Here is a 72,089-nt window from a genome sequence, read left to right as displayed (position 1 = left end):
TAAATATAATGCAGGCAGAGACTGAATGGTTTGGTAGCGACCCATGTGGGGGTAACAATATAGATACACAGAGACTATAGTGCGGATAGCTGGTGATGGATAGTATTAGACTCTACATAGGTTTATAAGTGAATATGAGGCTAACTGCTCTGAAAGGTCATTTTAAGTCTAGCCAATAATCCAACATCAGAATAAAACTCTGTACCTTGAGTCTATAAGATAAAGACCTTAACCATTATGCCAAACCCATCCCCTAAACCCACAGACATGATATGGGGAAATGACACATAAGGATGGGGAACACCATGGTGGGGAAAATGGAAGGGTGATGATGGCCTGCCAGACTAGATTACAGGAGGAGCTCAGATGTCAATCATCTCTGTGGCTGACATCACAGTGGGGGTACAGCCCCTGGTAGTCTGCTGAATGGGGCCAGTTGTCTGTGTGACTTAATTAGCCACACAAGGAGATACTTCAGTGTGCCAGTGGGGGCATGCATCTACAATTCCTTTCAAGTGACCTAGAAAGGCCCCTGTATAACACTCTCAGATGAAGAGTCTTTGCTCTCCCTAAGAGTTGGCCACAGAGGCCACCAGTGAGACCTCCCAGTCATACTTCTCAGAATGACCTTCATAACCCTGTAAACAGGCAGACCTGGAGATGCCTGGGAACCCATCAGTGGGCATGCTGAATAGTGCCTTCTCCTCACCACAACCTGTGCAGCAGCAGATCCTTTAGAAAATATAAATGCAGAAATAAAATAAAAAAGCAACAAAGCAGAAAAAGGATAAGCAAATATAACAGATTAGTAATGTGGGTAGCACAACATTAAGAAAGTACATCGCTGACAGCAATATTGTTTACTTACCCTGCTGTCTGGAGAATCTATTTCTCCTCTTCTGACAGGAAATCCTGTTTTCCTGTATTTCTTCAGCTGCTGGAAAGCATAAAATAAATGGTAATCCACACAGTATATTCCTAACAAGAAAAGTAATACAAACAGTGCAGAGCTTCAATAAAGCCTGTCCCTCCTCAATGAATGAACAGAATAAATGTACGGGTTCAGCACTGGAGCTCCAATAAATTGTTTTAATCCAAACCAACACAAGAAACAAAAGATGAAAAGTGCATAACAATCCACAAGGTTTAAAATCTTTAAAACAAGAAGAGATTTTGCGCTTTCATCTCCTTACAGGAGACTTCATCATATCCCTAACAAAAGAAGCAATCACAACTACAGGTAGTAGGTCTAGTGTACAATGCCAAACTGTTAACAGAATATTTACAGTAATAAAATTGATCCCTGTCTATAATCTAGGGGGGAATTACTAGGTGCCAGATCTAGAGGTCTCTATATTTGTGCCTGGACTGCTTGTGAGAGCAGATGATGTCAGAGGTATCACTCAGGTTCATAGGTTCTTAGGTTTATACTAGGCTAATGATGCAACCAATCCCTGCTAGCAAATAGGTAGCTAAGGGTTAAGGTGGGGTATGTTAGTTGGGGATTAATTTACTTTCTGAAAACCTCTGTCCATCAGAGTCATGGGTGCCAGATCAATGACGAATTTGCAATTTCCCATCCAATGATCAAGGATTCTTTTGAATAGGGTTAGGGATGAACTCTGCTTCACCTAGATGGGGAGCTGATTACACAGCATAGGGATCCTTTGAGATGCATATCGGTCTCCCCAGCATGTTATGTTTATGTCACAGGTAAAAGCCCAGGTCCCTGGATCTTGTATTTCTAGTGTTTCTTATGTTGTTGGTTTTGTGGATGTGCAAAGGATCAGAACTGGATCTGAGGATGCCTTATATGCTAAGCATAGATTGCATTTCAGTAACCTGCAGGAGACTGAATACATTGATAGGGCTTTAAGGCAATCTGTGTAGGGTGGGATATTTATACCCTGGGTTCTCCTGGTGAAGAACCTTTGTGGGCATTCCAGCTAGTACAAGTGCCTGGTTAGGTACATGCCAAAGGGGGCATTGTACTCACTGATGGGTCTTTCTTGGACCAGGGTGCCATACCTTTGCATGTGATTTGGGTGACATAAAATGATGTTCTTACTATCTTGGCTAAGTGTTGGTCAAAGGCCTGATTACTGCCTACATATGTTCTCAGATGCCTAACTATTGGGTCTAATCTTAGGGGTGTTTTGTTGATGGAGTAATTGCCATAGATGGAATATTTCCAAAAGTGAACTATGATGCATTTCTTCTCATTGAGTTTTAATCTGTGGCTTTGGCATTAGTCATTTGTTTGTGTTAGACCCACTTACTGGATGTCACTATCATTGGGGGGAATCTATAATAGCTCCCAGTTTACAGTCTTCTCCTAACTTGCTGAGCCAGAAGCCTTTGACATTAGCCTTTACTTCTGAGAAGTAGATATCAAGCAGCAGTGGGTCCAGCACAGAGCCTTGGGGTGCTTTGCTGGCCACTGGTCTCCTGGTGGAGGTGGTCTAAATGATCCTGACTTACCTGGTCTGATCTGTGAGTGAGCCAGCAATCCAGTGAGTTATGTAGGGATTTATTCCTATTCTGAGAGTTTGTCAACAATACCCGAGTAAGATATTGTATCATGGAAATGATCAGTAAGGTAGATGGTATGCATTGTTTTCCCCTCATCTATAGCCTTGGTGACCCTCTCAAAGAAGTCTACCAAGTTCAGTAGGCAACACTTTCCCTTAACAAAGCCAAACTGGTATGAGTCCAATGTTTGTAGGTTGCCAGTGTCCTTACTGATCATTTCCATGATAATCTGCTCCATGGCTCTGCATATCAGACTTGTCAGACTAACAGATCTGTAGTTTCCAGGGTCAGTTGATGGTCATTCCTTATGAAGAGAGCTGACCATTGCTGCACCCCCCCCCCCATTCATCATACACATAACCTGTTTTGAGGCTGTGGTTGATGAGTGTTTCAAGAGGTCCTGCTAGGTCTTGTGTTAGGCTATTTTGGCGGTAACCATGGATACTGTTGCCACTCAAACAGTATTTTTTTGGCTTTGGTGAGCACCTGCAGGACCTGCTCCCTGTCAATAGTTGGGGGGATATGCTATAAGGGATTTCACAGGCGCTAGTGGGGTGGAGTGGAGGGTGAAGTTAGAGATGAATTTATTAGCCAGTAGATTAACTATGTAACCCTGGTCAGTGAAGGTTGTGCCATTTACTATTAGTTCTGGACACTGCTGAGTGTTACCTTTAAGGTTTCTGACATATTTGAAAATGGCCTTGTGACTGTCCTTAGCTTGGGAGGCTATCCTGACCTCATAATTGGCCTTGTTGGTCTTTATTAGACCTCTTAGTTTCTTATTTAATTGAATAAGTGAGCTCTTGTCTCTGAAAGTTGACCATGACTTTTTTCTTTTGTTATACACCCTGTTAAGGTAAGGATTCCACCAGTAGGGTTTGTTTTGGTGTTAGATCTGTACTTACTTATGGTAGGTGCAGCAACCTCAATGCAGCCACTTACATCTTTTTACAGGCTTTCTATGAATAATTATGCATAGATAGTTGCATTTTTGGGGTTTAGTGGAGCCATGACTTTTGGCAAACTGTCACTTAATAGGATATAGTTTGCTTTAGAATAGTTCCTAACTGTTACAGGTTTAGTTGGGCTTTTTGGGTTGATTTTTATTTTGAGGGAGATCACTTTCTGGTCTGCCCTCACCAATGAGGAAGTGACATGGGGGGGCGTGCAACTCTCTCCCAAGTTTGAGTGCTAGGTCCATTGTGTTTGATCTTCTGGGTGGAGTGTGCATTATCTGGTTCAGGATGTTTGTGATAATGTCCAGGAAACGTTGTGCCCATGATCTAGAAGAAATGCAGGTTTGCCAGTCTATAGATGGGGAGTTAAAGTCTCTAGCAAATAGGTTATTTGGTTGGATGGTGAGCACCTCTAACAGGTCTAGGTTAAGAGTTGTGAGCTTTGTGGGTCATAGAGTGTGACCTGTAGTTGGCCAGGACATAGTATGGATCCTTGTCTATGGAGACTTGGATGCGAATGAACTCCAGAACATCATCCTGTTTAAACACTCTGGATTTGTGTTTGCCACTAATGTAGATTGAGACCCCTCTACCTTTAACCTCTGTCTGTACTGCTGTTGGTATAAATGTGTGGAAGGCACTGAAGCCTTCCACTGCCAGAGTACTTTCTGTGACTTTAAACCAATTCTCATTGACAGCACAGATGTGTACATTCTCTAGAGTGAAGAGAGTTTATAGGGTGTGGCGTTTCTGGTTTCGGCTCTGAGTGGTGATCAGTAACACCTAACGGTTGCTTTGAGTTTTTTTTGTTCTATTTGGTAGTTTTGTTATTTCCAGATTGCCTAAAAAGGCTCTAAGGCGGTGTATATAGTTTTAGGCAATATTCATAAGCCCAGAGGGACAGGTGAAGGCCATCCTTCGCAAAGCAACGTGGTCAGTTAAATATGTCCTCCCATGCTGATAGACATTGGATTCCCCTGGAATCACACCAGAAACTAATCCAGTTATTAAAATCAATCATTTTCTGTTCATACTGTGGCATCATCCTTGGTGAAAGTAGACTACTGCTCAATGCAAGGCACATACCTTTCTGTGAAACATATTTAGAGAGATCTATAATGTGTCCTTTCATACAGTCCATTGAGGTGCATCACAGGTCATTTACACCCACATGGTCTACAACAGAATCATATTGATACCTGTGGTGCAATAACTTGAGTGCATACATGATACTGCATATCCTTGCAGACAGGTGACTAACTGATATTTTCTCTTTGTCCAGCCTGTTGAGAGAGGCATTTGTGTGACATACAATAGAATTCACTATGACAAGAGTACTAGGTGAAGCATTTGCTTGATTTATGGTCTTTGTTCATGGTGAATAATTGGGTGTAGGCTTGTGAGTGGTGTTAGGTGTTGCCTTTGGTGTGTGCTTTAATGGTTGCTGAGGATAAGTGTTGCCATTTGACAATTTAAGAGGTCATTGAGGTATGTAGAGGTTTGTTTTAAGTACCTCAGCATAAGATGGTCTATGTGTGTGGTGAGTGGTATGTGTGAAGGATGTAGTGTGTGTTTTCTTGACAACCTTGTTTGTAAGCATGACTTTTGCCTCCAGAGAAGTTATATATGTACATCTCTTGCATACTGTGCTAGGTTCTTTAAGGATTAAAATGTTGTCTGAGTACATGAGACAATTGCTAGATTATTTCAGGAAGCCCATATCTACCAAGCTAACCAGAGAGGCATTAGGAAATTGCAAATCCATGTTGCCAGGACCTTTATTAGGGATGGGCTATTATAGTATAGGGACTTGGTTTTACATGGTCACCTGAGTTGTGTCTAGGGTTAAGGCTAAGGTTAAGGCTAAATGTTAGGTAGTATTATGATCTGCTGTTTGATGTAACAAGATGCCCTAAGCTTAGCTCTATCCAAACCTTTCTGTGTTACAGGTTAAAGTCCTAAATGCTAGATTTATAGGTTTGCTACTATACAGAACACTGAACACCATTATCAGTGGTGTGTCACCCATGTACAACACTGAATACCATTACCAGTGGTGTGTCACCAATGTACAACACTAAACACCTTTATCACTGGTATGACATGTATGTACAATACTGAACACCAATATCAGTGGTGTGCCACCCATGTACAACATTGAACACCATTATCAGTGGTGTGTTACCCATGTATAACACTGAACACCATTATCAGTGGTATGTCACACATTTACAACACTGAACACTATTATCAGTGGTGTGTCACCCATGTACAGCACTGAATACAATTATCAGTGGTATGTCACCCATGTACAACACTGAATACCATTATCAGTGGTGTGTCACCAATGTAGAACACTGAACACCATTATCAGCGGTGTGTCACCCATGTACAACACTAAACACCATTATCAGTGGTGTGTCACCCATGTAGAACACTGAACACCATTATCAGTGGTGTGTCACCCATGTACAACACTGAACACCTTTATCAGTGGTACGTCACCCATCTACAACACTGAACACCATTATTAGTGATGTGTCACCCATGTACAACACTGAACACCTTTATCAGTGGTACGTCACCCATCTACAACACTGAACACCATTATTAGTGATGTGCCACCTATGTACAATACTGAACACCATTATCAGTGGTTTGCCACATATATACAAGAGTGAACTGGGAAAAATTTATAGAAAATTTATAGACCCCCCCCCTCAACCCAGGAAGCACTGCTGCCTATGTGAAGTCTTTCACAAAAAAGCTTACCATCGTGTATACAGCTACATACAGACAACAAAATAAGCACAGAACAAACTCAAAAAAGCAAGTCAAACTGGTGGAATCCCAGCATTAACTGGTTATACAACAGAAGGAAGAAAATCATGTCCAAAACAGGAAGCCAATGTCCAGGAAGGTAAGAAATTCCTTATCAAACTAAATAAGCCGTTAGTGATTCTCTTCTCAACTCAAAGAATGATCTTCTCAAAACTGAGGGAAAACAATTCTGAAACTGTTTGAGGCTGCTTGTCGATGTAATAAGCAGCTTGCTACATGTAAGTCACCACATTGTCACCACATTGTAGCAGGCAGCTTCCTACAGTTAATTTGTCACATTGTAACAAGCAGCTTGCTACAGTTAAGTCACCACACACACTGAACACTTCAGCCATGACTGCAAATGTGAGTTTAAACATTCACAAAATCCTCATGGCTTCATAAACCAGTAGTGTTTCTGCACTTCTGCACCATTGGCACTTGCTGATTGTGCCCCTAACAGCTTGCACCCAGAGCAGCCACTCCTTCACCCTATCCTAGATGTGGATCTGTTATAAATGTATGGTTTCTAATCACTACCACTCATTACAAACAACTCCAAGGACAGTAGACAAGTACATATAAATGTATATTTCTGTGGAAAGATCCATACATTACAGCAGTATGATAGAAATGTGGGAGGCAGGCCGCAATTCTTAAATAACATCTTCGGGAATAGTTTGGGGATAAAGTCTAATGCAGCTGTTTGCAGATTTATGGGAAAATCTTCTGCGCATCAAGCTGTAACAGCATATGTATATATATATATATATATATGTGTGTGTGTGTGTGCCTGTGTCATGTGGCTGCCTCTGTATTGTATTGTTACATCATATGAGTGTTTGTGTGTGTACTGGTTGTGATAGAGAACAGCTTAGAAATTTTGCCATTCGAACTTTACCATTGAATGGCATTATAAAAAGAGATTATTTGCAGAAAATGTAAAACTGCTGATGTAACCGTCCCTTTTCTGGCTAGAACAAACCTTATTTTCTGCCCATAAAATGTTTACATATTAAGTGCAAATTAACCTTAATTTTGCAGACATAAAGATGAGTACTAAATTTTATAATCAGTAAGTGATAACAGTAATCACATTAATCAATAAGTGATAAAAGTTATCAAATTTCATATATACTGACAGTATTTGCTAATACAAATCAATGTATGTCCCTTTTATTAAAGCAGCCTTATTTTGATTTCCAAACAACAAACAATAATTACGAAATCCCAAAAAAATAAAATATGCTACAAAGCCATTATTAAAGTACAGCTAGCACCTTAGGCTATAAAAGCCCTTCAGTGGTTGAAGTCATACCTCTCAACTGTCCAGATTTTTGCAAATGTCCAGAGTTTTGCCTCATATTTTTGGTCTATTCCTCATAAAATTTGTGGTTTTCTGGCAAATCACTGGGATGATATGAGGATTTAAATCACTGAATAATGGGGTCTATATCACTACATTGAATGGTCAGTTCAAGGAACGGCATTTAATCGGAAATGCCATTCATCAAATTCCACCATGTGGGGGGCTGTGCCCTCACATCCCCCACTATTTATATATACCAACTCTGAGATCGCACTACACTGGGGGAAATGACAAATTTCCTGAACCTCACTGTACCATGATCTCAGTATGAACAGTTTGACAAATGGCATGTTTGATGCAATTGCACTGAAAATGCCATTCAATGAATTGATTTTTTGCTGAACTGATAGGGACCCAAATAATGCTATATATTCGAGTTTCAGATTTCAGATCTTTCAGAAAATGTATGTTTTGTTAAAACACCTTTACTGAATTATCACTTGTGACACAGGCAAATTTACATTTATATAAAAGCAAAGAAACTATATTAACATGTATATTACACTTCACATATATTGCTATATATATCATATCATATCATTTAATCTAAGCAACATTGCATAAATTATTCACTTCCTATTTTATGTTTTTAAACAAGAAATATCTTTAGTAAACATTCACTTACTACATAGGCAATCATGCATTTACATAAATTAAAACAAATCACACTGACACAATCCTAGTTGCAAACATTTTATATTACAAACCATACTGACACACTCCAAGTTACAAACATTATACATCACTTATAATCTACCCAATCTTTCTCACTCAAACATTACATAGCTCATTTAAGTCCTGATGCCTTTTAGGCCTCATTCCTCCTTTGTATGCACTGTTCCCACAATTCCCATTTTTTCCTATGTAAGGGCGGCCACGGTGGTGCAGCGGTTAGCATTGCCACCTCACAACAAGAGGTTCTCCGGTTCAATTCTCAGCTGGGGTGCCTTCTGTGCAGAGTCTGCATGTCCTCCCTGTGGTCACGTGGGTTTCCTCTGGGTGCTCTGGTTTCCTCCTGCATCCCAAAGACATGCAGTAGGTGGATTGAACACTCCAAATTGGCCCTAGGTGTGAGTGTGTGCATGCGTGTGCCTTCTGTGGAAGGGTGGGTGCCGGGCTGGAACCTTGGCACTGTAAAACTCCACTGCCAATCATGAGCGGATGGGTGATCCACTGTGGCGACCCCTAACCGGGAAAAAGCCAAAAGAAGAAGTTTGTGCCTACCCTTTTTTAAAAATCTCAATTCCAGTTGTTTTATCTCTGTTACTATATTCACTACTTCCAGTATAGTTGGTTTAGATTTTGATTTCCATTTTCTAGTAATTGTTTTTTTGGCAGCCACCATTATTAGAGACAGCAAGGTCTTATCATGTCTAGGCAATTACGATTCTGTATCATAGCTCAGAAAAATCATCTCCCTCATCAGACCAATCTGCCCACCCAACATCTCTGACAGTGCATCCAACAGAGAATCCTTAAAGTCCACCAACTCACCGTACTCCCAGAAAATATGTTCCCAATTACCTCTTTTTTCCCTTTCACACCTCCAATATTTGCTATCTGCCTGAGGAAAAATTCTCTGGAGTCTACTTGGAGTATAACATATCTATGTAAACCTTTCCAGGCAAAAATCCTAAATCTTCTAGATTTGTTGCATATTTAGGAGACCTACATATATCCTCCCATTATTTCTTTGTGAATTGCTTTTCCAGTCTCTACCCAATCCTTATAACCTCCTCTGATTGATTCTTATAGTTACCATGCAATATTTTATATGGTGTACTAATTATTCCTTTTTTAATGGCAGCTTCTGTTTTAGATTCTATTAAAAACTCTACCAGAGCTGGTCTTTCATTTAGGACCCCCCCAGTTCTTTCTCTTTACCTATACTCTGATATCAATCCTTGATAGGGAAGACAATCTCTAACCTGCAGTCCATATAAATTGTTGGTGTCTTCCCATCTTATCCTCGCTAGTTATTTGCTTCCAATACCTTGGTTCCTTTGCCAGTATTCTCCAATAAATTCCATCCCCCTCTTTCCTGCTGTCTGTATCCCTGATATTAGTCATCCCTATCAGTAGAATCTCCTTACTCCATTCCCATGTTTGTTTAGTTCTTAGAATACTTTCTGCTACCTTATGGATATAATATCCGTATGATTACTCTTATTCTCCTTAAAAGGTCTGCATCCAGTCTCAGTCTCTCCTTGTTTCTTGAGCTTCCTCCTCTGTTTCATCACCAGCAGCCCTTTCCACTTTGACTTGTATTTTTCTGCTTGTGCCATGTACAGGAATCTTAACTGTGTAGCTCTGAAATACCCCTTTAAACTGGGTAATCACACTCCACTCTGTTCTGCTGGAAGAATCAGCTTATCCCACTTGACTCTTGCCATTTTTCCATCCCAGATAAAGTCCTTCAGCTCTTTATTAATTGCTGTCCACAACTTCTCCTCTGGTTGATAAAAATATGCCTTACATGTGTATTAGACTAAAGGGACTAAAAACATTTTAACTGCTTGTATCTTACAATCCATATCCATATAACAAAGCTTCAATTTTCTCAGTTTTTATATTATCTTCTGTTTAGTCTCTTCCTACATATCCTTAGCTGTCACACTAGAATCATTTTAATCGATACTCCTAAATACTTCATTTTATCATCTCCCCATAAACATGGATATTCCTGAACCAGTTCATGTGTGGGTATATAACCTACTACTATTGCCTTTGTTTTAGCTTCATTAATTTTGTATCCTGAAAAGATCTGAAACTGTCTCAAAATGTTCCACAACACTGTAATGTCTTTTTCTGATTTTGTCAGGTATAAAATAATATCATCTGCAGATAAAGTCAGCTTTTCTTGACTACCATACCAATTATATGCTTGAATTTCTGAGTCCCTTATTTTCTTTGCCAATGGTTCTAGATATAATGCAAATAATAAAAAGCACCCATTCCAATGTTAAATAGCTGCAAGACTGCAGAATCATACACCAATGCACAGTATGAGCATGTACACAAATGCATGGACCTTGCCATACCAAATAGAACTAAGATGCTCTCCTTCAAAAAAAGGAAGCCAATCTGCTGGTCCCCAGCCATCAATAAACTCTACAACGGGAGGAAGAAACTGTTGCAGAAAAAATAAAGTCACGACACTGGAAAATATCCCTTATCAGTCTCAACAAAAATCTGAGATCCCTAATCAAATCCTCTAAAGCCAACTATGAAAGCAGAATTATGCCTGACACCAAAAACAACCACAAAGCCTTCTATAGCTATATCAAAAACCTCCAAGGCAATACCCAGATTTGCTCTGAGTTATTGCACAATGGCACCTCCTATACTGAGCCAACAGATATAGCCAACATACCGACTGACAGATTCAGTGCCAACTTTACCCCTCTCTCCCCCCAAAGGGCCCTATCACAATACCAGAAGAAAGCCTGGTACCCACCATTTCTGCAGCACAGGTAAAAGCTGCATTGTCCAAAGCCAAGAATACAGCATCCATGGGACCTGATAATATCCCTGGCTGCATCCTACATGAGCTACAAAACAAACTGGCATCACATCTGTGTGCCCTGTTCAGTCACAGCCTTACCTCAGGCTATGTCCCTAATGAATGGTGCACTGCTACAGTCATCCTAATCCATAAAGGGGGAGCAGCTACAGACCCTGGTAACTTTCGCCCCATTAGCCTGATGAGTCTGGTATGTAAAGCTATGGAGCGCATCATCATGGACTTGCTTAACAAAGATATGGGAAATCTCCAAACTCTTGACCCCACACAGTTTGGCTTTGTCAAAGGGAGATCCTGCCTGCTGAACCTGGTTGACTTCTTCAAGGCAGTCACCAAGGCTGTGGATGAGGGTAAGGCACTGCATACAGTCTACCTTGACCTGGCAAAGGCCTTTGATACCATTCCCCACTCAGGTATCATTGATAATCGCAGCAAACTAGGCATCAATCCTTACATCACTAGGTGGGTTGCAAACTGGCTCACAGACAGGAGCCACAGAGTGAAAGTTGCAGATTCCAAGTCAGACTGTTGACCAGTCACTAGTGGAGTCCCACAGGGCTCGGTCCTGGGCCCTCTCCTGTTTGGCATCTACTTCTCAGAAGTCCAGGCCAACACAGAAGGACTCTGGCTGACCAAATCCGCTGATGACTGCAAGCTAGGAGTCATTTTCAACTCCCCAAGTGATGCAGACATCCTACAAAAGGGCCTCTCTGAGACCTATGACTGGTGTCGGAACCATGGCCTGAAGCTTAATGCCAAAAAATGCATTATCATCCCCTTTGGAAAAAATTCACTTCCCACAAATTACCACATTGATGGGAGCTCACTGAACACTGAAGGGACCATAAGAGATCTGGGCACCCAGGTCGACAGCTACCTCATCTTCGACCACCACATTGCCACTGTGGCCAGAAAGTTCTTCTAAGTGGCACATTTTATAACCAAAGATTTCACATCCAGAAAGAAAGAGGTCATCATCCCTCTCTACTCATCCCTCATTAGACCAATCATAGACTATAACCCCCCATCTGGCATGTAGCTGACCATACACCTACAACAGCTGAAGAGGCCACAAAAGTACCACATAAAAAAGATCCTAGGCCTTAAACATGTCCTACATGGACAGACTCAAGAAACTTCAGCTGTTCTCATTCTCTTAACGTCTACTTAGAGGTGACCCCTGCTTGACTTACAAAACCATGTATGACCCAGCCCTACTTGAAATGCTACATCTAAAGAAATCCCATTCCCACCGTGCCACACGCTCCAGAGATCACAACCTCATTACCACAATTAACAGAACATGCTGGAGGGATAGGTTCATTTCCCAAAGACTGCTTAAACTCTGGAATAAGCTTCCCATTCATGTCAAGCATAGCACCTAGCTGGCCCTATTCAAGAGAAATCTTGACGAGTGGATGGGTAAAAGAAAGTTCACCCCAGGGATCACTCCAGTTACACTACTGAATATGGGTACTGTGAACTAATATCAGGTGGAACAGTGCCTGGGCAATTTTTTGGGGCTAGGCTTGTAAAGCCTCCAGGGCCATTAGCCTAGTACACACCTGTGAACCTATAAACCTATGGAAAGAAGACACCCCTGCCTGGTTCCTCTGCTCAAGCAGAAATTATCAGAGAGGACCCCACCTACTTTAATTTTCGCCTCCGATCCCTCATACATCCTCATAATCAACCTTATATTTTTTCAGGAAATGCAAATGCTTCCATTGCCCTGCTCATAAAGTCCCAGTTTAGTCTGTCAAATGCTCTATCTGCATCAAGACCCACCAACAACAATGATATTTTCTTACATTCTGCTTCCCTCTGGATCATCAATGTTCTGTTAATGTTGTCAGATGTTTGCCTCCCCTCCACAAAACCATATTGATCCATATATTTTCAGAAAATGTATGTTAACACAAACCCTGTTACTCTAGCAACTTCCTAACTTTATAAGAGCAATATTTAAAATCTGTCCCTATTTTGAGCATTTGTCCCCTCACACACATTTTGACAGGCTTTGTCCAGATTTCTTGCAGTAAGAAGTTGAGAGGTATGGTTGAAGTTACACTGACCCTATATAGGTATAAATACAAAAAAGGGAATAATTAATTAGAATGAATATCCAATCAGAAAACCACACACAAATAGAAATACCATTCACTAATTAAGGAAATGCTTTCCAGTGCAACTGATTAAGTTCCATTTGTTGCATAGTTTTAAATTGCAATATAAATGTTACTTCTATTCTGTCTAGCATATACAGGAGAGATTGTTGGCTATATTCAGATGTAATATTTACCTGTTGCATATTTTGATTTCCTTCCGATATGACATTCTTGCTTGTTTACGGAAATTATCCTTATTTTGTTTGCAAAATAATACATAACTTTCATCAGAATCAAGGAAGTAGTAAAAACAATTATAGTTTTGTTTACAAACTTAGATTATGATGAGTACCACAAATCCTGACTCATCACTCAAAACTATCACACTGATACTTTCAGTTCATTGTTTGTACTTCTGCCTTATCCCTACATTACCTGTTATTCAGTGGAAGCAACACAATGACCAGTGCAATGACTTCAATCAAGGAAGAGCTCCAGCTTGTATGCCGAAGGCAAGTGAAAAAACAAGCAACTTTAACTAAAATGTTAATAGTAAATAAAAGATAAATAGGTCAAACAGACAAAAAAATGCTTTAAGCAGGTTTTAATGCATTCCAACATTAGAACGCATTTTCAACAGTAGATAGCAGCTATAAGGCAGTTTTGTCATGTCTACATTTCATGGATAATGAATTTTAAAGGGTAGATTAGACTGACTGCTTTTTTTCTGCCATCAAGAAAATGTAATGTATTCTAATATATTTCAGTACCCTATTTGTAGATTCATAAGTTATTAGGCTTGCAGTGAAGGAGACGAAAAAGGATCCTAGCCCAAATTCCCAGTTGTCCTCAAGCACTCTCTAGTTAAGTAACTTACTTAAGGTCACACTCTGGGCAAGTGAGAGCTAAAAGAATCGAACCTTGTACCACAGGAACTACAGCTTGCCAAATGAAATCAAGAAGTTGAAATAAATAAAATTGTTACATACTTCAAAAAATTATTTGAATTATTTGCCAATAAAATAAGTTCACTGAATCAAGAGCTAACTTGCAGTTTAAAACCAAGTCATATACACATATCAAAAACAAAACAAAACAAACAAAAATAAAAATGTATTAAGTTATGCAAGTGATATATATAATATGATCCAACCTCTGCGCACAAACTGTATTTTATCAGTTGCATAGAACCAAACGATAGAATTGAATACCTTTAATGAAAACAAAGAACAGTTACTGGAATGGCAAAATTAACAAGCATTCTACGTTCTTCTGTCAGTCGCAACTGCATTTTCAAATTAACACCAGACTGCCAGAGAAAAATGTCAAAATATTTAATAACTTAGCATTTTCGCCCCAACCAATTCAGGGACTTCTTCACAGTTAAACAGTAATTTCTTCTATGTTGCTAATATATTTGAACCCCCCCAAACAAAATCAACCATTCATTAAAAATATAAAGGACGGATGGTTTTCACAACTACATTATAACATTTGTTCAACCACCATCAAAAAAACAAACAAAAAAAAAAAATTCAATCAACCGGGTACTCCGGTTTCCTCCCACATTCTAAAGACATGCTTCTGGAGCATTTCTCCCCGGGCCTCCGCTGAAAACAGGATCTGTGGAACCTAGTCGGACTTTCCCGGTCAACAAATGTTAAATAAAAAAAAAATAAAATAATTAAATATTAACCATTATAACAATGCCTCTTTGGTTACATTGCATAAAAAAAACTTTAGATGTAAATATGCTTGAAAAATGTATGTATACGTTTCTCTACATAATGTTTGTCAGTGACTGCAGATGTGAGTCTAAAAATGTGTGTGTGTGTGTGTGTGTGTGTGTGTGTGTGTGTGTGTGTGTGTGTGTGTGTGTGCGTGTCTCTCTCTTTATATATATATATATATATATATATATATATATATATATATATATATATATTTATATATATAAAATGCATAAATATTTGTGTCATAAATATAGTGTCTTTTTTTCAAAAATTATCTGTGTTTCCTCATTTGCTTAGTCTATAATAAAAATAAGCACTTCTTAAAGACACCCCACTTGATAGAGTACCTATATAAGACATTGATGGATTTCCCTGACTTAATGCTATACAAGTGTTCATAAATCCTGCCTCAAAGTTTTCTTGTAGTTTTTCTAACATGATAAGCCAGGCAGGACACGTAGGTGGCAAAATATACCACACACTTGTAGTGTCACAGTAACAAGATCCTGGGCAACCAACACTTCTGTCAAATCTGTCAACACTCAACTAGGGACCATTATTCACATATCTATAATATTTACATTTTCCACATATCGCCATCTTTCTCCTTACGTGTGTTGTTTGATCTCTATCATTATTGCATTCTAAATAGTCCTTAATATTTTTTTCTTTACTGTAAACAATCTGAGGAAAATCACTCAGTTTGCCTTTAAGCTCCTGGGTGAAAGTGAAATGCCAACATTTCTACTCACCAATGGTGCTTCTCTGTTTTTAATTAATGGTTGCTTTTGATTACGGGCTTCAAATATATTAACAACATGGAGGATGTTACTATTTAAATCTGAAGAAATCCCTGAAATGGTTTGAACAAAAGCAATAAGTTATTAAATGTTTTGACATTATTCCAGTGGTCAGCTGTTAATTTGAGTTTGTAGTGTTTGTTTTCCTATTTAAAGCTGCACTGGAATATAAACCACTTGAATAACTCATTTAATATAACTAAAAACTAATGCACTTTGAAATAATTCTAATTCAGATTGAGATATACAAAATAAGGGAATAAATGAATTCACCATAAATGAAATAGGTACCATAAATGAAATAGGTTTAGAGATCCTAAGATGTGAATACAAGATAACTTAAGTAGCATAAAATGATTAAGAAGAAACTGCAATAAATATTCTGAGGGAATAGTCCTATCCTACTGTTTATCTACGATAGCCTGTTTTATTTATTTATTTATTTACATTTGTTTACCAGAAAATTCCAACTGGACACAGGTCCTTTTTCAGTGGAGGCCTGGGGAGAAAAGCTCCACAGAACAATAAATGAGCAGCAAAGTACATGAAGAACAATTGAATATACATACTAGCAAATAATACATACTGCAGCAAACATTAGCTATACATACAATATGAAACATATCAATGAACAGATATACCGATATCTAGCTAGAGGCTAGGAATAAAGGTAGGATGTATACACAGACAGTACTAAGCTGAAACAGATACTGTTCTAAACTCGTATACCTAAATCTTGTATACAAATATTGCACTAAACTCAAGCAGATAAAAAGCAGAAGCTCCACACGAAGGTGGACAAGCTAGAAGGGCTAATGGGATGGAAGGGGGAAGATAGAGGAGTAAGAGAGGAGACTGAGTGAGTAGTATTTGTGGTAGTGAGAGAAAGCTAGGTGTAAGTCAGTTGGATATGTATTTGGAGATCAGATGAAGTGAGGTAGTTAAGCATGTTATAACAGGTGTGAGAGATTGAGTGAGAAAGGAAGGGGAGGGTAAAGGGTGAGCCAGAGCCTGCAGAGGAAGGCATGCAATGATAAGACCGTGTGAGGCAGGGTAGCTAGGGGAGGGGAGAAGAAGGAGAGGTAAACGGAGGGTAACTAGTCGGGATTGGTGCATGGGCATAACCAGAGACTTTTTAAGTGAGGTTTTAGTCTAGTCTTGAAGTGATTGCAAGAAGGTAGTGTGGTTATAGAGGGGGAGGAGACTATTCCATAATCTGGATATGACGCAGAAAAATAGTGCTTCTCCTGACGAGTTCTTGGGTTTGGTCACTAGAAGCAGATTTTTGCTGCTGAAGCGTAGAGGTCAAGTGGAGCAGAGATTAGTAGTTTGTGTGAGACCATGTCAAAAGCCTTGGATAGATCCAGAAATATAGTAGAGGAGAACAGGCCATTATTTTTATGATAAAGGATAGCATTAGTGAAAGAGAGCAAGGCGAGAGTAGTGCTGTGGTATGGCCTGAAGCCATGCTGGGTGCTGGAGAGGAGGTTATTAGCTAAGAGGTAGTCTAAGACTTGAGAATGGATGCATTTCTCAAGTATCTTGGAAAGTGGAGAAAGGATGGCTATGGGGAGTAATTGGAAAGTTCAGCGGAGGAGCCACCTTTATGGAGGGGAATGATGTGGGATATTTTTCACAGTGTGGGGACATAGCTTTCTCATATGGAACAATTAATTAAAATAGAGAATGGATAAGCTAGGACTTCTGCTGCTACTTTTAGGTATTCAGAGGGGAGATTGTCAGCTGCAAGTTTTGTAGGCTTAAGTTTCAATAGAAGTTTTTTATATAGGAGGTAGGTATTGATGAAAAAGAAAAGACTGTGGGCAGAGTATTTGGTTTTGATGTAAGGAGGGTGGGTAGAGGGTTGTGTTGTTTAGTCAAAGACAGAATGGTTTCAGTAAAGTGGTTATTGAATGAGTCAGCAATACTGCTGGAGGAAGGGGGACTGGTAGGTGGGGGGTGCCTACTTTACCTGGGTGGAGAATGGAGTTTATTGTGGACCAGAACTGCTTAGGGTTGTGATGACAGGAGTTTAGGGCAGACTGATAATATTGGGTTTTATCTTCTTTTTATTTTATTTTTTTACTATTTACTATTTGCTACATGATATTTGCGTGCATTTCATTTCTAATATGCTTTCATAGCAGAATAAACTCTTTTGGCTCTCCTTCAGTATGTATCTGTTGATTTGCTTCCTGTCTAATATTAGCAAGTGCTGACAGGGTTAGAAAAGTATACGGAACAGAAAGTTCTAGCATGGAACTCGGAACTCATGCCTATTATGGAATGTCATAAACAAGCAGTCAGAAGATCTTAGCAAAATTAATGCTGCAATGTTCATTTTTAATTGGTCAGTGGTTGTTTTATGATTGTTGCAATAATGTTGCTTTCAATGAAAAAGTTATAAAAATAATGATTTCTGTAGTCGGAGGAGATAGGATCTTGATTTTCTAGTCTCCCTTGTATGTGTCTTTCTGTGCAATAAAGGAAACTGTTATTTTCTACTGAACTGTTTCATGTGAAATTTATTTGGTACCTGAATGATACTAACTCCAAGACTGCACAACAGCAGGGAAATTGCACACTCTCAGAATCTGTTGTACACAATTTTGCATGAGAGAGAGATTTCAAAACATCATACAGCAAGATATAATAAAACAAAATGATCTAATGAGTATGTGTGTGTGCGTGTGTGTTCAAGCGTGCGTGCGTGCGTGCGTGCGTGCATGCGTGCGTGTGTGTGTGTGTGTGTGTGTGTGTGTGTGTGTGTGTGTGTGTGTGTGTGCGTGTGTGTGTTATGTAATATTTTCTCACTTGTACTTCACTGCTAATGTGTAACTGCAGCATACAGGGATAAATATAACTACAATCAACACTACCAATGTTGATTATTTTTATTCATTCTCACCAAGCAGCTGTGAACAGATACCTCTGTCACAGTCTATAAACATCTTAGAATCCTAATCCTTTAAAAAAATCAAGTTATGAAAGTATAAGATAAAGAGGTGTAACTATCTAGTGGACAGTAAATGTTATGACAAAATCATGAACCACAATAGTCAGCAAAAACTCTTTATATCTAATCTATCTATCCATAACTAACTCTAAAATTGCATAACCGATATATTCAATTTTTATATTAATCTTCTTCTGGCTTTTTCCTGGTTAGGAGTCGCCACAGCAGATCACCTGTCCGGTCATGATTGGCAGTGGAGTTTTATAATGTCAAGTTGCCAGCCCGGCTCCCAACCTTCAACAGAAGGCATACACATGCATGCATGCCTAGGGCCAATTTAGAGTGTCCAAGCCACTTACAGCATATCTTTGGGATGAAACCAGAGCACCTGGAGGAAACCCACATGACCACAGGAAGGACATGCAGACTCCACACAGAAGGCACCGCAGCCAAGGATCAAACTGGAGAACCTATTGCTGTGAGGCAGCAATGCTAACCACTGCACCACCATGGCCTTACTTAATTAATTAATTCTGAAATTGCATACATAATCTGGAAACCACAGCTGTGGAGACGCCAGAGTTATTTCTTACCAGCTAATTACTTAACATTCAGAACTTCATCATTGGGAATGTTTCTGGTATCTTGCAAAGGCAGTTAGCCTTGCTAAAGACTGAAAAGGCTAGTGTTGCATTTTTATCCCTTTCACTCCCTTTTCCAACTTCATACAATCTCAGATGGTTCTAGGGTGTGGCAGCCTGCCCCCATGTCTAATATGGGGGTGTCTTCTACAAAAAAATGTATTTGTGTTTTGCAGCCTTGGAAAGACTATTGTTTTAAATAATGATCTTTCATGGTTTTAGATGTTTTGTTACAAAAAAATGCATGTCAGTTATCAATAGAATCTGAATTACCTAGACATAGTAAGGACTTTATAAGTTTCATGCTCCTGGCTGCCACAAAAGCAATTACTAGGAAATGGACAACAGAATCTAAACCAACAGTAATTGAAGTACTGAATATTGTTACGGAGGTGGGATCTTTAGAAAAGGGGAAGTCTGTAGGAGACTAATGTTCAGGAGGAGGAGGGGGAATAAGGTTTAAGGGAAGTATGAATTTAGCGATCAATGTAATGCTGCAGTGACTGAAAATTGTTAAAAATAAATACTGTATGAAAATAACAATGAGAATGTTACTGTATTTTGCTTTCTTTTGTATTAATGTATATGCATTTATGCAATGGTTTAAATATGATGTAATAAAGATGTTAAAAAAAGTGATTATTCAGTTTCTTTTTGTGTGCTTGTTCATAAGATGGGCAGCACAGTGGTGCAGAGGTAGCACTGTTGCCTCACAGCAAGAGCTTTTGCAGTTTAATTCTTGGCTGGGGTGCCTTCTGTGCAGAGTCTGCTTGTCCTCCCCATGTTCATGTGGATTTCCTCTGGGTGCTCCAGTTTCCTCCCACATTCTAAAGACATGAATCTAGAGAATTTCTCTCCGGGCCTGCGCTGAAAATGGGGTCTGTCCTAGTCAGACTTTCCCAGTAAACAAATGTTAAATAAAATGTTGACAGGCATATGAAAGCTATGCTTATCTGCATAATTACACTACATTTCTCAAGTTACAATACAGGTATTTGACTGTAGCACACTCTAAGGATTCAGCTAATACTGTGTAGTTAATTGCAAGGGTTTTGATTTTACTATTGTGTAATGATTAAGATATTGCATATCTTCATAATGACTAACAGTGTGTGTAGTACATTTTAGATGGACAGTGTCTGTGCAAGTCTGTCTCCAATCATGACAGCTGATAAATGATAGAACCTGACAGGGTGCTTCTCAGCATATGCATCTCACTTGATGAAAATGTGAATGAAGATATGAAAATATGCATAACAGAAAGACATTGCTGATATCATCAATATAGTGCATCCTAGGTAAACAAACTTAGTATCGCTTCTGTCATTCTCAGATTACCGCTTAATGGTCACAGTAAAGCTGATGCCTGCAGTATACACACAGAGACACACCCACCAACCCCCCACCTTACACACATGCACACACAGATACATGCAGACATAGTCACAGACACACATTCACACACATGCACAGACACAAGCACACAGGCACACACACACGCTGACACACAGGAACATACATACACACATACAGATACACACAAAGAAACAAATATATCCACAGACACAGACACACACACATGCACACACGCACACACGCACACACACACACACACACACACACACACACACACACACACACACACACACACACACACACACACACACACACACTTGTATCCTCAGAGCACTGCTTGCACACCTACCAGTTATAAGGAGGAATGCCACTTCATCTGCAGCAGGTTTTTTATGGAAGAAGACTAGAGCATCTCGTTATAGTCAATATGTATCAGTTTATTTGAGCACACTGCTTGCTCTTTCACATTTTGCTGTTGTTGCGTTCTTAGTTATTTCATGAAAGCAGCCCCAACAGTCTTCTGATGCCTTTAAGGCATGCTAGTTTCAAAAAGAAATGCAAGAAAAAGTCTGTATAAGCACAGAGTTCACTAACATTTTCATCAGAATTATAAGAATTTGATTAGTTCATCAAATTCTAAAAAATTTCATTAGCCATCTGAAGTTCTTAGTCTATTTTGTCACTTTCATAAGATTTGCAATGGGGTGTGGATCAGACTTTACTATGATTCATAATAAATGGATCACTATTTGAATATATTACAGACAAAAATTAATCAGAAGAACACTAACATATTCTGCTAGGTAGTTAGATCTCTTTTATTATTTAAGCAATAACTCGCGCCTGGGTGTGGGTAATGCTGGCTTTACCCACGGCTGATATGGTTTGGTCACGAGGGCGAAGCCCGAGTGGCCAAACGAAGATAACCGTGGGTAAATCCAGCATTACCCACACCCAGAAGTGGGTTATTGCTATTATACAATGACATTATTTAAGAAAAAAAAATACTTACTTTTCTTAAATAATGACATTGTATAATTCCTCCTTGCTGCCCTTCCGCAGCTGTCCAGTATTCTGTGGCAGTACTGATGTACTGCGCATGTGTATGCTTACGCAGTACATCAGAGCTGTGGGTGGAAGCAACGGAGAAAGCAAGATCTCCGTTGCTTTGTAGAAAGTGTCTCGCTATGTTAAAGGAGTTTAACATAACGAGACAGCTTTAAAAAAAGCAACGGAGATCTTCCTTTCTCCGTTGCTTTTTTTAAAGCTGTCTCGCTATGTTAAACTACTTTAACATAGCGAGACACTTTCTAAAAAGCAGCGGAGATCTTGCTTTCTCCATTGCTGTAAGAAAAAAAAAGACATACTAATGGAAAAAGTCTGGGTGACCGGACCTTTTTCCATTAGTATAAGTCTGATTTACAATGTGCATGCTGACCAATCAGCGTGCACGTTTTGGAATATTAATGGGGGGGGGTCGTTGTATAAATTGGTGCAATATGGGGTTATGTTTAGCATACAAAACCTCTAGATTTCCACTGTAAAGCATGCTTACTTAAAATTCAGTCAAAAGTATAAGTAAATAGCCCTAATGATAAATGTTTCTGGTACATAGTGGATACAGTGTCTAGTGTGTGATATCATTCCTTACCAGTGTTTGAACTTTTAAATTAGTGCTGGCATTGACCCCCTTTTCACTATTTTGTACATGGAATTGAGGTGTCACATCAACAATAACCATAACCTAGTCTCTAAAAAAGATGCTATACATGACTTAAAAACACCACTTACATAGAATGGGGCATCACTTTACATAACTTGTTCAATGAGTGTGTAAGAGTTTAAAATAAAACTGGATGAGCTACATTAAATCAGTCCCAGACAGGGGAACAAGGATTGGATTTCATATTAAGTAAGTAAGAAACTGTAACTATGTCATTACATTGTTAAATTGCCTTCTACATCATGTACTGAACAACTATACATTGTATATTCCAGTAGGTGACTCCAGTTTTATTCCACTTTATATTGCCTTCTTTCTTCATTACATTTCTGTAGTCATTCAGTCTTTTTTCTTTTCTTTTTTTTCTTTTTTTTTGCATTAAGTAGGGTATCCACTTTGAACTTTGGCTGTCATTCACGGATATGTGCATCTGACACGTTTTACTGCACAAAGCAGTAGACGTTAACTATGAATGTAACCGGTACAACACAGTGTCTGTGCACTGAGCATAAAGCCACGTAAGAAAGCAGATTAGCAGGTGTTAACGTAGGATACAGATGACCTGTGCTGTCCTTGCCTGCACTGGTGATTTACACAATTTCCTAAATAAACCATCTCATGGTATCATCAGTATTTATGCCAGCACACAACGGTGCAGTAAAGCACTAGACCAGTGCAAGGGGTCACGTAGAGGGCAGCACAATACAGCAAAGTACTGGAACATTAATGTGGGTTTGCACACCAAAGTATTCAATGTGTTAAGTGTATAAATGGGGAAGGAAGGCATTGATAGGAATGCTAGCAAGCAGAGTACAGAAAAAAAGAGGAAGTCGGGGAGAGTCACTGCAAGGAGATCATGAATAGTAATCCCTGCCTGATACCCCCATTAAATTATATTTTTTGTCTGCAGGTCTATAAGCATGGGTATGGCCACCTAAGGGTGGCAATGTCTGTAGAAGTCAAAAGCCACGAGACTGATTTTATTTATTTATTTGACATTTAGTTACCAGGAAAGTCCAACTGGATCAGAAACCCATTTTCAGAGGAGGCCTGGGGAAAAAATCTCTACATTTGAAAACATCATAAATATAACAAAAGTATGGAATTTTCATTTAGTGTAATATATACAAAAGTGAACAAGACAGCTGATATACATTACATTTAGCATAAAATACTAAAACTGAAACAAAATGTATATCTGACTGACATGGAAGATAAAAATAAGGAATAAATTATGAATGAAGAACATAACAAAAATATACAGTAATATGTAGTAATCCCCACAGCATGAAGTTATGGGAAAGAGTAGTGGAAGCTATGTTAAGAAGGGACGTGATAATTAGTGATCAGTAGTATGGTTTCATGCTTGGAAAGAGCACTACAGATGTGATGTTTGCTCTGAGAGTGTTGATGGAGAAGTACAGAGAAGGTCAGAAGGAGTTGCATTGTGTTTTTGAAGACTTGGAGAAAACATATGACAGGGTGCTTAGAGAGGAGTTGTGGTATTGTATGAGAAAGTCGGCAGTGGCAGAGAAGTATGTAAGAGTGGTACAAGATATGTACAAGGGTAGTGTGACAGCGGTGAGGTCTGCGGTGGGAGTGATGGATGTGTTTAAGGTGGAAGTGGGATTACATCAAGGATCAGCTCTGAGCCCTTTCTTATTTGCAATGGTGATGGACAGGTTGACAGATGAGATCAGACAGGAGGCCCTGTGGACTATGATGTTTGCAGATGACATTGTAATCTGTAGTGAGAGTAGGAATCAGGTTGAGGAGACTCTGGAGAGGTGGAGATATGCTCTAGAGAGAAGAGGAATGAAGGTCAGCAGGACTAAGACAGAATATATGTGTGTGAATGAGAGGAAGGATAGAGGAATGGTGAGGATGCAGGGAGTAGAGGTGGTGAAGGTGAATGAGTTTAAATACTTGGGATCAACAGTTCAGAGTAATGGTGAGTGTGGAAGAGAGGTGAAGAAGAGAGTACAGGCAGGATGGAGTGGGTAGAAAAGAGTGTCAGGAGTGATTTGTGACAGATGGGTACCAGTAAGAGTGAAAGGGAAGGTCTACAAGAGGGTAGTCAGACTAGCTATGTTATATGGGTTGGAGACACTGGCACTGACAAAAAGGCAGGAGTTAGAGCTGGATGTGGCAGAGTTAAAGATGTTATGATTTGCACTGGGTGTGACGAGGGTGGACAGGATTAGGAATAAGTATATTAGTGGGTCAGCCCAGGTTGGAAGGTTTGGAGACAAAACTAGAGAGGCAAGATTATGTTGGTTTGGACATGTGCTGAGGAGGGATGCTGAGTATATTGGGAAAAAGATGCTAAGGATGAAGCTACTAGGTAACAGGAAAAGAGGAAGGCCTAAGATAAGGTTTATGGATATGGTGAGTGAGGTCATGCAGGTGGTTGGTGTGACAGACCAAGATGCAGTGGACAGGAAGCAATGGAAACAGATGATCCGCTGTGGCGACCCCTAACGGGAACAGCCGAAAGAAGATGATGATGTAGTAATCCCCACAGAGCCAGCAAGAAAGAAAGTGTTTTCAGGGAATTTATGGGTTAATTTAACAAGAGGAAGGCATATAGAAGAAGTAAGAAGAGTTAAAGTGTGAAGAAGATGAATAGGGGTGTGGAAGGTGAAGGAGGAAGTGGAGAGAGGAAGTGTAAGGGGGGCACTAACTAGTTTTGGAACAGGGGCAGATACCTGTTTTAAGAAGGAAGTTCTTTAGTGTTGATGTGTTACTATAGATCCACTACAACCATGGGATGCGCCTACTGGCCAAAGGTAGTGCTGAGCAGCATGTCAGGGACCAGATCTGGCAGGGCATTGTTCACAATGTGAGTGATGTGGGAGGACATAATAAGTCCTACAACAGGTATGAAAGAGAGAACTACAGATTTTCAGTTATGAAACAATTTTTACCTAACATTAGAGGTGGAGCTTGGTTCCTAATCCTAGAAGCTAGGGAATTATATTGTCAGTTGTTTTTTAATATATATACACATACAGTTTTATAACATCTGAGGTTATATTATTGATTGTTCCTGTAGTTCTCCTCTAGGTCAAATGAATTATCTGGTTTTAAATAATGAGAGGGATAGTTTCTTTAAATAACTTCACTAAATGGCTATTTAAATTGTCATGTGACCACTTTTTGGCGGTCTATTTAAATTGATGATGGTAGTTCTGGTGTATTTCTGAAGAAGTCCTGTGGGTAAATGGGAAGCAAGCGCTTGTCTTTAAATTGGACTTGTTTTTAATTATTCCTGGTTTTAAATAACCTTTTTTTAAATTGCACTTGGCATTAAAATTTGTGCGGAACACTTTTTGGACTCACTACGTTCCTTCTTTAAGATGCCATTGGTGCTGGTTGTGTGTTCCTAGTTTTGGCATATTGCTATATTTTTGTCGTTCAAGAGCTACAGATATGCTTTCTTATATAGAGTAGAAAGCTAGTTACATCACAGTGGATGGAACCACTAGAGTAGGGAAACTACCAACACTGAAGTTTCTGACAGAGGTTGAAAAGTTTTTGCAGTTACTTGACATTCAGGAAAACTGGAGCCTCATACCCTGTGGTGCACTTTATTTTTTAAATTTACTTTATTTATTTATTTAGCATTTGTTTACCGGGAAAGTCCGACTTGGAACAAAGCCAATTTTCAGTGGAGGTCCAGGGAGAAATGCTTCAGATGCATATATTTGTAATGGATATGAATACGGATACAGACCTGGCACCTACTATTTGTCCATTGGTCATGCACAAGGTTTTTATTGACCACAATATCATAGTATCACAAATATATGCATGCACAGAATGGAATGAATGTGAATGTGGTAATCAGTATCTCTGCTCTGTAGGAACATCTGGTCTGCAAACATAACATCCTGCCAAGCATGGAGCATGTCATAGACTATAGCATATCAATAGTTCCTATGTTCCAGTATGCATGTCATAGCAAGATAGTACAACCATAAAGTTGTGGGCTCACAATTGCATGTATAGGTTCCATTAGTGGAAGGTCAGCTTCAGCAATGCAACAGAGGGCAGATGTTACATGGCCTGCTGTGGCTGAAGGAGATGAACATGTCCTGTTGGCATAATGTGGCATTGATATTACCTGAGACACTCCAAGTGGAGAGAATACCCAAATCCATGGGTATATAGGTACCTATGGAGGTTGTAGCCTAATGCGTATCCTCATTGATGTCTGCCCTATGACCTGCAGATGAGAGTCCACACAGCCTTCTCATTTGCCCCACTGGGTGAAGCCTCTGGACAGACAGTAGAGACTACCCTTCAATAATTCCAAAGAATTTCTCCACACCTTTCCATCTCTTAGCATAAAAAAATATGGACAAAGTCACAAATAATGAGGGGGGGGGAAAGCCACAAAAATAGGGACATATTTTAAATATTGCTCTTTGAAAAGTTGCTAGAATAAAAGGGGTTGTGTCACCACCTGTGCGGGGCCAACACTAAGGGACTCGGGCTAACAAAGTTCGCAGATGACTGCAAACTGGGAGCCATTATTGAATCCCCAAATTATGTGGATACTCTACAAAAGGGCCTTACAAAAACAGATGCTTGGTGCCAGAGCCATGGGCTCAAGCTCAATGCCAAGAAATGTATAGTTATCCCCTTTGGGAAAAAACATGTACCCATGAATTACCACATAGGTGGCAGTACACTAAACACTGAAAGTGTGATGAGAGACTTAGGGACACAGGTGGACAGTGGTCTCACCTTCGATAACCACATCGCTACAACAGGCAGGAAATCCTTCTATGTGGCACACCTCATCACTAAGGGCTTTTCATCCAGAAAAAAGGAGGTTATTGTCCCACTTTACTCATCCCTCATTAGACCCATTATAGAATATAACGCCCCATTTGGTATGTACCTCTCAAGACATCTGCAACAACTGGAAAGGTCGCAGAAATACCTCACTAAAAGAATCACAGGTCTAAAGCAGATGCCCTATGCTGACTGCCTTAAAAAACTCCAGCTATACTCTGTCGCATATCATCTACTCAGAGGCGATCTCTGCTTAACATACAAGGCCATGTCAAACCCAGAGCTGTTGGACATGCTACACTTAAAGAAATTCCAATCCCTCAGAATCTAAACCTTGTTATCACAATAAACAAAACATGCTGGAGGGATGGGTTCCTGACCCAGAGACTCCCCAAACTCTGGAATAGACTGCCTATACATATCAAGCAGAGCACCTCTTTGGCCCTCTTCAAAAGGAACCTTGACGATTGGATGGGAGAAAGGAAATTCACCCCAGGGATCACGTCAGTCACCCTGCTAGACAGAGGTCCAGGAAAGTAAATAGTGTGGGAAGAAATAGCCAGGGAATTGTTATGGCTAGGCTTGTATAGGCCCTAAGGCCGATAACCTAGTACCATTCTATGAGCCTATGAACCATGCATTTTGTGAAGGATATGAAGTCTGAAACTCAAACACCTGCCATTATTTAGTGAATTCGGTTCACACTGATTTGCCACAAAAATCCAGAAAAAACACAAATTTCATGAGGAACAGACCAAAAAATATGGGTCAAGTATCTGGACAGTCTTTGAAAATCTGGGCAGTTGAGAGGTATGACACTCTCCAAGATATTTCTTGTTTCTGTGAGGGTCATGCAGCATGAAATTCTGAAAAGTAGTCTGAGCCTCCCTTTTGTAACAGCAAAGCATGACAACCTGCTAGAGTTAATTCTGATTCAGCTAGCAAAATATATTATAATTTGTTGTGACTCCCAGATAATACTATGCATATACAATATTAATGGACCCAAATGAAAAAGATAAAAAATTACACATTAAGTAAATGGTATCTAAATACTGTTAATGTTATGTCTTTTTGATGATATGCTATTTATTAGTATCTACATATGTACTTCATATGTGAATTCAGTAGATGCATCATTTATGCAGTATCAATGAAATATTGGTAGTGTTTCTTTTCAATTGCTGATATAAGCATTTTTTACATGAAGACATCTCTGAATGAAATAAATTCACATTTATATATAAAAATGATGGCTCATGTAACAACATGTTGAATGTCTCTGAGTCATTTGTGTATTTTCCAACTTAAAGCTGCAGTAAACAGACTGACCTTATATAAAAATGATCAAACTGTAAAGTGTGCCTCCCACCTGCATGAACTCCAGCCTCAGAACTGTGACACATAAGATCATGCATCACGCTTAGTCACCATGCACGGTATAGTGGCAGTTTATTGTGGACATAGCCACTGATTTTTATTTACTAAAATAGCGAAGACTCGTTTTCATTAGCAGAGATTCTGTGTGTTACGCTGGTGATTGTTGCTCTGGTTTACAGTCAGCTAGGTTATTTTGTTTGTAATTTTTGTAGTTTATACAAACAGACCAAAAGCAGATTTTTGTCTGATTGTAAGAGATTACAAGCAAATTTTAAAAACAGAATTCGAAGTTAGGAGAACTGACAGGAGAAATTTGAGTTTTGTTGAAAGAGTAAGCTAGTCTAGTATGTCAGATTCTATTAATTCCTTTGTTTTGTATTTGGTACCAGTTTTAGACTTTTACAGAATTTTGGTGAAAAATGTAAAAAAACAGTGATTTTGCAGAGAGGCTCTAAGTACAAATTTGCAAAAACAAGGAGGTGTGTGAAATAGCCCAGCTTTATTTTGTAAGAGGTTGCACGATACACAACAGGATAAGATTGTATCAAAGTCTCTTAGTCACTAGGAGAAATCAGCACTGCAAACATAATGTATATGAAATCATTTTCCTACACCTTTTTGAATGCAAAGTAGTCCAAAGTAGTCATGGTCAGTTGAGTTCAACTCATTGATCTAGAACCCTCTGTCACTTTTTCCATAGGAAATAACTGACTATGTACTTCCTTAGTGTGCACTGGCAAACACGTTTTCACAAATTTCTTTTCTTTCTGTGTTGGTGCAATTATGGAGTTAGTATATATAGGTTCAGGATGTCGGGGGGGCTGTACCTCACATAGACATTGAAGGGGGATGCCCCCTGCAAAAAATGCTGACATTTAAGTTTTTCTTTAGGTTAAACTCCTAAGGAGCTGTGCTCAGTAGATTAGTTCCTCATCAAGTTTTAACTTGTCAGGTCATAATGGAAGCTTATAAAATTCCTGATATCTGTAAAATTTTGTTGAACTCTCATACCCAAATATATATGCAGACATTTCTTTATTTGGGTAAGTACAATATTCTTCTGAGGATCTCAGGGAAACTTTTGACTTACTGAGGCCTCTACATATCTAACCTTATGCCTGCACCATAGACTTGTGCATAACTTGCCCTGAAAGAGGTTTTTACATTTAGAAATTGTTATAGCTATAGGGGACAGCATTTGAGAATCATTAATACATTTGCAGGGACAACAAAGAGGTGTTGCCAGCTATTCTTGCACCTGGTACCACCCCCTGATCTACCCCTAAATTTAAGTTGAAGAGCAAAAAAAAGCTCCTTTTTTGTCTCCTTTTTAACTACAGCAAACTGTTACATTTCTCAGTGTTGGTGTGCACTGAAGACCGATTTCCCCTTCACCCCAACTCAATGTTTTTATTTACAAGATGTGAGATGTACTGGGACAGATTGAGAAGCAATATGAGACTGATTCTACATTTGAATATTCTGGCTTTCTTTACAATGTGTTAAATGAAAACAGGAGAAACTGAAGAAATAGACAAACTATGAGAAAAGTAAAGAAAAAAGTAATCTGGGTGATGTAGGGAGATGAAGATGGAGCACAGGCTGGTTTTGGGGGGCACTGTGGAGCTCTTTTGCCTAGGGCACCAGCTAACGAAAGGCCAGCCCTGGTTGCAGTTAGACATTTAAGTCTGTTTATTTTTTCATGTTCAGGCACATAAACATGTCCAAGTACAACCACTTTTCAAGCCAGATTTTCAGATTCACCATTGGTTGCAGATCACCATGGGATGAATCAGCCTGCATTTAATTGCATGCAACTTACAGGTTTGCAGTGTGACATTGGGGAGATTCAAATGGCTGGGTGTGCTCCAAAGTTGGGAAACCTAAAGTACTGCCCTTGCACTAAACTTACAGGTTTTGGTACCAGCCCAGATTGAAACAAAGATAAAAGAGTTGCAACAACTTGCAAGAAATCATCTTTTGCTCAGTATTTATAGAAGAATTGAAATGGTAACAGTGTAACAACTGAGACAGTGTGTATGATGGCACTAGCTACATTCTGCATCAATGGGCTGCTACTCATAAATTGTCTGGTCACTGTTAGCTCACCCATCTATGTGAGTGCTGGGTCTGCCACATTACAAAAACTGGATTTCTCTTTAAATGCATTTTTATTAATGTTTTGTTGTTAGTGAGAATAAGAGTACCTTCTGGTAGAAATCTCTGGTACAAAGATCTGTGATGCCAACCTAAGGTTGGTTTATTAAAATATCCAGTCAACGTTAGCAGTGTGTCCTTGAGAACAGAGCAGAATATTCTGAGGAAATGAGCTCTGCCTGCAAATGTTACTACAAAAGCTTCCTGAGACGGGGATCAAACCTCTAATTGTAATGCTGGAATGCAGTAATGCTTAACTTCTTTGCCACTATATCTAAAATGCAACCACATTAGTTATTATTCCAAGGGGTACACAATAGTTAATTATTCCTTCTGTCAACTAACTTGGGTGACTTCATGCTTTTAAAATGTATTACTTTTATCTTATAATTGTCTTTGTTTTGTTGTCAAGGCATGGATTGCTGCTGGAATTTGGTAGCCACCATTGTAACAGATAGCTTTTTGTCTAAGGTTTTCATTTTCTTTCAGAGCAGCCAACATTCAGATCAGCTGCTGATTAAATCACTGGCATTAACAACAACGTTTTGTGTTGATGGGGCTGATATGGTTCTTTGCAAATGTATGTCAACCTGATGGTAATCACTTCACAGCGTCTCCCATGCTGCATTCGATATCTTTGTTCACAAGCTGAAAAATGCTATTGATCAGTGGAAATGTTAATGCTGATCCCAGCTGAGCTATGTGTCAAAGGAATTTGCTGTTGCTTAGCTAGAATAAATCAACGTTTGCAAAGTTCAATGATTTGCTGCTTTACAATCATTGACACTGAAACCACAGATAGACCCTTTAGCACGTTTTGTATGTCTTCATTGTCCATGCGACAGAATTCACCCCCTTCCCCCAGCATTGCAATACTAATTTAAGTTCTGCAGTGTATGATGGAACTGTATTCCCAGTTTTAGAGCTATAAAAACTACAGTGACAGGTTCTAGCCTCAGACCATGTTCTACCGAATCTAAATCTGTCTTACACTAACAGTGAACTCACACTGAATATCAGAGCTGAGACTTGCCTACGTTTGTGTGTGTGTGATCTATACAGCATAATGATTAAGGCCTTCACCTTATAGATACAAGGTTTGATTCTGGCTTTGGTTTATCAGCTAGACTTAAAATGGCCCTTCAGGGCACTTTCCCTAGTATTCACATACGAACCTCAGCAGCATTATGGCAATCATGCTTCTTGAAGACCCATAGGTAGTTAGTTTGGCAATCAAATGCATTAACATACAGATTCTCTGCAGTGGATTGATTTACATGCTGTACTCACCAGTGTGACACAGCCCAGTATAAAACCTTGGCTCTTCAGTTCCAGTTCTGTCTTTGATTGAATACGGACCATCTTATATCTATAGCTGAAAACTAGACAGGACTGACTTGTTTTGCTTAGGCCTGCCTTACCTAGGTTACCTCCACTAAATGCAAACTATTTTGTGCTGATGCCACTGTCCTGCTTTGGTCCTAGTGCTATTGAGCATTCTGAACTTCCCATTTTTATATTAACTGACTAACATCTTACTTTTATAAGAGTTCCTCTCCTGTGTTTGGGAAGGTGATTGACATAGGCTTAGCCCAGCTTTAGGTCTTAAAATCTGGCACCTCACATGACAAATGTTACTTCTGCTATAGAATTTTGTCTACGTAGGGCAATTAACTGTGTTGTCATTATGGAGTAACATATAGAGTGTCCTGTCTAGTGTAGTCCACTAACAATTAATGATTCCTATATCATTTCAGATAGACCTACCCTGTCTATGGCTGTACTCATTAAAGACTTTGCAGTTATTTCAGTCATTATCGTTTTAGATAGACCAACCCTGTCTATGGCTATACTCATTAAAGACTTCACAGTTATTTCAGTCATTATCATTTCATATAGACCTATGTTGTCTATGGCTGTACTCATTAAAGTACTCATTACAGATGGCACAGTGGTGCAGCTGTGCCTCACAGCAAGAGGTTCTCTGGTTTGATTCTCGGCTGGGGTGCCTTCTGTGCGGAGTCTTCATGTCCTCCCTGTTTTTGTGTGGGTTTCCTCCGGGTGCTCCAGTTTCCTTCCAAGTTACAAAGATGTGCGTCTGGAGTGTTTCTCCCTGGGCTTCCACTGAAAATTGGCTTGGTCCAAGTCGGACTTTCCTGGTTAACAAATGTAAAATAAATAAAGACTTTGCAGTTATTTCAGTCATTATCATCAATGCCACCATCATCATCAACACCCCTTTTCTCATTTCCTATATGGGGTCAGGATGCCATGTCAATGGTCATCTTTCTGAATTCAATGCCACTTTCATATCATCTTCAACACTTATGCCTGACTATCACAAGTCTTATCTCACACAATTCATCCACCTCTTTGCTGGATTCCCTGGCTTCCTTTTACTTTCTTCCTGTCTGTCCCAAATCTTCTTCACCATATTGTATTCTGCTTTTCTGTATGTGCCCAAACCACCGTAATTTGTTCTCTGTGACCTTTTCTGCAATTGGAGCTACTTGGGCTTCTGCTCTGATATCCTCATTTCTTCACCTGCCCCATAGTGTGCATCCTGCCACCCATCTCAGGCACTTCATCTCTATCATTCCTCAAGTTTTTGCCTTTGCTATTCGGGTTTCTATACCATACAATAGTACTGATTGCACCACTGTTTTATACACTTTACTTCTTAGATTATTTGGCCTTCATCTGTCAAACATTAACTCACAAACTCTGCTCTAGTTGACTGCAGCTCCTCTGGTTCTAGCTTTGACCTCCTCATTCAGAATTCTGTTCTCCTCAACCACTCCTCCCAGAGACTTGAAACTGTAAACATGTTCCACTATTTATCGTTCTGCCTCAAATTTTAGCTTCTTCTGATTTCTTACATTTGCTGATATTACAACTGTCTTATCAATACTTACTTTCATCCCATGTGCCTTCATGTTTACATTCCATTCCCCAATCCTTTGCTCGTCTGCATACAGCAGTTTTGTTGATCTGTCACATCTGACCTGCTTGCTAAAGAAGTCCATCACCAGTACAATCAGCAGTGGGAATGAATAAATACAAGACCTTATAAGTCTCTGAATGTCTGAGGAAACATCACATGGCTGCCTTTAATGGCCGGTCCTTGAATGTAACAATGCTGTAATTGTGTAAGTATTCTGTAACTTTCTGAAAATAGTCATTTCATGATGATTTTCTCCCCTTACCTGTGCTGCAAATGAGTCCTGATCTGTGAATTTAGCTGTTAGCCTGAAGGAAAAAAATAGCCTTTAAGAGCTGGGGCTCTGTGGTAACCAGGTATGGTACACTGAGGCATCTCAAATAATCCTGTAATTTCTCCAGTGAGGTAAAGTTAATCTAAAAAAGTACACGTGGATGCCCAGCTGAGCAATTGTAGATGGAAGGCTTCAGCCTTGGCTATACTGAAAAATATGTCACGGTGCTTGCAAGACTAAAAGGCTTTACAGTTTCACAGTAGTGAACATCTCAGTTTTTTAACTAAAACATGAGTGCTGTAGCCATCCGTATAGGCAGGGTATAAATTGTAGCAACGGTTTGCTACAAATGTACACTGCACTCCGTACAGGTAGGGGAGCTACAGTTTATAAGAGCACAGAAACAGCAAAAAGTCAAATCCAAAAACACAAAATGACACAAACAGCAAAAAGTCAAATCCAAAAACACAAAATGACACCAGCACCTTTTCTTTATTCAGCAACAGTGATCTGGCACCTCAGCAATTCGCCTTCAAGGATCACAGTTTAACAGTTTCAGCTAACGTATATACTATGCAAACAGCCACTTAACAGGATCCAATAATTCGATTACATTAATTTAAATCACAATTAGTTTATACAACCAAAATTCATGTTTTATACACTTAATTAAATATCTCAGAATTATATACAAATACAAATATACAAATATTAACACAGATTATCCATATATAATTCATATAAAACTGCATATATAAATATAAACATAAATAGCATAAATACTTAAACATTAAATAACCTGCTTCTTATTTAAACCCTTCAAATCCTTACTTCTTGATTTAAACTATGGGGCATTAAAGTTTGAAATTTAAATATCATTCTAGTTTCCAAATCCAATAGCTACAGTTTATACTCTGCCTGCACAGAGTGCTACAGCGCTCACGTTTTAGTTAAAAAAATTCCTTCTGATAAGACTGTAGCAAACTGCTTGCTACAATACAGCAAGTAGTTGCTACAGTTTAGACCACACACAGAGTCCGACAGCACTCAGGTTTAACTAAAAATGCAATGGAGGAGGGTTGGGGAGAGGGCACAGAAATGGAACTTGAATGGCAGGGCAGAAGAGAGGGGGCATGTTGTGAATCTGGCCACTTCACTGGTGTGTCAGTAGAAGGAAACATTTTTTTTCTCTTTAATAGAATAGGCGGGGGTGTGGTTCTGTAATAAGTTGATAGGTGCAATGCAGTGATCAGTGTAATACAGTAAAGATAATTTTTTTTTGCTCTTCACTTGAGGGAGGGTGGGATGTTGGTTCATAGTACCAGCACAAGTTGCTGGCTGAGCCAACTGTGCTTCTGGATGGACTCCCCAGTTCTAACTTCCTAGGTCTTGTCTGTGAGGCAGATAGCTATCCACTGGGTAACATAAGGGTTTATACTTAAACTCTAGAGTTTGTTAATGATACTGACATGGGGTGTTGTATCAAATGCTTTAGCCAGGTCAAGGCAGGCAGTGTGAATCACTTTTCCCTCATCTATTATATTTTGGTGATGTTCTCAAAGAAGTCCACCAGGGCAAATAGGCATGGGTGGCACAGTGGTGCAGCTGTTAAAGTTGTCACCTCACAGCAAGAGGTTCTCTGGTTCGATTCTCAGCTGTGGTGCCTTCTGTGTGCAGTCTGCATGTCCTCCCTGAATTCATGTGGGTTTCTTCTGGGTTCTCTGGTTTCCTCCCACATTCTAAAGACATCTGGAGCATTTCTGCCTGGACTTCCACTGAAAATAGACTCTGTCCTAGTCGGACTTTCATGGTCAACAAATGTTAAATAAATAAAAATAAAATGACCTGCCCTTGATGAAACCAAACTCGGTTGGGTCCAGTGTATGGAGGTTTGTTATGTCATTATTCATCATTTCCATGATAATTCTTTCCATGGCTTTGCATATGAGAGTTGTCAGACCTATAAGTTCATATGTTAATGGATAAGTATTAGGCTAGCTGCCCTTGCAGGCTATTTTATATCTAGCCAGGTTTCCCTTTTTGTGCTCAAAATAACCTTCATCAATAATTATATATTAACCCCAATACAAACAACTGGATTCATACCATAGATAATTTAATGGTATGATCGTATGAACTTATGGGTCTGTTGCTTCCAGTGTCTGTAGATAGACCACCTTTGACTAGAGGGATTACAGCTGCTGTTTTCCATTCAATTTAGTTTAGTCAACTTTATTGTCATATGTACTAGAGACAGTGCCACAAAGTACAATGAAATTCTTATTCTGCAAGTCCTCCAGCAACATATAAGAAACAACGACAATTAACAAGAAGTTTTCTGAAATAACAAACAGACAATAATATAAATACCGATATCAGTAAATATATATAACTGTGCAAAAGAGCACATTGTGCAAAAAAGGCTTGTTTCCCTCCAAATGAGAACCAACCTACAATGCTAGAGGGAGAGGTAGTATATGAGTTTTATTTAACAGTCTAATAGCTTGAGGTTTAAAACTGTCTTTCAGCCTGGTTGTTCTGGCAGCCATGCTCTTGCAATGCCTCCCTGACAGTAACAACATAAACAGGCATGAAGCCGGTTTGAAGACAATAGTTAAACAGTGATTGCAGAGGACCTGCCAGCTTATGTTTCAAGCTCTTTTGAAGGCAATCTGAGATATTCTCTGGACCCTTTGATGCAGTGTTCTTGGCCTTAGAGCATTGATGACATGTTCCCTAGTGATAGTAGGGGAGTTATATTTGATAGTATTTCTAGAGTGGAGGTTGGAGGACAGGACACAGAGGTAACGTTAGAGTTGAATTTGTTTGCAAGTGAGTCTACTCTATATTATGCCTCAGTATAGCTGGTTCCATTTACAATGAGCTCTGCACACAATTGTGTTTTGCCTTTGAGGTTGTAAACATAGCTAAATAATGCCTTGTAGTTGACCTTGGCCTGGGAAGCCAAATTGACCTCAAATTTGGCTTTGGTAGACTTTATTTGTCCTCTGAGCTGTTTGTTTCGTTTGATGGGAACACCTTTATCCTGCTGGGTGCTGCACCTCCTGATTTTTGCCATGATTTTTTTTCCTTCTGTTATACAGCCTATTGATGTGATTCTACCAGGGAGGCTTGTTTTCGGGATGTTTGTTCTGTACTTATTCATGGTGGCACAGCTGCCTCTATTTAGCTATTAACATGCTTGTACAGAGTTTCTGTGAACAGTTCCACAGGGTTGGGAGGTTGGGAGGTTGGCCTAATGGTTAAGGTGCTTGTGTTACAAGCACAAGGTGCAGGGTTTGAGTCTCACAAGAGATAACTGACTAGGCTTAAAATGACTTGCTTAGTACTAATCTATGAACCACGTAGGTAACAGTGTTCTCATGGTTTAGGGGGCTTGGAATTTTGACAGGTTATCAATTAATAATAGGAAGTTAGCCTTAGAGTAGTTTCTGAAAATTCCATAGTTAGTTGGGGCTCTGGGGTTTATTTTTACTTCAAAGGAGACTGTTTTGTGGTCTGATCTTATCAGAGCAAACATTACACTTGGGGATGTGCAATGCTGTCCCATATTACTGAGAACCAGATCTGGTATGCTTGCTCCCCTGGTTGGCATACTGACAATCTGGTCTGTGGTATTTGGGTTTACAAAATCTAGGAATCTTTGTGCTGATCCTTGAGGTATAGTTACTTTTTATATAAAGCAAAACATCTTCACATTTCATCCCTGCTTTTATATAAAGCAAAACATCTTCACGTTTAGTCCCTGCCTGTGTAGTAGCTTTTCTAAATGTGTGGAAGGCCTTGGACTGTCTAGGTGCTCTCCATGGCTTTATACCAAGTCTGAGTAAACACAGACATCAGCATTCACTATGGTTAGGAGAGCTTGTAGGTAGTGGAGTTTCTTGTTTAGACTCATAACATTGAGCAGTAACGCCTTTAGATTTTCTTGGTTTTGATTTGCTGTATTGGAAGTATTTTCAGTTTGGCATTGCCTAAAAAGGCACTATGGGGAGGATACTGTTTTGTCTAATATTTGAAAGCCTAGAAGAGAGGTGCAGACCATCCCTAGCAAAGTAGAGTAGCCTGTTGACCATCTCCTTCTATACTGTCAAAATACTGCAGCCCTTAAAATGACACCAGAAACTAAGCAAATTATTAAAGTCGGTCATCTTCTGTTTGTATTGTAGTGTCATCCTTGAAGGTAGAATGCTACTCATTGCTAGGATAGTACCAGCCTGAGGCACATGTTCGAAGATCTCCATGAGGTGTTTCTTAATATAGTCCAGGGAGGTATGCTTCAGATCATTTACACCCACATGGTGACCTGAGTGCATGCATAATATGGTAGATCCTGACCCCTGACAAGCAACTGAGCATGATTATTGTTTGATACTCAGCCTGATGAGAAGGACATGAGTGTGTCTCACAATGGAGTCGCCAATGACCAGAATGTTGGATTGTGTGGTCACTTACCTTATGGCCTTAGAAGTAGAGGCTACATGAGATGTGACTGCATGTGTTGATGTGAGTGCTGTTTTGAAAGAGTGAATTCAGGGCTGCTGAGGGCATTTGTTATGTGTGCTTTATCCAGGTGGTATTAGTGAAATTTCAAGGGTACTTTTACAGGAAAAATGTCAAGTCACGGTGCCTGCATCTATACAGGGCACTGCTAAACACTTGAGGGGAAAATTACTACAGTAGACCCTAACAATTTTTGGTTGAAGTATGTAGGAAGATATTCTGAAGTTAGGTTAGGCATGAGCTAATCATGCAGCAGCGGTTACTTACCGTGGGAAACCTGTCAACTATGCGGTCCTTCGTTTAATTGTCTTTTCATTCTTGTTTATGTGCGATTTCATGCTTGTGAAGTAGACCCATATATATATATATATATATATATATATATATATATATATATATATATATATATATATATATATGGGTCACCTTCAGATGCCCGAAATCGCATTTCACCGACACGGAATCCGACGGGTCGAAAACACTGACAACGCAGATGACCGACAAGGTGAGAACCGGACGGCCTCGGTAAGTGTGCGATAGAGTGAGGGATTTAGTGTTAGGGAGCGGACAGGTACGTGTGCGATAGTGAGGGACTGTGGGTTTAGGGGTGGGTTAAGTGAGTTAGGGTTAGGGTGCAGGTAGGGTGTGTGTGCGATAGTGAGGGACTGTGGGTTTAGGGGTGGGTTAAGTGAGTTAGGGTTGGGGTGCAGGTAGGGTAAGTGTGCGGTAGTGTCGGATCTTAGGGTTAGGGTTTGGGTTAGGGATAGTGGATATGTTATGTAGTGTACTGTGTTGTTTACGTGTAGTGTGTTGGTGTAATGGTATTCGGTGTTTTGCGTTGTCGGTATTTTTTGTTGTCGGTCTTTTGGTGTCTGTGATTTGTGTGTCGGTTTACGTTTGGGCATCTGAAGGTGATCCATATATATATATATATATATATATATATATATATATATATATATATATATATATGTATATGAATCCCTATCGTATGATAGCAACCTCATTTGACTGAAACTCATTTTAGACCATAAGACTGAAATTTCAAAAAATTTCAAAAGACTGAAAAGTCACTTGTCTGAAACATAAGACTGAAACCTATAATAGTCAATTTTAACATACTAAATGTTAAACTGGACCATATAAAACCAGACTAGGTGGGGGCTGTGCCCCCCACACCCCCCTAACTATATATACTAACTCCAGGATCACACTACAGTGGGGAAAAGGGCATAGTAGTGGCAGCATGTAGACTACTGTAAGGTACGTGAAAGGTATATGCCCTTTTCCCCACTGTAGTGCAATCTTGGAGTTAGTATATATAGTTAGGGGGTGTGGGGGGCACAGTCCCCCACATTGGGGGTGTAGGGGGCATAGCCCCCCACCTAGTCTGGTTTTATATGGTCCAGTTTACAATTTAGTATGTTGAAATTCAGTATTATGGGTTTCAGTCTTATGGGTTTCAGTCAAGTGACTTTTCAGTCTTTTGAAATTTCAGTCTTATGGTTTCAGTCAAATGAGGTTTCTATCATATGATAGGGATCTATATATATATATATATATATATATATATATATATATATATATCTATATGTGTGTGTGTGTGTGTGTGTGTGTGTGTGTGTGTGTGTGTGTGTGTGTGTGTGTGTGTGTGCGTGTGTATGTGTACACACACACACACACACACACACACACACACACACACACACACACACATTGTCCAGACCACCAGACCATCTACATGTGACTCACATTTGCTTGAGCAGCACAAGTAAAACTGGAATTGGCTCATGTTTCACTGCTCACTTCCTAGCAGAGTGAAATTGTAAGCACTTGCATGTACTTGTGTGCTGTGGGTGAGCTGTGGCTGGTGCATCACAGAGAAAGAGCACATTAGATGTTACATCACCTGTTAATGATTTCTCCTTATGCAGGGTGAGAATAATAAAGTAAGGGGGGAGGGGAGAATGTTGGTTTATCTCCTTAAAAATCTGCTTTTTCTTAGTTCAGACTTGTTCATAAAATGATGAGCCTTAGTGTGTGCATTGCAAGAACGTGTGTAGATAAGCTACACGTAAAATGTCTGCATGATTTGTTATCCAAGTGGTCTGCGTAGGTCAAGTCTTATTTGGAGGCCAAAGAGCAAAGCTCCAGGACATGTTAACATAGTAAAGGCACCAGTCCTACAAACAAGTTGTTCTTTTAAGTAGCCTTAATACAAATATATTTAAAAGTGTAAAAGTCAGAAAAGCAGTTAGATATACTTTAATGGTATTGCCATTTCATGGGCGATCTTCACCATGGGCTATATCTACCAGAAATCATGACAGATTGCGATTGATTAGAACTGTCTCCCATAGTCACAGTTAGCTATCTACATATCTCTTTTGATTCATGCTAGCATATTCATGCTAGCATAAATGAAATGCTGTGTGAACATTATTTGTTATATATTTTAACCACAGTCTTATGATAGGATTCAGCTTGCTCATTTGTAAACCTGCTTTTTTATCTTACACCTACGCAAAATGAGTGACATTTAATAGTGATTAATGTAAGCTGCTACAAATGCTAGGAGCAGAAGGAGATCATTGCATTTTCCATACATTCAGATTGTTTTATTGATTATTGTCCCTGTTTACAATTTCATGCTCATCTTCTTTTGTTCTTTTCTTTTTTACTCTTCTGTCAAGACCAAGTTTCCTGATCTAATTTAAGTCCTTGTCTAATTGAAAACTGTCATACATATCTATCTTTCTCTAGATACATGTGCCAACAGCTACTCCAATATAATGATGGCCCAATGGGAATCTGACTGTATTTTCACTGCCAAGAATAAATGGAGTGATAAAAATATGTTATGTCTTACCATAACGTTTCATCTGTGTTGTTGGTCTTCTTTCATTCATCACTGATGGGTTTGGTTCCGAGCCCTTGGAACCGAGTTGGCCTAATACCAAGCTCAACCCAGCCAAAAAACTCTCGAGCTAAGCTTTTACCCATAGTGCCATTCTCTCTGTTACCTCAGATTGAGTTTGCCATCCTGTATTAGTAAAGCAGAGGCCATTTCTGCACAAATGCCCTAACCCACCACTTGGACCCAAAGTATCCCCCAGGACCCTTTGGTGGGGGATGGAGGGTGGGATGTGATGAATGGAAGAAGATGAACAACACAGATGGAATGTTATGGTAAGACATAACTTCTTTATCTGATGTTGTTAATCTTCTTTCCATTAATCACTGATGGGACAGAATTCTTTTCCTTGTGATCCTTGGGCAGCCCTTATGGAAGAACGTTCCTGAGCACCATTGAGCCAAAGGCAGCTCTCCCTCTGGAGACCACATCCAATTTGTAATGATTAATAAAAGTGTGAGGTTAGCTCATGTGACTGTTGCATAAATATCATCCATAGAAGCTATCGAATGGAAGGCTACAGAAGTCATAGATTTGGTAGAGTCGGCTTTAACATTCTGTGGTATAGTTTTTTTCACAAGTGAATAGATTTAGTGTATGCAGTCCCTTAGCTATTTAGATAAAGTGACCTTGGAGACAGAATTTCCCATTCTAGGTTCAGAGAAGGAAATGAAAAGTTGGTCACTTTTACATATTGCTTTGGGTTTGTCTAACTAAAACCTCAGTTGTCTGTGTAAATCCAAAGAATGTAGACAGTATTCCCCTTCATTAGTAAAATTTGGCAAAAATACTGGAAAATCAATGATCTGCTTGATGGGAAAATCTGAAATAACTTTGGGGAGAAAAGATGGGTTTGTCTGGAGTGATACTCTGTCCTTGTGGAAGATTAAATAGGGCCTTGTAATGCATAAGGCCTGAAGCTCTGAAATTCGTCTGGCTGACGTGATAGCTACCAGGAAGAGGGACTTCCAAGATAAAAATTTGAGGTCACACTTTGCTGCAGGTTCAAATGGAGGTTGAGGTAAGGACTGAAGAACTAACATGAGGTTCCATGGCTCTACTGGTTGTCTGATTGGAGGCCTAATGTCAGAGATCCCTTTAAGAAAGGTTTTGGATAAGTGAAGAGATATAAGGGGAGAATTATCCAAACCATCATGAAAGTTAGAAATAGCTGCTAGATGTACTCATATGGTAGAAGTTGCAGCTCTATCTTTGAAGAATTTTGACAGATATTGTAAACCTGCTGTAACTAGGGCCGAGTATGGGTCTAGCCTTCTTTTCTTGGACAAAATAGAGAACCTCTTCCATTTGTATAGATATAGTCTTCTGGTGGCTGCTTTGTGTGAGGCCAGCATAATGTCATGTACAGGTGAGGGAAGGTTATCCTGTCTGGAGATCAATGGAAGTGAATAAACCAAGCTGTCAGCTTGAGGCTGGATAGGTTTGGGTGACACAACCCATGGGGGTGAGAAATCAGGTCTGGAAAAGGGTACAGAATCCACAGTTGACATAACAGATGAGGCCGAAGGAAGGGGAACCAAACTTGTTGAGGCCAAAAAGGGCTATGAGGATCACTTTACATTTCAACCGAATAGCTTTTTTTATGAATTGTGGTATCAGAGGGATGGGGGGATAGGCATATAGAAGTCCCGTGGGCCAATTGTAAATCAGTGCATCCCTCACGGACTCTCCTAGTGGGGGAAATAGGGCAAAATAGCTGCTGCATTTTTTGTTTGAGGGGGAGGCGAATAGGTCGCAGCAAGGCTGGCCCCAACGACTGAAATTTTTTGCCGCTACGTCGATATTGAGTGACCACTCGTGAGGCAGGAGAATACATCTGCTCAACTTGTCTGCAGTTATGTTGGAATTCCTAAGGATATGCATTGCTATCAGAAAGCATTTGGAAGCTATCGCCCACTGCCAAATTCTCATGGCCTCTCGACATAGGGGATAGGACTTGGTTCCTCCTTGCTTGTTGATATACCAGACTACTGACATGTTGTCTGATTGAATTGCAATTGTTCCAGAAGGTAGAACAGATAGCAATGCTTGCAATGCTAACAGCACTGCTCTCAGTTGATATGCAGGTTGGCCTCCAAAATGGACCATGTGCCTTGGACTGTCTTTCCCTGGAAATGACCCCCCCACCCTATCAGTGAAGCATCCGTGGTCACAATGGCCTTGGGTTTGGGGGATGGAATGGGAGGCTCCCAGGTTCTGTTGTCTGGCCTCATCCACCAAAGAAGGTCCTGCTTGCAACAATTGGTTATCTGAATTTGAAAGCATAGAGGGTAGCAATTTGGAAACCATTGAGATAGCAGAAGCCATTGAAGTATTTGCATATGCAGTTTTGCAAGAGTCACTATTGGTATGGAAGCTGCTATGGATCCTAAAACCTGAAGAACCTCCCTTGATTAGGCTTTTGTTTTGACATAGTATCACCTGGAGCTGGAGCCTCAATCTCTGAAGTCTGTGAGCTGGAAGACACCAGACAAGAATGGGTGTCGAAGGCTGCTCCAATGAACTCTATGTTCTGCGTCAGAACAAGGTTGAATTTCTCCCAGTTTATCGTTATTCCCAAAAGTCTCACCACAGAAAGAGTGTACTGCAGGGCTGTTACCAGAAGATGCTTGGTGAGGGCGGTAAGGAGCCAATCTTCCAAATAAGGAAACACCCAGAATCCTTGCAGCCTCAGGTGAGCTGTGACCATTGCCATACACTTTGTGAACACTCTGGGGGCTGTAGAGAGTCCGAATGGCAGGACACAAAATTGGTAGTGATTGGCTCCTAGCTGGAAGTGAAGTAGACTCCTGGAGCATTTGTCCATTTTGATGTGGTAATACACTTCTCAGAGATCTATCGAGCACATCCAATCGGCTTCCCTTAGAAAAGGGAGAATGGACTGAATCGTGACCATCCGGAATTTTGTTTGGGCAATAGACTTGTGCAAATTGCTGAGATCCAGAATTGGTCTCCAGTCCCCTGTCTTTTTTGGCACCAAAAAGAATCTTGAGTAGAATCCGGATCTGCATTGGTCTGGTGGGACTATTTGGATGACTCTTTTTTGACACAGCTTGTTTACTTCTGCAGCTGGTTCTTCCCTTTGACTGGGTGGAACATGTGGAAGTTTTGTCAGAAGCCTCAAGCAGGATCAGTGCAGACAGAAGTCCTGGCACTGTGGACAGAACCATAGACACATTCTGAATGGTACCATGAGCCGAAGAGCCTGCAGCCCAATAATGGGGTTGAGGAAGGCCCGATTCAGAGGGAACCAAAGGCCAAAGAGACAGTCCTGGAGCCCCAGTGAGGTCCACTACAGATGCCGAGATGGAGGGGTTTCTAAAATGACATTGGAGCTGAAGACTTTGGAACTGGTTTAGTCAAAGGAGGAGAGTAGGATGGAGTCTGTGGAGAAACCAACCCAAGTCCTGCAGGTGGATGGGTCCTAGACAGAGTGGGTATCCCCCTGGCTGTCAATAGCTGATCCACAAGATGTACCACATCAAACCCAGAAAGGCTCCTGGTGGATCTAGTGGATACTCCCGATGGGGAGTCAGGTTGTTCTAGGAATGGACTATATACTTGCCCTAGAAATGGATCTGTTGATGGACAGTATCGGGTCTGTGGTGTGGAATCAATCGGCACCGATGTCTCAAGTTTGGAGACCGAAAGAAGTGGCGTCAAAATTGTCGTTATCAGAACCGTGAAAGGATTTGGTGCCAGAGGGGCACTTAGAGCTAACACAGAAGGTTCAGTAGCAAGCATAATTGCAGAGATAGGCATCAAAGGCATGCACTGTGCCGAAGCGGCACTCGGTGCTGAAGTTGTAGTAACCTTTGGAAAGTCAGTAGTCGATGCCGTAGACAGTCTCAGAGCCAAAGCTGGTGCTGATATAGGAACAGTCATAGTCAGAGAGGAAGAAGTCCGTGCCGATGAGGTGGACATCCTCCAAAGACAATTTAGGTACCTTAGACATTGCAGACTTGCCCTGGTCACCCAATGGTAAAGAGGGAACAGAGTGGGACCTTTTCTTATCCTTGGTTGGAGGGGATGAGACCTCCATTGCAGAGAAGGCCTCTGAAAAGGGCGACCTAAGGAGGCCCTTCAGAATCAGTTTGTTTTTGCGCTCGTTCAAGGTGCGCTGACTAAAACTTTGACAAATCACACAAAGGGGTTGCACTGAAAGATGGGGCACCCCCAAACAATAAACAGTCATCATGGGAATCACTGTTTGGCAGTTTACCTGTATATAAAGTACAATGCTTAAATCCTGACGTGCCCATTTTATCAGACATCATGAACAAAATACACACAACAAGTCAGATAGAAAATTAATGCAAAGAGTTCTACTATATCTATATCTAAATATATATCAAAATACATACAACAAGTCAGATGAAAAAGGAAGAAGAAGAAATACCGACGACGGTATTTAAGAAATACCACAAGGGTAGGGAGAAAGGCCGTACCACCAATGGTACTTAAAAATTACCAAAAGGGTAGAAACAGAAGGGTAGAAAGGTCTAGAGATAGCTTCAAGTTAAAGAAATATCAAAAATACCAGCAAGGAATAAGAGATAGACAAAATATCCAGAAAAGATATCAAAAGTTTTCCACTTAGCTGAGAGCTTGGCTTGAACGTGGCTTTATGGCTACATGGCAAACAAGATCTGAGGTAATAGGGAGAAGGGCACTATGGGTAAAAGCTTAGCTCAAGAGATTTTTGGCTGGCGCAAGCTTGGTATTAGGGCGACTTGGTTCTGAGGGCTCGGAACTGAACCCATCAGTGATGAATGGAAAGAAGATTAACAACAGCAGATTTTTCCAGTGGTGTGGCAGTGACAATGAACTTTCTTGTGTAGTTGAGTACATAGCAAGGACCACCACTTTTTTACAATTTGATGTCCACAAATCCAATCGAGTAACTGAGCTTTTAGATGTAACATTATTATTGGATGATCAAGAAAGATTTAATAAACTGATACATAAAAAGGACTGTTGGAAGAAATATTTTCTGCATAGGACAAGTATGCATTCTGAGGATGTATACCCACATATTATTAAGGGGCAGTTACAGCACAACTCTAGATTATGCACTGATGAAGAAGTATATATGAAGGAAACAACAGTTAAGGAAATGTTTTCATGTTCATGGTTATAGACAACAAGAGGTCCAACAGGGACTCACAACCACTAGGAATATGAGAAGAACAAAAGAACTTCCTTTTCAGAGAATACTGCATCAGAACTAACCTGTCTCATACCACAGCAAGATAACAGTAATAAAAGTGGCTTAAGATGCCTGCTTACATATAGCAGTGAGGTTTGTGGGATTGTTAAGAAAAACTGGTGCATACTAACAATGGATGAAAAAATAAAGGACATAGTGGGTGAGGTTCTGAGGCTTTGCTTTAAAAATAAGATGAATTTGAAGAGACTTCTCTGTTATAAGGATGGGGTTCCATCAAAGAAAACAACCTTGAAGAATGCGACTTTTCCCTGCAGGAAATGCAAGGCATGTGCTTCAATTAGTAGCAGTAACTCTTTTATACATCCTGTTACTAAAAGGTTATATCCTTGAAAACCTATGCAGATTTTAACACCAAAACATTATTTATGTAGCTGCTTGTACCCTCTGTAATGGATTTTATGTTGGTAACACTAATCCACAGTTCAAAGATAGAATTCTATGTCACCTCAGTGACGATAGACTAGGAAAGGACACCGGGTCTTTGTCTAAACATATCCAGGAGAATGCACAACATAAATTTATATTTATGGCATTAGTACATGATAATCTTCAGGGTGGTGATTTATTTAAGAAAACAGAGGTTTTGGAAAGCCGATGGATTGCTGATTTGCAGGCGAATTGGCTCCCTGGATTGAATGCGATGATTCCCTTGAAGCCACTGTTGAAAGGGAGGAAACTTCCTAGATAAATTTTAAATTTTATTTGGTTGCTTTTTGCATCAAAGGGGAGGAGCACTGGCAGAAAGGGAGGAGACTTCCTAGATGAATTTTAATTGGTTGGTCTTTGCTTTAAAGGGGGGGGGTACTGGCAGTAATGCAGGATCTGAAGAAGGCTTTATGAGTTGAAAGCACTTATCCCTATGTCTGTGCCTGTGCTGTTTTTTATGCTGTTTTGTTGCTTTATTAATTTAGAAATGTTTCTCTGTGGTGGTCTAGTTTTGCTTGTTTTCTAAATATTTTTTTTTGGTTGAGCAGCCTTTAGCAATCAAGAGTTTATATATTTTTAAATTCCCCAAAGGGTATATTTCTCTGGTGCTACAGAGGGATAATGCCCTATTTGCAATCCAGGCAACTGAGTTCAATTAGCCAATCAGGCACTTGATGTAGATGGAGTGATTGTGAAAGAGTTTGGTGAAGTTGCTCTGCTTGCTTGTTTCTCCTCTGGGGAGAGGGAGGGGAAAATATATGCTCAGTGTTTTCCAAGAGCCTTGGTTCTCTGGTGGCGGGTGGAGAACCATCAAGATCCCTGCCCATGTATGGAAATGGCTTTAGAGAATGTCACTAATGGAGGTGGACAATCTCCTTATATATACCTATTGCACGTCACCCAAAACATGTGTGAGATCTATTGATTTGGGTCACCTGATCAGGTTGACATATTAGAATAATCTTCTTACTGCTCCACTCCATGGCTGCTGGGCATAGCTCTTAACCAAGCAGGGGCAAATCTCAACAGAATCATGGACACATCCAGAAAAAAATCAGGGACAATCAGGGACACTTTTAAAATATTTGTTCATAGGTTCATAGGTTGGTACTAGGATATCAGCCCTAGGGCCTATACAAGCCTAGCCATCACAATTCCCTGGCTACTTCTTCCCACACTATTTACTTCCCTGGACCCCTGTCTAGCAGGGTGACTGACGTGATCCCTGGGGTGAATTTCCTTTCTCCCATCCAATCGTCAAGGTTCCTTTTGAAGAGGGCCAAAGAGGTGCTCTGCTTGACATGTACGGGCAGTCTATTCCAGAGTCTGGGGAGTCTCTGGGTCAGGAACCTATCCCTCCAGCATGTTTTGTTTATTGTGATGACAAGGTTTAGAACCCTGGAGCATGTGGCTCTGAGGGACTGGGATTTCTTTAAGTGTAGCATGTCCAACAGCTCTGAGTTTGACATGGCCTTGTATGTTAAGCAGAGATCACCTGTGAGTAGACGATATGCAACAGAGTATAGCTGGAGTTTTTTAAGGTGGTGAGCAGTGGACATCTGCTTTAGGCATATGATTCTTTTAGTGAGGTATTTCTGTGGCCTTTCCAGTTGTTGCAGATGTCTTCAGAGGTACATACCAAACAGGGCATTGTATTCTATAATGGGTCTAATGAGGGATGAGTACAGTGGGACAATGACCTCCTTTTTTCTGGATGAAAAGCCCTTAGTGATGAGGTGTGCCACATAGAAGGATTTCCTGACTGTTGTGGCAATGTGGTTACCGAAGGTGCGACCACTGTCCACCTGTGTCCCTAAGTCTCTTATTAAACTTTTGGTGTTTAGTATACTGCCACCTATGAGGTAATTCACAGGTACATATTTTGTCCCAAAGGGGATAACTATACATTTCTTGGCATTGAGCTTGAGCCCATGGCTCTGGCACCAAGCATCTGTTTCTGTAAGGGCCTTTTGTAGAGTATCCACATCATTTGGGGATTCAGTAATAGCCCCCAGTTTGCAGTCATCTGCAAACTTTGTTAGCCAGAGTCCCTTAGTGTTGGCATGTACTTCAGAGGAGTAGATGCCAAACAAGAGCGTTCCCATGACTGAACCCTGAGGTACTCCACTTGTCACTTGTCTGGAGCTGGATTTGGAGTCGGCTACTTTTACAGTCTGGGTTCTGTCAGTAAGCCAGTTAGCAACCCATTGAGTGATGTAGGGATTAATGCCCAGCTTAGTAAGTCTATCTATAATTCCAGAGTGGGGGATGGTGTCAAAGGCCTTGGCAAGGTCCAGATAGGCTGTGTGGACTATCTTACCCTCGTCCACAGCTCTGGAGACTGATTTGAAGAAGTCAATCAGGTTTAGGAGACAAGATTGGCCCTTCACGAACCCAAACTGGGTGGGGTCCAGTGTTTGAAGGTTGCCAATGTCTTTGTTTATAAGTTCCATGATAATAAATTCCATGGACTTGCAGATCAGGCTCATCAGACTGATGGGGCGGTAGTTCCCGGGATCCAAGGTGGATCCTTCCTTGTGGAGTGGGATAACTGTAGCTGTGCGCCACTCAATGGGCATGAAACCTGAGGTGAGGCTGTGATTAAACATGACACTTAGGTGAGGTGCTTGTTCATTTTGTTCTATTAAATTGAGAAATTAACAAAATAAGAGAATGTTAATTAATATACATTTCCTGAAGTAAAAGAAGTCTGTAACTCTTAATTATTGTCATTATTTATGAAGCGTAATTCACCACCTTTCCTTAAAAAGGCACCAATGTTAGGAGGGATTAAGAGGAAAAGAGCTGAAATTTGAGACAAAATCAAAGAAGTCCCTGAAAACTTGGGAAAGCTGAGAGCTGTGCTGCTGGGACACAATTCAGCCCTTGCTCTCACCTGGACATGCCCCACCTGGCAAGGAAAACAGACAGGACTTCTCCCTGATACTCATGACATTGTAGAACATGACCATGTTGTTTGATCTGGGTCTTTGTCCAGTGAGGGAAAGAAATGGAAATAATCCCAGTGGGAAATGGACACCAGGGGTGGATGGAGTTATGGGCAAGGATGCAGGGATGATGTCAGCAATGGAGTTAACATAGGAAGGATGTTACTCCTGCAAAAAAAAAAAAAAAAAAATCCCCATAGGGGACTGAAGCTGTTCAACTTTGTTGTATGACTAAGCACTTTACTAATAAATAGGTCAACACAGTACAATTCATGTAAAAGATACCAAATAGCATAGTGTAATGAATCTGGGAAATATTCCTTAAATCATTAAGAATTACTATAGACAGGAAATTTGCAAGTGGTCATTATCCTCTTCATTTGGTTGTTCTGATCCAAGAAATGAAAAAGCTTTTGGTAGGCATAGCAGTCTGGACAGGATGATACCATGGGCAGCCGTTGAGGTAAAGTCTGTTACTGTCAATGGTTTTCAGTAGAGATGTATGGCCTGGATCAGGGCAGAAGCAGAAAACACAGCACTCTTCTCTTCTTATATCAACACAGATCTGACATCATCAACTTTAATGATATTCTTGCAAGTCACTCAGCAATGACAAGTTGTTGTTGTTGTATCTTTCGGCTTTTCCCGGTTAGGGGTCGCCACATCGGAACTCCGGTCCGCTAATGATTGGCAGTAGTAAAATAAAAAAAAAAACAGTACAGAAATACATAAGTGCAGATAATATATAAACTAAAGAAAATGTAGTAATAATGGCATGGACACATACAGAATATGTGAAATAACATACAACAAAAGCAAAATAAGCTGGAAACAGTAAGTGAAAATGTAATATATTCTATACAGTGAGGTTAATAGTTCTCTTCTAAGATGCTTAACTGAAAATAGTCATCAAGAATAGTCAAACAAATGTTCACTGAAGTCACACTGAAAACTGGATTATCAGAAAACAGCCAAGAAACACAGGCAATGTTATTAAATCATTTAATTCTGCATGAAGATTCATCTTCAGAATTTGAAAGATTGGAGAATACATCATGATGGCTAACAACAGTTCTAACGTTATTAGAAGGGCAATTATTTTTCCACAGGTACCATAGAAACCCCAACAATGGCACAGTCATCATGAAAAATCCTGACTGGACCTAACTCAAATTTAGGTCAAGGAAATAAAAAATACCTGCACTCTGAATTAAACAGAAAGGATGAACAAACACAGTTAGGAGTGTGTCCAATTAGCAGACAATATCAGTGTTTGACACCTTTTTTTTTACAATCGTTCTGACAGCTGTCAAATGAACAATACTGCACACAGAAATAACATCTGAAGAAGGCAGAAATCCCAACATATAAGAGATCTGGATCCAACCTCCAGCTCCATACTTCATCAGACAACATGAAAATCAAGAAGAATTGCCAAGACAAATTAAGATAGCATGTGAAATTATGTCTAGACCTTACATGATGCATCAGCGCAAATTATGTCAAGAAACCAGGCAGCTGATTCAGAATGGCGAGGCTTGAAGCTGATTGGAATGATGGTTAAGATGCTTACCTTACAGAAATAAGGTACAGTATTTGATTCTCACTTGGGGTAGTTCACTAAGCTTAAAATGACCCACAAGGGCTGTTAGCCTACTGCCAGTCTATGAACATGTTCTACTGTTTTCAGGCCCCAGTGGCCTAATGGATAAGGCGTTGGCCTCTTAAACTAGGGATTGTGGGTTTGAGTTCCATTTAGGATGACATATCATATCCCTATGCTAGCATTTATTATATCAGATGGAGTAAATGGCTACGCTTAAAATGGCCCTCAAAGGCAGTTAGCCTAGTACTAACCTATGAAGATATGAACCTATTATTATTATTGTTATTATTATTATTATTATTATTATTATACTATTGTATGTATGATAAAACACACACACAAGTAGAGAAAGTGCCAGGACTGTCAGCAGTGTAGGTAAATATAAAATAACAGAAGCATCCCTCTTTAGATGCAAACACATAGCACATTTTATTTTATTTTATTTTTTATTTGACATTTGTTGACTGGGGGTGTCCAACTGAGTGAAAGCCCATTTTCAGCAGAGGCCCGAGGAGAAAAGCTCCACAAAAAACTTTCAAGTAAACATAAGATAAAAAATATAAGATAAAAATAGCTACATTAACAAGGAGTACATAGTTGATACAGTACCGTAAGTCAAGCGTTTCATAAGTCTAGATGCCAGGATTCTTATTTAGAGAAAAAAACTGAGGTTAGGTAATTACAGCTTTAGGAAGGGAGATTAGCTGATTGAAACAAGGGATCAAATAGTTAGTGGGTAGCACCAGAGTGAAGTAAGAGCTGGGCAATTAGTCATATTTTAGCCAGTACTTGAAAAGTGAACTTGAGTTTGAGGAGTACAATATATCGATCTGCTCCTTAGTGTTCCAGTCTCTTGTGTTCTTTTTATTCATCAACTCCTCCTACTTTCCCTAAACATACTCCCTAGTGAAGAGTTTTACCCAGGTGACAGCCACCACTGTCACTGATGTTCATTTAAGTAAGCCACAACAGTGCAAAGTAATAAGTGAGATTATACAGATAACACAACAGAGCAGAATTGCTATGATTTACTCACTTCACTTACACCTTTCTAAAAATACTACATGATTTAGCACCAGTTAGGACAGAAGGGTAACATCTAACACAGTGCCATGATTGACAAAAGAGACCAAATAGCTCATGCTGCAAAGAGATTAAGGATAGAAACAATAATATAATAATAAAACACAACATACCTATCAAAATTTTAGATATCCCAGAAACTGTACTGAAATTCTTGTTATGACAAGAAATCATACTACAGTAATCTTCAAGAAAAGCTCCAAAACAATCCCAATATTTTTTGGTCTTCTCTAAATAAACTTTTATACCCCGGCCGTACCACAACACTCTGTCCTTCTGCTTCAAACAACAAAAAGTCCATTACCACTCCATTCAACACTCATTTTATCCAGTCAGTGCTATCACTAATCAATGACTACCTCACTTCACCCCTTCAACTTTCATCTGTTCTTGAAAACAACACTAACTTTTAGTTTTCAGCCTGACAAACATAAAAAAAAATACTACCCAAATTAAAAGCAATAACCTCAGATGCCAATAACCTTCCCAATGAATTCCTTAAAATAGGTGCAGAAGCAGTAGCCTTCCCTGTCTCCATTCCAATCAACTGGTCAATAACTGAAAGCTATGTCCCATACATCTGGAAAAAGTCCATTATTATATCCTTCACAAAGGAGATACCTCAACAGAGTTAAAAAACTATACACCTTTTGTTGTTCTATCACCCCTCTCTAAAATCCTTGAGAAATGTATTCACTCTCAGCTTATGAAACACATAACCAAACACAACCTCTTCTCCAGCACCCAGCATGATTTCAGGCCCAACCACAGTACTACCACTGCCCTCCTCTGCCAACCACAGTACTACCACTGCCCTCCTCAACTTCACCAACATAGTAAACCAATACAGTAATGAAGGCAACCTTGTTGCTTCACTTTTCCTTGATCTCTCCAAAGCATTTGGCACAGTGTCCCACCAAAAGCACCTCTGTGAACTTGAAACACTAAGTCTCACTTCCCCTTCCTCTCCTGGTTTCACAGTTATTTATGCAATGGTCAGCAGGCATCTAAATGGCAACAGATCCTTTCTGCATTTCAACCAGTCCCTGTTGGTGCAGAGGACATCCAGCAAGGAGGTGGATGGATTGTGTAACAGAAGATCTGTGACAGTCAGCCATGAGTGTAGAAGAAGGCAGGAGTGTAGCCCTGAATTGAGAGAGATGGTGACAGTTAACATGACACCCTGACCCCACGTAGAGAAACAAATGGGTAAAAGGAGGTTGATGATGATGATGATGATGAAGGATAGCTCATTTCATAATGGAATATTCCATTATACTTTGGCTCAAGAAAATAGTTGTTTGTTTTGACTGATATATTGCCTCCTAAAATAACATCTCACTTTCTTATATTTTGTAATTGTGACTGAAAAACATCATTTAAAGACAAGCTCACCTACCCACTAGACAGATAAGTGAATTAAATTAAAGTAGTTGAGGCAGCACACCTCTCCAAACCCATATGTCACCACAAATACACATCTAATGCAAACTTGCCAAATGCATGCATTTGTAACAGAAACAGTTATCTGCTGTGATAGCAACACAGTTAGTGTTCATGCCATCAAGCAGTGAGTGATGTAAAGAGAATGGGAAAGTGCTCAGTAAATAGACCAATAGGATTATGTCCTGATGTCTTAGGGCAGTGAGGTCAGTAAGTAAATGACTGTTAATTCTCTGCTCTCTGAGTTGCCATGATATTAACTGGGGCAGTAATACCTCAGAGCATGGCCCCTGCAAACTGTGGTGTTGTGGTGCACTGTCTTTGCCTCTTACATGGCCCTCCCACTTTTCCCATCAAACACATATATTTTATTTGGGCTGTGCAGTTTCTCTTCTAAATCTTTTCACTCCAGGAAGACTACTTTCTCCCCAACCAAAGCAGTAGTCAGCTTTTGTCATCTTTATGTACTAATTCAGCAGAAGCATCACCTAAACCTTCATATACTTATTTTTTATCCTTTTGTTTTTCAGATAAACCTGCTCCACACGCATCCTAATTAATTTGTGCTCTGCATCAACATCTCATCCCCACTTTCTGTAGGAACACCACTGTTACATCCTCACCTTTTCTATGAACACCACTGTCACATCCGCATCTTTTGTAGGAACACAACTGTTATATCTCCACCTTCTGTAGGAACACTGCTGTTACATCCACACCTCCTGTAGGAACACCGCTGTTACATCCTCACCTTTTGTAGGAACACCAGTGTTACATCCACACCTTTTGTAGGAACACCAATGCTACATCCTCACCTTTTGTAAGAGCATCACTGTTACATCCTCACCTTTTGTAGGAACACCACTGTTACATCCTCACCTTTTGTAGGAACACCACTGTTACATCCACACCTTTTGTAGGAACATCACTGTTACATTTTCACCGTTTGCAGGAACATTACTGCTACATCCTTACCTTTTGTAAGAGCATCACTGTTACATCCTCACCTTTTGTAGGAACACCACTGTTACATCCTCACCTTTTGTAGGAACACCACTGTTACATCCACACCTTTTGTAGGAACATCACTGTTACATTTTCACCTTTTGCAGGAACATCACTGCTACATCCTTACCTTTTGTAGGAATACCACTGTTACATTTTTACCTTTTGCAGGAACACCACGGCTACATCCTCACTGTTTGTAGAAACACCATTGTTACATTTTCACCTTTTGCAGGACCATTGCTGCTATATCCTTACCTTTTGAAGGACTACCATTGTTTCTTACCAACCTTTTGTAGGAATATCACTGCTACATCCTCATGTTTTGTAGGAACACCACTGTTACATCTGCACCTTATGGAGGAACACCACTGTTCCTACCTATGAACCTATAATCTTGATGATTGGATGGGAAATGGGAAATTCACCCCGGGGATCACTTCTGTGGCTCTGCTCGACAGGGGCACAGGAAAATAATTTTCTTGGGTGGCGAAAGCCAGGGTGCATTTTTTGGCTAAGCTTGTATGGGCCCTAGGGCCAATAGCCTAGTACCTACCTATGAACCTATGAACCTATAATCTACACATTATGGAGCAACACCACTGTTACAGTTTCACCTTTTGCAGGAAAATCACTGCTACATCCTCACCTTTTGTAGAAACACCACTGTTACATTTTCACCTTTTGCGGGAACATCACTGCTACATCCTTACCTTTTGTCGAAACACCATTGTTACATTTTCACCTTTTGCAGGAACATCACTGCTACATCCTTGTCTTTTGAAGGAACACCATTGTTTCATCCTAACCTTTTGTAGGAATATCACTGCTGCATCCTCATGTTTTGTAGGAACACCATTGTTACATCTGCACCTTATGGAGGAACACCACTGTTACATCTACACATTATGGAGGAATACCACTGTTACATCAACTGTTACATCTGCACCTTATGGAGGAACACCACTGTTACATCTGCACCTTATAGAGGAACACCACTGTTACATCCACTGTTACATCTGCACCTTATGGAGGAACACCACTGTTACATCTGCACCTTATGGAGGAACACCCCTGTTACATCTGCACCTTATGGAGGAATACCACTGTTGCATCCACGTTACATCTGCACCTTATGGAGGAACACCACTGTTACATTTGCACTTTTTGGAGGAACACCATTGATACATCCGCACCTTTTGGAGGAATCAGTATTATAGCACTGCAGTCGCATTGAGTAACTCTTAACTTTGGTGATGCCCTTCTCTTTTTCTACTTTAAACACAGAGACAGAAACATTTAGCTCTTCTTATTCCTAACAGTACATATTATACTCACAACAGTTCTTATTTATGCCCCCCCCCCTACATGTATGCCCTCCATTTGAGTATCCACTGTTAAGGCTGTTCATATAGCTCCATTTTACCTTACTACCCCGGTACTTTTCCCCAAGTCTGGGTTGTGGAAGGGATGTGCATTTTATTTTGTTTTTCTGTTTTTGTTTTTACTGAAGCTCTTCACACAGCAAACCTGATATTGTTACTGTGAAATACACATACCCACATACAAATATATGAAAAAATAAATGCTGCAAAAAATGATGACACAAATGCATAAGCTTAAGTTTAGTTTTACCCACTACATTTCCTTTTGAAAAATGTATTAATTTAATTTATTTGTTTGGTAACTCACTTTTAATTTCTCCATGTCTTTTGGGTTTCTAATACCATGACAGGAATGGACCCCATTTCTAAGTCAAAGTATGATTAAAGTTCATGAAATTAGTTTTGTTTCAGTCTTTGATGTTAGCCAAAAGTGCTCTTTATGGCACCTGCAGTGTGCCCAGTAATGACTCCTTCTGCCATTTATAGAGTACGTTGTTACATGTATCGGTAACATATCTAAGTACATTTTTTTTATATATAAGACCCGTTGCTTCTCATACTACTGGATCTGCATGGGTATCCTTCTTCCACATTGCTCTTGTTTCTGCCTGCAAATCCTGGTATTTTATGACTTTGTGTTTCTCTGTACATAAGACACTGTAGTCAATGTTTGTAGCAATTTCAATGATCAATGCTACTTTGCCTTCTTTTTATGGACTACTATATCTGGTTTTCTCACATCTATTTTTTGAACTGTTGGTAATGGGTGATCCCATGTGATATAAACTTCAGCATTTTCTATAATGCTTTGGGCTCATGTTTCCAGTTTTTTTCAGGTACTGCAATATTATAATGTTTGCACAATCCCCAACAGTCTTGTCACGTTATTACATCTTTCAGTATACAGTCCTTCTGCCATTAGTATATCACAACCAGCATAAAGATGTGCAACTGTTTCCAATTTTGTTTTATCAAACCTACATTTATCTGTTTTGCCCACATGTTCAATGGACTTTGTAAACCAACGTGTACATAGTCCACTGTCTTGGGCCGGCAATATTATCCTTTCTTCTTTTGGTTTAAATTCATCTCTCCTTAACTATTCCTGCGTTTGATCCTGCTCAACATGAGATTGTTCCAACAGTTATCTATACTTGCAACTATATTTATGCATCTTCCACATGTCTTGCCTTCTAATCTGATCTTTTACCATATATTCTTTCTTTTGTTTTTTGGCACATTCAGTTGCTGTCTGATTTTTATCTGCTTCTACTTTGATTTACATTCCCACTTGACGCCAATATGCTTCTGGCAGATTAAGCAGAGAAGTAATTTTAGATTTATTCTCCTCATGTTTCAAAACTTTCACTGTGTTTGGGTCTTGTGAGGTCAGCAGATATGTATGCAGTCCTATGATTGCATATGTTTACATGTAATCAGTTTTGAGGAGGCCCATACCTCCTTCAGAACGGGGAATATATAGTCTTAGTATGCATTGATTTTTATGAATCATTTGATGAGCATGAAACATCCTTCATTTTTTCTTGTTCAACCTATCCAGCACCTTTTGGGGCCAGTCAGTCACTTCAAAACTGTAAGTTAGGACAGGAAGATTTATAGCTTGGACCTTGTTCCTAGATGTCAACAGTGTTTTCAGTATTAATTTTAGTCTTCTAAATTATTTCTTACTAAGTTTTTTTGCATTTGTCCGTGCCTTATTATTGATTCTTCATCAGTTCCCAAATATTTATACACTCCCTCTTGCTCAAGTTCTTGTATATCACATTCCTGTCCCAAACTGATGTTTTCTTGGTGCTGCAGCTTTTCTGCTTTCAGGATTGCTTTAGCACATTTATCAAGACCAAAATATCATCTGAAAACATTTTGACCACTTGCAGTTGTGGTTTCAGGTATGCATCTGACGAGCTATAAAGTTTTAAATCATACACAGAAAGAAGATGAGAAGTCTTTATACTTTGCTGTTTTCTGGGATCCAAATTATAGCCATGACCTAATCTGTTAAGTAAACAGCTTAATGGGTTAAGGGCAAGACAAAAGAGCAGCGGTAACAAAGAGTCATCCTTTAATATCCCCCTTTGAATTTTTATCCCTGGGATAATAATTTGTCCTTTATCATGGCTTCACTACAAAGTGGTTGCCACTGTTTCATGGTCACTGTAATGTAGTCGATCAATGTAGGGTGTATGTTATGTACATTTTTAAGCACTCTTTTATCCATGAATGTGAGATACTCTCAAATGCTTTTTTGTACTCTGTCCATGCCATACTTATATTCTTCCCCCTTTTAGAGTTCTTCATTATAACTTTATTTAACAACAAATTATCCTTAGTTCCATATTATTTTCTTTTATTTCCCTTTTGTTCTACTGCCATGATTGAGTTTTCTTATAAGTGACTATAAACTCTGTCAGCATCAATTCCAGTGTATATTTTATAAGTCATCAAAAGGCAAGTTATTGGTCTACAACTTTTAAGGTAGTTTGCAGGTTCAGTCTTAAGTAGGAGCATTGTTTTTCCTGTTGTTAACCAAGCTTGTGTCTGTTTGGGGTGCGCATACAATATTTCTTACTCATGGCTAAATCTTCATGTAAAGGTTTTAATACTTTTAGTCAAAAGAAAGGTACTGCATCTGTCCTGGGGTTTTCCATTTAGGAGCTTTTCCTAATTTTGTTTAAATTTCTCTGGCCATTGCTTCATCCCATTTCATATCCTGTGCATTTGAACTTCTTATTTTTTCTTTTAGTTCTTCTATCCATTTAACATCTTTGTTATGCTCCACAGGATCTTCATAGATATTTCTCCAAAATGTGTCTATTTCTTCTTTTTTTTGTGTTGTGTCAATTCCTTTTGCCTTGTTTCCCAGTTCTCTACAAAACTTTTTGCGGTCATCAATAATTGCTTATTTTTTACTTTTTTTATATTTACCTGCATGGCTTGTAAGTTTTTTTGCCTGTACTAATATTTTTAGTTTGTTATTTGTGATAGTGCATGATAGATCCTGATCTATTCTGATACTGCACACTGCTTTTACCATATCTATCTTTCTGAGTATTTTTGTTGATCTGTTCCCACTTTCATACTCTTCTAACAGTAACACTTCTTGTCTTAATTGTTTATAGTTTTCTCTATTTGATACTTCCATGACGGCATTTGATTTCTTCTCTTCCTTTCTCTTATTGCTCTTTTTTGTGGTAAGAGATTATCTGTCACTAATTTAGCTGCACAGTAATATATCCTAATTATTTCTGTTGTATCACATGAATCCCTATGAATAGTCCTAATTACTGTGTTCATTTGTTTTATCAGACTTCTAACTTTTTGGGTTTTATAGACCTCTTATCTATTTCTTTCATCGATCTTAATATGTCTATCCATCTCTATTAAATCAAGCAACTCTTCTCTTAGATCATTTTCTCTAAACTGAGGGCACATTGTTTGTTCTCCTTTCCTGCGGGAATTCTGCAAAAAACTCCACAGCATCTTCCTATAGCACATTGTCTGCAGTTTCATCCTGTATCATCCGTTGCTCTTTTATATTGGAACTCACTGGCCTAGCACTCTACAACCTTGACTGTGTCAGAGTTGTCACAGTTTCCTGTTCATTTCCTTGCTGTGCAGCTCCAACTAAACATTTGTACTGGTTTTTGGTGGAAGGCTCCAAAGTATCTTCATATGGCAGGTGATCAGATGTTTCCCGCTCCACTGGTTTCTCCTTAATTTGGGGATCTATACCTCTACCCTGTTGTAATGTTATCAAAGTTAGATTTTCTACATTAAATCACTCACGGCAGGTAATCCATAACCTCTGTTTCTATTTTCTTAGCTTCTCCATTGCTAATCCCCTTTTTTTCTTTGTTTTTTATTTTTTGTTTTGTAAAATTTTCCATGTCCAGATGACTTTGCCTGTATTTCTCTTCAAATATCTTTGGTGCTGCTCTTTTTGCATTAATTAGCTTTGCTTTCTTCTTTGCATAAATATTGCACCATATTAAATCATTCTGTTTCGCGTGTCCATATTTTATTTATTTATTTATTTATTTAAATTTGTTGACCGGGAGTGTCTGACTGGACGTAGGTCCATTTTCAGCAGAGGCCCGGGGAGAAAAGCTCCACAGTTAAAATAAACAGACAGTATTTACATTGGATTACATAGTGAATAACAATTTACATGCCAATTACTTACAACATATTTCCAGATGAAGAACATAGTACATCAGTAGACAACTAGAATCTTTATCTGTGAAGTGCATACCAGACATTAACAAATGTTACAAGAAGAAGCAGTTTGTGCTGTATAATAAGTACTGGCTTATGAGCATCTGAGCTTGCTATAATCAAGGTAGTTAGTGGAGTGGAAAGAAAGGTAGTGGTTGGATGGGGTGGATGATATTAGAGTGGGAGTTGCAAGGGCATAGCCAGCATGTTTTTAGTTGCGCTTTTAGTAAAGTTTTGAAGTGGGTGCATGATGGTATGGAGGTAATTGTGGGTGGGAGTGAGTTCCATAATTTGGCTATGGCGCAAGAGAATAGTGCTTCACCAGCAGAGTTATTGGCCTTAGTGATCTGCAAGGGATTTTTGCTGCTGGATCTTAGTGGTCTGGTGGTGCGATAGGGTTGGAGTAGATTCTGGAGGGATGGGACATTTAGTGGATGGTTTAGTAGTTTGTGGGCGAGTGAGAGTTGATACCACTGAAGGAGGCGAGGGAGTTCAAGCCAGCCCAGTTCAGCAAGTGAGAGACAGTGGTGACTACGGTAGAATGCCCCTGTGGCGAATTTGGCGATTTTGTTGTAGCAGGTCTCTAGCTTGTTTAGATCACATTGCCTTAGGTTGGTATATATTGGAGAGGCATAAAGTAGGGTGGAGATAAGGTGGGAATTTGCTATTGAAATCTTTGCTGCTTTGGTGAGAAATTGCTTATTTCTGTATAACGCTCCTAGTTTTTTGTGGACTTTTTTTATAGTCATGGATATGTGAATGTCAAATTTTAGTTTATTGTCTATTTCCACTCCTAGCAATTTGGTGTGTTCAGTTGGGTATATAGTGGTGTTGTCTTTTGCCGTGATGTTAAAGTGAGAGTTGTTTGGAGTATGTTTGGTGGGTTGGAAGATGAGTAGTTTAGTTTTGTTTGGGTTGAGTATTAATCGGGCATTGGATAACCATGTTTCAACAGAGGAAAAGGCTTCCTGTGTGACTTTTTGCAGTTTTGGTAGGGACTGGGCTGAGCAGATGATGGTCGAGTCATCTGCGTATTGTATGAGTGTGCCATGTTTGGTGGCAGAGGCTAGATTATTGGTGTAAACAGAGAAGAGTAGGGGTCCAAGGATGGATCCTTGGGGAACCCCTATGGAGACAGGTAGTTGGGGAGATATGTCATTCTGCCATACAACGGATTGTTGGCAGTCAGACAGGTAACTCTGAAACCAGTTGGTGACCGATTGTGAGAAGGATAAGTTATTGAGGACAGAGATAAGTTGTTTGTGTGGGACCTTGTCAAATGCTTTAGATTGGTCTAGGAAAGTAGCAGAGGAGAAATAGCCATTGTTTTTATGCTGAAGGACAGTGTTAGTAAAGGACAGTAAGGCAGTGGTGGTGCTATGGTTTGGTTGGAAACCATGCTGAGTACTGGAAAGGAGGTTGTTAGTAAGGAGGTAGTCTGAGACCTGAGAGTGTATTTATCTCTCTAGTATTTTGGAGAGTGGAGAGAGAATAGCTATGGGGCGGTAATTGATTAGTTCTGTGGATGGTCCTCCTTTGTGGAGGGGAATTATATGCGATACTTTCCACAGTGTGGGAATGTAACTTTCTGACAGAGATCGGTTAATCAAGATGGATACTGGGTAGGCCAGAGCATCGGCTGCGATTTGTAGGTATTTACTTGGGAGGCTGCTAATTTGGTGGGTTTAAGTTTAGTTAAGAGTTTTTTTATGTTGGAGGTAGGTACAGGAGAAAAAGAGAAGGCAGTGGGGAGATTACTAGTTGAAGGTGTGGGTTGCAGGGGGGGGGTTGTGCTGTTTAGCTAGTGATAGTATGGTTTGGGTGAAGTGTGTGTTGAATGAGGAAGCAATATTTTCTGAGGAGTGAGGGATGTTAGGAGGGGGGGTACTGACTTTACCTGGGTGGAGAATGGAGTTTATGGAGGACCAGAATTGTTTGGGGCTGTGTTGTGAGGAGTCTAGGGCAGACTGGTAGTATTGGGATTTGTCCTGTTTTATCAGCTTTTTGACTCTATTGCGTAGTTCTAGGAATTTCTGTCTAGCTGAGGGGGTTTTGGTTTTGTGCCAGTGCTCTCAGGCTTTATCCCTGTTTTTCATTTCTGACTTAGTGGTTTTCTGTAGCTATGGGGAGGTTTGTGCTTTGGTTCTGGAGAATCTTATGGGGGCATGGTAATTAAGGATGTTCAGGAAGGTAGTATTAAAAAATTCAACTGCATCATCTAGACTGAGGTACTTTAGAGGATGCCAGTTACATTCTTTGAGGGATGAGATGAATGTGAGTGGGTTAAAGTTTAGTTTTTTAAGTATTTGACGGTAGATGACAGGCTTAGCTTGGTATAGGTATTTTTTAGTAGGAATGTTGGGGAGTGATCACTAAGGCTATCTGATAAGCAGCCTGTTATATATGACTGGGGGCTCTTACTGACTAGTATCCAATCCAGGGTAGTGTGCTTGGTGGAGTTTTTATTTATCCTGGTTGGTGACTAGACTAGTTGAGTGAAGCCATGAAGGTGTACATGATGGGTTGGATTGTTGCCAGAACAGGATTGCCAGTCAATATTGAAATCACCTAAGATGATAGTTTCTTGGGGGAGATGGTGGGTAGACCAGCTGAGGAGGTTTTCTAGGGGAGGGATGTTTTGGCCACATTTCTTCATATTTCTTCTTCAGATGTCTCCTGCTTCTCCTGTTTTGCATTCCCTGGGGGACTCATTGTTCCATCATGCTGTGATACATACAAATATTAGATATACATACAAATATTTCAAGCAGGGGCATTAATGCCCTTCTAGCTTGCCAATATACCGAAACACCTGTGTTAGACCTTCTACATTAAATCCTTCACTTCGCAGGCACTCCATAACTTCAACTTCTACATTTTAACTTCTGCTTTACAAATCTCCTACTTTACATTCCCTCTTTCTGATCTTATTTTTTTGTATTGTAAAATTTTCCATATCTGGATCCCTTTGCCTGTATTTCTCTTCAAATATCACTGGAGCTGTTTTTTGTATTGATTAATTTGGCTTTCTACTTCGCAAAAACATTGCACCATATCAGATCTCTTTTTCTTTCCCATGTCCATATTTCTTTCTTTATACCTTTCAAAAGACTGTAGATTTTGTTCTTTATATTTTAACACTTCCTCGGTTGCTTCTTTTTCCAAATGGCACAAGGTTTCTTGGTCTGTATAATGTTTTTCATAAATCTGTTGTACTAATGAACAAAAATTGTTATTTGAGGCTTCTGACAGTTTTTCTTGTGCAAGCATTTTTCTTTCCTCTAATTCCTCTCTTAATCTTTTTGTATATCTCCTTACTGGAAATTCAGGACTTCTTGCATAATAGCAACAATACATAATTTCTTTCTTTTCCTCAATAGTCCACTCTGTCATCTTTATGATTCTTTTTTGGCCTATCAATTTTTATGAGTTTTGTGGACTACTACTTCCTTCTGTAACATGAGGGCCACCCTCCCCATGGGCCTGGCCTGGCCCCATTGTAGGAATGTTTCAGTGTCTTGAGGATTTTACACTGTCATTTTTTCCAGTCTTGGCAACAGTGTGCTTACTGGGATTGGGCACTCTTTTATCGTTGGTCTTGTGCACCCAGCTATCTTTTTTTTCTTTTTCAGCCTACTTCTGTCCATGATATATGCGTTAGAAAATACAATCTATATATCAGTGTCATCTTGGTGATATTTTGTGAAAAACAGGGTCCACCTCATAAAGGTACTCACCATGACTTGAGGATGAATTAAATTCCAGTTTACTTACCCAATTAACAAGCGAATAACTTAAATTAAAGTGTTAAAAAACATTTAATGGTAGAATTAATATATTTTACTTGTTAGCTTTTTCTAATGTGGTGGCTTTTTTCTATCTATGATATTGTCGTTAGGAACTTTTAACAATGTATTTATATTTCTAATGGTATGATGTCACATTTACAAGTTTGAAGTGAATACAGTTAATCTTTTAGTCTGTTGAAAAATTATGTATTTCTAATAGTGTTAAACAATTGGAGGGATTCAATAAACCTTACTCGGTCATTTTGTACATGGTAGCATCAAGTTTTAGATTCAGTAAGCACCGTGTACTGGTGTGCACTCCTGCACAAACAATGTAAACACTGTGGCATGCTAATTACAACATAAACAGCTGAATTGGATGATAATCAACCAATCCAACAAAAGTAACTATGTAGACTCCATGCTGTTTTTTGCTGTGAATTCCAAAACCTTTGGGAATACAGCTATAGAAAGGAGTCTACACGGAAAGAATGTTGCTGTTGTTTGAATTCATTTGTATGTGCTACAGGCTGGACCCAATGTTGCTGCTGCTGCCAATAGGCCAAGACCAAGAAGGAGAAGAGTTTTCAGGACTCATTTAACTTTTCATAACCTACATGATGTGGACATTGTAGAGCACTACAGGGTGGATAAGGAGACACTACAGGAACTCTGTGACCTCTGCCGTCCTTAACTCAGTACCAGGGCCAACAGAGGGGAACCCATCCCAGTGGAGACAAAGGTATGTGTAGCACTTAGAATCTTCTCTACAGGTACCTTTCAGAGACCAACATAGGACATGCTGGGGGTGTCACAGTCATCAGCATCCATGATCCTCCATCACTTCCTAAATGCTATACTCCAACATGCCTGTGCCACATATAATTTCCCTGTACTCCTAAGGAGAGGGCCAAAAATATGCAGGGGTTCTACCATGTAGCACACTACCCTGAAATACTGGGTGCCATAGGTTGCACACATATAGAAATTAAGGCACCACCTGGGGAACAGTGTAGGCTCTACATAAACAGAAAGGGCTACCCCTCTATCAAATGCTAAGTCATGTGTAATGCCAAGGTAATCATCTTGAATGTGTGTGCTGGCAACCCTGGCAGTTACCACAGTTCACATATCTGGCACATCTCCCAGCTGTACTAGATGTTTGCTAGGGGGTATATCCTACAGGGTCATTTACTGGGGGATGTAGGCTATGCACTAAAACAGTGGCTGATACCCATCAGAAGTACACATACACCCACAGAAGAATGTCATAATGAGGCACATGCTCAAATTAGAAATATCACAGAGCATGAATTTGGGATGCTGAAGTCACAGTTCTGATGCCTAGATACATCTAGGGGAGCCCTACAGTACAATACATGGACAGATACAGACATTTCATAGTATGTGCCACACTAGACAACATAATCCTGAGGAAACAGCTTTAGTAGGATCAGCAAGGGGAAGGGGCACACATCCCAGCACCAATGACAAGTTAATGTTATTTGCACTGTATTTCACTTGTGAGCTGACATTTGTAATTTTGTTTAGGCTGGGCTTGTGTGGTTCTAAATGACAATAAAGTTTCTTTGAATCTTTGAATCTTTCTTTGAATCTTTAAAGGTTACCAAAGCTACAGGCAGATGAGAAGTCAGAGGGGGAACCACCAGCTGCTGTGAGTATAGGCAGACGTAGGCATGCCCAGTATGCCCTTGTACTGGCTAATAGACAACACATAGCACACTCATTCACTCACGACCTAGGGGCCTAAAACCTTCCTCCTACAAACATACATATAGTAACATTGATGTCAGGCAACTCACACAACCTTTACCTCCCCATGTATTGGCACGAGTATTGCTTGCATCAGACAGAGTCAGCCCTGATCTACAACTGTGTCAGCTGCTGCTTTTACAAGGTATGTCTCTAATCTGGAGTGCATTGTGTAATAATATGAATGAGTGACATATCCTTGTATCACACTAATTGGTACTGTAAGCAAGATAAGAGGTAGGAGATTGGTATTGAAATTATCTTTACATGTGACAGCAGAGATTTGTGCGGCTTATATGTATTCATTATTAATTACTAGGCCTCAGGCGTCAAAGATTCACACAGTCATACCCCTGAAAAGTAATGATAGTCACTGCATGGCCCAGTTTAGCACCACACATTTGTAACGGAAATTCATTAAAGAGAGAAGTTAGAAAGTAATGATACACATTGCAGTTTCTGACATCACAACCCTCACAAGATCATTCACAATAAAGATGGGAAATGTTGATGCCATCAATTGTCTAACTTTCTAAGACCAATATAAGTCAAAGGTACAATTACCAGTTCAATATCACAAATGCAGATATACTAAGCACTAAGTCAGCTATGTACCCTGAGCATCAGACACAAAGCTTATGCATCCCTGAATCCAAAAGATACAATATAGCAATATGGCACAGTTATTATCACTTGCACAGGATGCTGTGTGGAGGAGCAGGAGGCCTAGGCTGACATCAAAGGTCGATGAGTGTGCGATAGTAAGAAAGCAAAATTGACAGAAATCTGGATAAATCAACAAATGGCCAGTGGGACAAAATGAGTTTTAAGCTGCACGGCTGAACCATGTAAGTCTTGTGTGTGTGTCTGCAGGGATCCCCCAGGCTATACTGGTATGTGAGTGCATGAACACAGTCAAGCTCTGCACTGGCTGTACATCTTGGTATATTGGACAGGTGTGAATCATGCATGGTAGAGGTAGCAGTTCATCACTGTCATCTCTGCTGCTACCTGAATATAACTGATGTCTTCTGGATGAGCTCCCTTCATGGGGAGGCTCAGGACCATGACCCCATGGCATGCCATGTTTGGGTGTGGACAGCAGACTCACTGATGAAGCATTGGAAGTACTGTCACTGTTGGAGAGTGATTGGGCATGGCCACATTGGCTAACAGCAAATGATGTGGCTGACCTATGCCTATGAGGATACTGTTCCCCTCACAGCAGATGCTCCATCACAGACAACATTCATTCCATGAAAGACACCCCTCAGTCCATCACATACAAACCTTGTTATAACATGTCATTAATCAGATCCATTGAATCAGCAACTCAGTGGAGGCAGTGATGCATGTCAACCTGTACCACATCTACAACCCAGAGCATTTGTCTGGAACATCTATGGGAATGTGCCTGTGCCTCCAGATGACCCTAAACATACTTTGAGTGGCATGAGAAGAGACACCTTGACCAGGTGGAGGAGGGACAGCAGGCATCCTCTGAGCACCCCTATTAACCCTCCTGTGTGGCACCTTCCCCACACTTTGGCTATGGCCAGACTCAACAGGCACTGAAGCCACAGTAGCCACACTTCCCTGATCAATAGCCTCGCCCGCCCACCTGTCCCATATATGAGGGCTCACTGGAATGGGTAGGCGTAGGCCTACTGGCTGTGTCTAATGGAATTGCATGGGATAGCTGTATCTTAACCTCAGTGTCAGATTCAACATCTGCATCCCCTGACTGTGCCTCAGTTTGATCACCATCATCATCAAAGTCTGCTGATACACTGACATCAGGTGGCAGAGGACCCACACTTCCACTGTCATGATCATCTGTGATAAAAATCAAAAACACAGAAAAAAATTAATACCTACACTACTCTAGTCCAATATATGGTACCAAACTGACAGTGGTGCCACTATTACAGACAGTACAGCAATACATACAGCAGGCCTGACATCGACAGTACACAATAAAATATTTCTTTAAATTGCACAGCAGTTCTGACAAAAAATATTTGGCTTACCGTCTGCAGGTGAGAATCTCCTCTGCAATCCAGATGGTTCTGGAAGACGTTAAGCAAAAGGTAAGTGCAACATCATCCCAATTAACAGTAACACAGGGAGTAATACTTTTACTCCTTTATATGTCCATTAACTATACTTCCAACAAGAATGTAGCTGACAACTGCAACCTAAGCTAATAATTTTCAATCCCCTCCAAAAATAGAATTTGTCTGACACAGAGGTAATGTACTGATTTCAATTGTTTTACTATGCAAAAGTATTTAACTGTTGAGATACCAAAGCCTACCTTGAAGTGACTCCTGGGATGTGCTGACTGTCCCTGAAGCTGTTGCACTGATATCCAGGACATGCTGTACTGCACTCACTGCAGCTGCTCTCCTCCATGCAGATGTGATCATGTCAGTGGCTCTGTGACGCACCTGCTCATATGTCCTGCTGTGGTCACCTATGACATTCACATCACCAACAATCTGGCACCAAATTTGCATCCTGCATGCCATATCTCACTGCCCCCTTTCTAGTAGAAAAGCACCATGTTGTCTAAAGGCATCCACTATCACCTGATACTCAGCATCAGTGAAGGGGGGCCTCTGAGGATTGACACCCCTGGGTGGCATGCCCCTAGGTGTCCTAGCAGACAACATAAGGATAATACACATAAGCATTACATAATTACAACATAACTATTCCCAGATAAAACAGAAAGGTAGCCACTCAGTATTACCCACTGGAGAAGCATAAAACAGTCTAGAGATGTGAAATACGAACAACAGGCAGCATGCAAAAAAAGGAGAGTAACAATAGCAACATGTTCTTATTTTTCACATAACAGTAACTCAGCCTTGCTCCCCCCAAAAGAGAAAAGTATATCCTTGTTTGTGCCAGAACAATAACTCAGCTTTGCTGCCTCCTCAAAGAAAAGGCAAATTACACTTTCTGCTAACAAACCATCTTTGAAATGCTAAAGCTGCTATAAAAGAACTGCCCATGAAACATTTGTACAGATTTATTACAGAGCATTCCATTGTCACATATTAGCAAAGATCTACTACAGCTGATCAAACTTTCAGAACTCCAAAGACCATATGGCCTTGCCCATATGTTCGAAGTTCTAAAACTTTAAAAGAAAAAGAAAAAACAAAAAAAGTAACAAAACACTTTTTACTTGCTTTTTTTGCAGGGGCAAACCCCCCATGCAACCCCCACAAGCTCTGCTACTTAAATATACCAACTCCGAGATCGTACTACAGTGAGGAAAAAGGCAAATCCCAGGTTCTGTGCTGTATGGCAATCTCAATGAAATGTTTATTGAAGTTTCAGAACTTTAAACATATGGTCTCAGCCATATGGTCTTTGGAGTTCTGAAAGTTCGATCAACTGTAGTAGATCCATTAGCAATCATGTATACCTATGAAATGGTTTGACAAACATGTCCATGCCATCAGTGCACTTCTAACTAATGCATACAGATAAAAATGTAAAAGTCATTTCTTCAAAAATTTTCTTAAATACATTCCAGCATATATAGTATGTACAGTAGCTGACAAAATGCAAGCATACCTTTTGCAGTTCAGTAATCCTCTGTACAGATATAGCCCAAAGAAATAGTGTATGTGCAGCCTTCCCAACATAAACAAGTCTCCTCGGCATCAGTTTGCCTAGCTACATGGTTACAATTTTATATGGTGTAGATTTAGTGCTGTTAGCATAGTGAAGATGCACATGAGGTGTGAGATAATTAGAATTGCTGAATCCCAAATACTTGGCTCTGTATTTCAGATGTAAACATAGTGCAGGCACTCTCTCAGTGTTTGTTTTTAATGGATTACAACTGTGAATGATTACTGGTTGGGAGAAAGAAAACACAACAGACTGCAGGCTGCCTTACTTCCACTGGGTGTGACAGTTAGGCTTATAACATGTTAGATGTAAGGCTGGAAATGCAAGTAAGCAGCACACAATTCACAGGTTGTGTTCCTTAACATCCAACCTGCCTTTCAATTGTTGGAACTGCATATGATATTATTTCCAGTTAATATCCTCAGACATGTTAAGGCCAATGACATAGAATGGCTTACATACTACAAGTCTCAGATTACTGGTCAGGTGACTGAAGAATGACCAACAAACACAGAAAGGTAAGACAGAGATGTATATTTGCAAGCAATAATCATAACAGGTTATGTGTTCACTAAGTGCACTACATCCAAAAATAATAAATGTACAAATAACAGTTATATGCTTTGATATCACCCTACATCACTGTAGATGCAGTTGGTTGTGTGCAGAATGAGTTTAGTTATCTGCTGTAAAGTTGTTTATGTGGCAAAAAGGGATAAGGCACCCACCCTGTGTTCTGAAGGCTCATTGGATTGAGAGTTGAAATCCAGATCTATGCGGACATATCTCATGTAAGCCACCATTTTCTAGTACGTATGTCATACATTGATTTTCCTAATTTAAACTACTCACCCCCTTTATTTTGCTTTTTCCTTTTCTGTCTTTCTTTGTCTATTTTTTTGGGCCAATATTTGCAAGATGCAGCATGTAGCACAATCACAGGAAAACAGGAAATGAATGGCAGGTTTGGCTGTGCTTATCTTATTTGTGTGAAACATGGCAGTGCACAAACTAGACAACTGGACTACCCAGGCAGCAGACGGGACCCAAACAGCCAAAAACAGAAACTGGATACATTCAATTAATTCTGTTGGGCACCAAGCAAATTTGCTAAGCAGCATTGTGCAGAGGTTAATGGAGAGACCTTAAGAATGATTGGTAAATTAGGGAATGTCATGTTACTAGTCCTGTGGCAGCAGGTGTAAGTGTAGAGGTGGAATACAGATGGTCCTGGGTGAAAATATCAGTCTCCATTGCTGGTAGACATGGCAGGTGTTACTGGGGAGGTGCCATATTTAGGGTACAGAGGTGGGGATGTCCAGGATATTAATTAATTGGACTCTTAGTGAAGCACCACTGCAACAGGCTTCTGCAGGGGGACTATTCTGGCTCCCAGTACAAGTCTGAGGCTTGGGATAGTTTAACTCAGGCTGTACCTAGTGCCAATAGTATCACACACACTGGTGAGCAATGTAGGCATCATTTCAGTGACCTACAGAGGAAGAATAAGGATATACTGGACCCTTGGATTGAGGAATTTAGGACTGAGGACATCCCACATAGGTGTAAGTATCAACTCAAGAGAGTACTGGCAAGACTTAGAAAGTTGAATATAGACAGGACTGGTATGCACAATCGTCTTCTCTTATGTTCTTTCCCCAGCTTCTAGTGATTGGGAGTGCAATGTCCAAGCCCATAGGGCTAGATTGGCGAGACTCAGGGAAGCAAGTGTTATGTATGCAGCAGAAGAGAACTATTATTGTAGCATTAAAAGTTAAAGATAGCCTTTTTGATATTGTATAGAGCTGTATCAAATTGAGAATGCATATCCCAACTGTAAAAGCAAGTATGCATGCATTATTCTGTAGCTCAAACCAATTGTAAGAGTCCAATATTAGACTTTAATCAGAGGTTTTGGGTTCAAATATCACACTTCACAGCTATACAATAGTGATATTTCTTCAATAACATTTAAATTAAATTA

The sequence above is a fragment of the Protopterus annectens genome, chromosome 2.part1, assembly GCF_019279795.1.
Source record: "Protopterus annectens isolate FY-2018-M chromosome 2.part1, PAN1.0, whole genome shotgun sequence".
Classification (NCBI taxonomy): domain Eukaryota; kingdom Metazoa; phylum Chordata; order Ceratodontiformes; family Protopteridae; genus Protopterus; species Protopterus annectens.
Note: the sequence above shows the minus strand (reverse complement) of the source record.